The sequence below is a fragment of the Durio zibethinus genome, chromosome 11 (genome assembly GCF_047325235.1).
Source record: "Durio zibethinus cultivar Kanyao isolate XHJ-2024 chromosome 11, ASM4732523v1, whole genome shotgun sequence".
Lineage (NCBI taxonomy): Eukaryota > Viridiplantae > Streptophyta > Magnoliopsida > Malvales > Malvaceae > Durio > Durio zibethinus.
In genome coordinates this window covers 22421283-22493371 of record NC_143172.1, presented here as the reverse complement: position 1 = coordinate 22493371, position 72089 = coordinate 22421283, and the positions used below count along the sequence as shown (strand labels likewise).

The 72089-nt window shown below is 30.9% G+C and overlaps 3 protein-coding genes across 3 annotated transcripts; 1 reads left to right on the top strand and 2 right to left on the bottom strand.

The window, feature by feature from the left end:
• Window positions 1–1678: 1678 nt before the first annotated feature.
• Window positions 1679–3889, bottom strand: LOC111291049 (polygalacturonase 1 beta-like protein 3). Its single transcript, XM_022882595.2, has 2 exons — window positions 3815–3889; window positions 1679–3688 (listed from the first exon to the last, which is right to left on the bottom strand). The coding sequence occupies exons 1-2, from the start codon at window positions 3860–3862 to the stop codon at window positions 1853–1855; spliced, it is 1884 nt and encodes a 627-aa protein (XP_022738330.1). The 5' UTR covers window positions 3863–3889; the 3' UTR covers window positions 1679–1852.
• A 12473-nt stretch (window positions 3890–16362) lies between these two features.
• On the bottom strand, window positions 16363–22315 carry LOC111291248 (E3 ubiquitin-protein ligase SIS3-like). The gene is made up of 10 exons (XM_022882890.2): window positions 22096–22315; window positions 21970–22008; window positions 21647–21713; window positions 21445–21518; window positions 20967–21105; window positions 20786–20878; window positions 20501–20566; window positions 19543–19662; window positions 17452–17565; window positions 16363–17018 (listed from the first exon to the last, which is right to left on the bottom strand). The coding sequence occupies exons 1-10, from the start codon at window positions 22122–22124 to the stop codon at window positions 16617–16619; spliced, it is 1143 nt and encodes a 380-aa protein (XP_022738625.2). The 5' UTR covers window positions 22125–22315; the 3' UTR covers window positions 16363–16616.
• Window positions 22316–67023: 44708 nt separating this feature from the next.
• On the top strand, window positions 67024–69092 carry LOC111290528 (CASP-like protein 4A2). Its single transcript, XM_022881874.2, has 3 exons — window positions 67024–67736; window positions 67903–68038; window positions 68689–69092. The coding sequence occupies exons 1-3, from the start codon at window positions 67141–67143 to the stop codon at window positions 68881–68883; spliced, it is 927 nt and encodes a 308-aa protein (XP_022737609.2). The 5' UTR covers window positions 67024–67140; the 3' UTR covers window positions 68884–69092.
• Window positions 69093–72089: the final 2997 nt, after the last annotated feature.

Genomic DNA, 72089 nt, shown 5'->3' with positions numbered 1-72089 from the left:
AAAGGAAGGAAAGAATGATTTTTTTTTTGTAGGGAAAATTGATACTTTCAACTTTTCCCCAAAAATATTTTTTTGGAAATTTCGATTTTCAAGGAAAATTGATACTTTCAACTTTTCCTCAAAATCCCTTTTTTTGAAAATTTATTTCTAAGGAAAATTGATACTTTCAACTTTTCCCCAAAAATATTTTTTGAAAATTTATTTCTAAGGAAAATTGATGCTTTCAACTTTTCCCTAAAAATATATTTTTTTGGAATTTTTTATTTTTATTTAAAGAAAATAAAATAATAAAAAATAAATAAAAAGAATATTACATAAACCTAATCTAATAAATAAAAAATAAAATAAACAAATAAACAAAGAAAGAAAAAAAATTCAAAGAAAGAAAAAAAAAAAAAAACCTGGAGCGGCTCGGATCGCGGCTCGACTCGGCTCGGCTCAAGGAAGAGAAAACGGCTCGGGGGGAGCGGCTTGGCGGCTTGGCTCGACTCGGCTCTGCTCGGAGGGGGCTGACACGCGCGGGTCAGAAAGCGGGTCGACGCCCGGGTCAGGTCGGGTTCGACAAAACGCGCGGATCCCCTGGTTAACTTAAAGCCCAAAACGACGTCGTTTTGGGAGGGTATAAAAGGCACCTTCCTCCGTTTTTCGGTAGAACGCTCCTCCCCCTCTCTCTCTCTTCTTATTTTTTCTCTCCTTTCTCTCTAGAAACTGAAGAACACCGGTGCCGAATTCTGGAAAAAGTCACCGGAATCTGGAAAGTTAGCCGAAAGTTGGCCGGAAGTTTGCCGGTTTCTGGGATTATTCGTCGGTTTCTGGGATTCTTCACCGGAAACTGGGCAGGTCGTCGAAAACTTCAAGGTTGGCCGGAGATTTGGCCGAAAAATTCAAGTTTCGTCGGAAAATTCAACCGAAAACTGGAATTTCCAGAAATTCCCAAAAAAAAAAATCGAAAAATCTTCAAAAAAATTTCTTTTAGCTCCCAGAACACTCTTAAACCCTTTTTTAGCTTCCTATACGCCTCCTTTACTCTCAAATCAGTAGCTTTGCTCACTGTTTTCTGTGTGTTTTCATTCTGTTCCAGGAGGTGCTTTATATAGGGATTGATCAGGAGTTTCTGATCAATCCCAATTCCCTTTTGGACGGAAATTCAATCTTTGAATCCAGTATGGACTCTTCTGATTGAATTCCCACTCCCGGTGGGATTCTTCAACTTTCAATCCTAGCCCTCCAAAATAAAAATCAAAATAAAAAAAAAATTAGATAATTGGAGAAGATAAATCAGCAGATATTATAGGATAAATAATAATAAAAAAAATATATCAGATATATAATTAGATAAGTAAAAATACAAAAATGAATAAAATAAAAAAGATAAAAAATATATATATATATATACATAAATAATAAAATACACATAAATATTAACAAAAAAAAATAAATAAATATATACATATATTAATACATAATAATAATAATAAATAATACAATACATAAAATACAAAAGAAGAAGAAAAGAAAAAAAAAATACAAGATAAAATTGAATTGGGCTTACCCATTTTGAACCAGGCCCAATTGATCTGGGCCGGACCCAATTGGGTGTCTACACTTATGGTTGAGGCTTGATTTATCAGTATAATTTTTGATTTAATTGAACCAACCAAAAACTTTGGCCAAAGGTAAAACCAACCATAAACTTCATAAATTATAACAATGCAAAACAATTGAATCCCATTTTCCATACATGGAAATTAGAAGTAGCATATGATAAATAAACTTTCAAAGTAATAATAATTAATTATGACAAAAATTAACTTAAAAAAAAAAAAAACTCCTAAGCAATTAGAATTAGTCTTCAATCGACAATTGTCCAAGTCATGTCATTCTCAAAGATCCAATGGCACACTTCAATTCGTCCAGGGCTGGATCCTAGTGCCACAAAGGCTCCATGACTCGGACTCCAAGCTGACGTGTCAAGATGACAAACGGCAACACCATGATTAATCTTGGATTGGCTTTCAACCTCAAGAATTTCAGCTTCGTAAGCCCTGACCTTGGGCACTGAGTGACAATAATAGAGTAGGTAAGGGTACAAACTCTGATGGCATGATACTAATTTTGTCACCTTCCCACCGTTGATTCCTTTGACTTCTCCTATCCTGATCTCTTGCTTTGATCCCTTCACATTTAGCGTTGTTCTGACCGTAACATTATGGCCTAAGACCAATGTTGCGAAGTCAATCATGTCTTCAACAGAGCCAACGCACCGCTTTGTCTCACCTCGACTCGCGGGCCTCTCGCATTCTGTCAGTGCGTTGACAAGCACGCGTTCCATGGTTGAATTTATCGGTGCTCCAAAAATTTCCCTAATTTCAGATATGTGGGAGGTTGAAAATGGTAATTTAGACAAAATCCGCCGGGGCAAAAATGACCTTTCGGGCATTTTATCCTCAATGTCGGGCATCACCATCACATTCCCTTGCTTCAAAATGGACTCCCTAAAGAATTTACCTGGTTCAACCCATATATTCACAGAAATGCCACTAATAAGGGAAGAAGCTGTTTCTTTAGAGCTTGAATTTGAGTATCCAGCAAATGTGACACCCTTTTTGGCATAATCCTTGAATGAACGGTCCAAACCATAAATTTTGAACCCTATTGTAGTGGAACCAGTGGAACCTTTACCATATTCTTTGAACGTGTCATTTCCAACATTAAATGTTTTCCCATAATTTGCAAAATTCACTTTCCCGGAATTTGAATTCCTTGCATAAGATTGAAAAGAATCATCTCCAACATTGGCAGAATCTCGATAGCTAGTAAAACTATTAATCCCCGAGTTAGCAGCTAAACTATAGCTTTTAAAGTTGTTATGGGGGTTGTTACCTGAGTCACCATAGGCTTTAAACGAGTCGTTTGGTGCGCTCCCTAATTCCCCATACCCTGTAAAACTTGACCCAATAATGTTTGCATTATCACTATAGCTAGTAAACTCTACTGGAACTGCATTGCCGTTCTTCCCATAACTAATGAATGCTTCGGAGCCTGAGTTTGTCTCAGGGCTATAGCTTGAGAAAGAGAGTTTATGGTTGTTACCATCCGAGTCATAGCTGGTGAATTGGAGGTTTGGCACGTTAACTCGTTCCTGATAGTTATTGAACTCACCGGAGCCTCCTGTGGCGCTGGAGCCATAGTTGGTGAAGTTATCACTAGCAACATTGGCGTCCTTGGCATAGCTTGAGAACTCTTCTCTATGGCCATTTGATTCACTGTTGTATTTCTTGAACGATTCATTGGGAGTATTTAGCCCATCGGAGTAGTTCTTGAACGAGTCGACCCCTCCGAGTCTTGACGTGCCATAATCTGAAAAGCTTTTACTGGAATATACCGCGAAGCTTGCATCCTGGTTACGCTTGCCAACAACGTCCGGTTTCGAGGAGTCCTCGAATAAACAGAAAAGATTGGCTAAGGAACAAAAAGATTCAATGTGGGAAGGTAAAGAGTTACTGTTGGCGAGTTTGGTGAGCTTGGCCAAGTCAATGGCGTTTAGTGGAGAAGCTTTGGAGATAAGAAATGGTGGCTTTGGAAGATTGTTGGAAATGTGCTTGTTCCAGTAACGAATCAAGGAGGCTTTGGCCGCAAATGGGTTCTCCTTAGCCTTGCTTGTGCCTGTACAAAAAACTTGCATCACCTGGAAATAGAATAAATGAAACTAAGTCAATAATGTAATATATATATATATATATATATATATATATATATAAGATAGAAGAGACAATATAGATCAAAAACAAGATTATGGAATTTAGTTTCTTACATTGGAAGATGAGAGAGAGAGGTACAAGAAGAAAAGGATGATTTTCATGTTGTTTATTCTCTACCACTACGAGTTGGTGAAGGCAGAGTGCCATGTTTGGGATATATATAACCGGAGTCTTATTTTCTCCGAATCCTTTTGTTTAAGTTTTGTTTTCTTTTTAACAAGTTTTATTTGAGGAAAAAATGGTTTTTAATTGAAAAAAGAAACTGATTTTTTTAGATGAAATTTGTGAAATTTTATATTAAAAATAATTAAATTAAAATTAAACTAAAAAATAAAAATAAAAAGTTCTGTTATATAAATAAAATGTGAAAAATTTTAAAAAAATTTCATAAATTTTGATATATTTTTTAAATAAATATTTTTAACAAAAGTTTTAATTAAATTATTACTGAATTCAAATCAAATTTGAATTATATATAAATAATATTTTAATAATTTTTTTTTTTATAAATTATGAATCTTCATATTAAATTCTAATAATTTATCAATTTAAATTTTTATTAAATTATTTTTTTAAAAAAAATTCACTAACTTTATTTTAAAAATTTTATTTAAATTTTGTCCGGTCATGGATTTAATTTGAGAAGGACAAAAGTTAAAAAAACATTAATGACAAGATATAAAGAAAGCTAAAAGCTTTCAAGTTCAACGGCTACTTATGTTGACTTTCCGGTTGTTGTCGCTGGCTACTATTTATTAAGCTCCATTTGAAACTCATTGGAGCTGTGGTGCGGCACGAGTGGGATCATTTTTTTTTTTTTTAATCTCAATTGTGTTCGAGCACTCGTTTGATGCGAAGGTCATGGCACAGTGGGAGCATTCCCACCAGCTGCAGCTCCAGCCCTCCAATGACCAATAAATTGATAAATAATTAGGGTTTTTTTAGTTTTATTCCTCTAGGTTTTTTTCAGCTCCAGTGTTCTAGTGATGACCTATTACAATAATTAATACCACTTATATCACTTATTTTTAATATTATCAAAATTAATTACACTGTAATTTGATCAAATGTACCCTAAAGCAACTTCAGCTTAAAATCCTTATATAAAAGAGCATTTGAGAATCAAACAATGGAATTTGACAAATTAAGGGATGTAATATTTGCAAACTGCCTATCTATTCTTGATTTGTTACCATATTAATTACTATATTGGTCAAGGTCAAGATGTCAATAGGCAAGACATATGGATGATAGAGTATTTTTCATATTATATTATATTATCGTTATACCTTTATTCAATGAATATTTTAAATTTATTAACATTCTCATTTCTATAAGTATTTAATAGGTATAGATAATCTTTATACCTATATTTTTTGAGAAAAAATTATTTTTTTAAAAAAATATTTTTAAAACAAATTATTTAAAAAAAATTATTTTTTTAATTTTTTTATTTTTAACTTATATATTTAGATAATTTTTTATCAATATATATTAGTATATAATTTTTAATAAAATATATTAATTTTAATTAATCTAAAATAATAATTTATAAAAAATTTATCTAATAAAAATATATAAATATATATAAGACATGAGTACGAAACGAAATGCTACATTATTCGTTTTTATCTTCATCTTCGTACCTTAAAAAAATTTAAAATTATATTATCTCTAACTTCATTTTTATTTAAATAAAAATTAATTTTTTTATTAAATATAAATAAAATTAACATCCTTAAATTAATGATTATCAAGAACTTCTACTAAAAAAAAAAATCATGATTAGTAGATTTCCATTTGGTCTTCTCGAAAAAAAAAACACAAAGTCCTATGTAGACACATTAAAGACAAAAACATTATACCTATAAATAAATACATCATGACAACAACTTGAGCTACGCAGCACGTGGGTGCCACTAATTTGACATTTTTGCAATAAAGGACATTGAAAAAAGAATTGTTCTAGGGTACATTTATAAAAATGGTGGTTTTAGTTTAGTGCTAGAGGCCTGAAGCACTAAAAAAGTGAGTTAGGGTTAGGAAATCTAGATCCTAGACTAACTCGTTAGTGGGAAGAAATGGTTATTTTACGGGGATCCCATTTTTTCGTGTCTCAAATTGCGCCTCCTCCGTGGAAAAACAACGGAGTGAACAAATTCCAATTGGACCATATTGCACAAATACCCAAAAGGAGTGGCAAGTTGTTATATTAATTAGATACATAATTTAGAAAATCATGGATTTAGTGCCTCTGATTAATGAAAATATATAGTATTACTCATATTAAATATCATTGCAACTCTTGCATATATGCCGAGATTATGTAGAAAAATTTCAGTGGCTTTTGATGATTTCTATAGATCCTTTTATAGTACTTCAAAATTTAGAGATGCTTCTCTTTAGACTTTTCGATAAGCCCAAATACCCAAGGCCTGTCATTTTTTCTTTTTAATTTTAGAAATAGGCCTGTCATTGCTAATTATCTCATCTAAGAAAAAATAATATTAACCATACGGTGTTGCTATTATTGTTGATAATCTAATTTAAATCTCTCAAATTTTGATTTGATTTAATTTTACAAAATTAAAATTTTTTTAAAAAATTAAATTTCGGATTGAATTAGATTTAAAAAGAAAAAGTTGGTTTTTAGTCAAATTTATTCTGCTATTATTGTTGATAATCTAATTTAAATCTCTCAAATTTTGATATGATTTAATTTTATAAAATTAAAATTTTTTTAAAAAAATTAAATTTTGGATTGAATTAGATTTAAAAAAAAAGATGGATTTTAGTATTGAATTAGATTTAAAAAGAAAAAGTTGGTTTTTAGTCAAATTTATTCTGATTTGATATGATATATATATAATATTTTTCATTATTTATTTAATTTTATATTTATATATTTTTTATATTTATTTAATTTTATATTTTTATTTAAAAAATAATATCTATAAATTTTTAATCAGATTAAATCAATTACATTTTATACATATGCAAATCGAATCGAATATAACAAAAATATTTTAATATCAAATAAGATCAAAATTGAATATTTATTATATAAAATCTGAATAAAATTTGAGACAAACAAAAACTCTCCCTGAACTGATGTCATCTCTAAGTTGCTATTATCAAAGCTCCAAAATTTGACCCGAAAAGGATCCATACAATAACCCTAATACTATGTGTCAACTGGCTGGTTGAGTTTTGGACTTGAATTTTTGAGCTTGATTCAGTCCAAAAATATTATTAAATAAATAAATTTTATAAAATATATTTTAAAGATATTAAATATAATATTTTAACAATATCAACCGACCTTGACCCAGTTTGATCCATTTATACTTTTATATATATATTTTTGACTAAAAATATCTTTATATTATCTAGAGCATAGGATAATGAATATTACTATTTTAACTTATTATTGTCAATGCACTAAATGATACAAATACTGCATTTGTTATTGTGTCTACAGTTTTTGTAGATATACTTATGTAGATCTTGCATGAATAAAAAATGTTTACATGGTTTTGTTGAGAATAAAAGTAGTAATGCTATATGAATATCTTCATGTAACATATATATATATTTAAGGTATTTAGATGAGTCATCGTACATGTACAATTAATAATCAATATGCAGTTGCTCATTAATAAATATTGTCTCATATCCTATATTATAGTAATCACCTAATTAACAAACATAGGTCAAATTCAGTTGTGAATGATCAATTTACGAGTCTTTTAAATTTTAGATGTAAAAGATTCGTCTATATCTTTTAAAAAATAAATTTTTATAAAATTAAAATTTAATCCGCAGCACTTATTTATCCTTTTGCCTAATCCTTTGATCTCTCATAATTTTTTTTTTTCATTCACCGAACACAAGTTGCGCCATTCATAAACGACAATGTTGTGTAAATTTTATTTCCATCAATCAAAACTTCAAATAGAATGGTCTCTCTCTCTCGTTCTCACTCATGCGGAATGCCAAGAAATTAGTGCAGATGCTTCAATTAAAGTATCGATTTACAAAAATCAATTAACCAAGTATCGTTTTGGGCTTGTAGCTTTTCATGAATTATGATGCTAGATTGCTAGCTAGAATTCCCAATTTTCTATTAGGAGAAACAAACACGATTGATTGGTGGCCTAACTAACTTAGTTTGGCATGGCTGTTGGGGGTCCAAATATAGTTTAAGGTCAATAGTCCAATTATCTTAGTAACATTGCTATTCAGCTCAAGTCCAATACCTACTACTTCTATTGACTTGACTCAGTTTTATCATCCAAATCAAAATATCAAATGGCAGCAAGTTATTGGTAATGAGTTTTGACTTTTAAGTTGGTTTCCATTACAACAATTGTTAAGGCTAAATCGAGACAAGAAGTAACCTGATAGAGAGATCCCTTGAAACTAGTTACTATAATAGTTTATGTTCATTTATATCTCTACAAAAATATGGCTTAAGAATTAAAACGAGTACATGAATAAATGAAATATTACTGTGTTTGTCCTGAATTTTTTGTTCATATATATTTGATTATACACAAAATCATCAATTTTTTAATTACATTCCTATTAAATAGTACATTCCTATTAAATAGTGAATTTAATAGATTTTGATGGTGAAATGTGAATTTTAAGTTCATTCTTTATGGTCTATAAAAAAAAAGTATATACATTTTTTGAATTTTTAATAATTTTACATGTATAATTCCCTAAAAAAAATTTACATATGTAATATGTTTATTCATTCTCATAACAATTTGTATAGTAAACAAACTTTTTCTCCCAAATTCATGTTCCGTTAAACAATTTTTAGTTGGCTTTTCTCTGTGTAATTCATTTAGATTGTGTAAGGCATAATTAAAGCACATACATATTTAACTTACTAAAAGAAATAAATTAATAAGGAGGGAAAGCTTGAGGGAGCGAGGGCAATGGCAGTGATTAGTGATTACTATCTTTATGAATAACCTCTCTCAAGGTGTTCATTTGAGATGGTTGGAAAGGGAATGTAGCAAGTATGGTAGGGTGATGGATTTCTTTATTCCTTGCAAAAGGAGTAGAAAGAGAAGAAGATTTGGGTTTGTGCGATATGCATCAATGGATGAAGTAAGAAAGGTTGTATAGAATCTTAATGGAGTATGGCTTTTGAAGAATAAGATTGGAGTTAATATTGCGAGGTATAATCTAAGGGTATCTTTTTAAAAAAGGTCAAGAATAAAAAGTGGTGATGATAATGAGAAGGATAATGAGAGGGATCTTCATAATGGTTATCAAAGTAGCAATGGGGAAAATGACCAAAAAAGCCAAGAAGTCAATGGTGTAAACTTTAGAAGATTTTATCTTCAGGTGTTGGTGGAAGACAACAATATGGACAACATAATATTTCTAATGAGCTTAGTTCATCATTTAAAGATGTTGATAAACAGTGTCAAGTAGAGGTATCAAGGGAGGAAAGGTTGGTTTTAGGTAGGATGAATGAAGAAATATTATACTAGCTTGAAAAAAAGTATAATGGGTCGATGTAAAAAATACACTAAGGTGGGAAGTCTCTTTGACCTTATACGAAAATAGGGGTGAATGGATTTGTTGTAAAGAAAATTTCGAATATTTATTCTTAATTACTTATGATGAGTATGAGAAGTTTGAATATATGAAAAAAATAGATTAGGCTGGTCTATGCAATCGTTTTGAGAAGATAGAAATTTGGCCTAAAAACCTCAATTCTTTCAATAGGAGTATGTGGATTGCTTGTTATAGGGTTCCAATTCATACGCGAAACTTGAAGACTTTTCAAAACATCGCTCACTATTGAAGGAGTTCATGAGTATAGAAGGTAACATCTCAAACATCCAATTTTTTGACAAATGAAATATTCAAACAGTGACAAATTCATTGTTAAAAATTAAAGAAATTATCCATTTAAAGGTGAGTGATATCATCTATCCAATTAGAGTTTTAAAATTTACTTCATTAGCTAAGCAATAGTATGAACAAAATGATGTATTTGAAGTCAAGGTAGTGAAGAAAATCTTGAAAAAGAAAAGGATATAGAGGAAGTTGAAAAGACTAGTTCAAGTAATAACAAGGTAAAAGAAATAGAGAGAGGAGTTCAAACTAGGGTGGATAAAGATCTAAAACTTAAAGCTCTGAGAAATGTCGTTAGCAAGGTAATGAATCTTGAAGAAAAAGATACAATAAAAAAGAGGGTAGAAGGTCTATTAAGGTTGGTAAATCTTAATCTTTGAGTATTTGTACGAAAATTTTAAAGGAGAATAAAGATTGTAATTTGGGAGATGATGAGCCAATGAGAAAGTAAAATGGAAGGCCTAAAAATTATGATATAGCTAGGCTTTTAAAAGAGAATGATGGCATAATGGAGGTTGAGGCTTACGAAAGAAATGAGGATAAAAAATTAGGTCTGAACGAGGAAGGACATGATAACCCAATAGAAATGATCAATCTTATTTTGTGGTCGAACAGAGTATAATGAAAGGGATTCTTATCATTTATGGGAAAAAATGGCACTTCTATGATGAGATTAAAGATCAACTAATGGGTAGGGTAAATAAGAAAGGTAAGAAATATTAAAAAAGAGCAAAAAAGAAATTTGTACAAGCAAAGAATTGAAAGGTAAAGCTTCGATTACAAATGAGCCGATTTATAATAAGGATCAACATTCGATATAGAGTAATCTCTAAAGGTTATAAAGGAAAAAATTTATTGAAAGAACCTGAAGCCGTTTGGGACGTGAGCAAACAGCTAGGACTTACGGCAACAGGTGATGAGAAAAAGATTATTAAAAGATTGTATCTGATGGAAGGGTCTACGAAGAATCATCAGGCTTAAACAATGATGATTATAGGTAATCCAATGTTTTCATATTTTTTATTTTTCTTTGATGGAATTTTTTTGGGGCCAAGTTAAATGTTATAAGAGGATAGTCATTGTATTAATAACTAGGCTAATAAATAGTGTCATTTGGAGTTTTTGTTTTTGTGAAGATAAATAAAAATGGTGGCATAGCATGTTAAGGGAATTTTTGGTGGGGTAAAATAATGAAGTTAGAAGATATGTTGAAGTAGCATTAGTCCTTGTTTTATTTTAGTGATTCTAGTTTAGGATTTTAGGGTAATTTAGAGTTGGTGGGTGAATGTAATGTGTGAATGTAGAAGTTGGGGAATGTTAGTGTCATGGATCTAAGGAAGAGTCTTGAATCTCACATCGAACATAAAGGGTTCACACCATCTCTTCATTGTGAGGCGCCTTTTGTAGGATAAAACCGTGAGGCTAGAGGGGCCAGAACAGATAATACCTCACAAGGGTGTGAACCGTGGTAGGTAGGTTGATCTAGGACGCCGAATGAGTGGATGCCTGAGTCCCAGAGTTGCACGGGTTCGGAGCTTAAGTCTCGACCCGTGACAAGTGTTATTAGAGCCAGCTCTATACCGTTTGATCCACGTCAAGCATCTCGAGGGAGGTATGCAGGGTGGCTAGCCTCCGTGACGAGGGCGTCACAAGGTTGGGTTGAGGAGAATGTCACGGACCTAAGGAAGAGTCCTGAATTTCACATCGAACATAATAAAAGGATCACTGGGGTATCTAAGGGTTCGAAACTTAAGTCTCGACCTGTGACACTAGCATGGTTGTTATAAACTATTAATAGTTGGGTATTTGTTTGATTGGTGGGATTGATTTTAGTAATGATCTTTCGTTGTAAGAGTTGGATTCTTTTTTGATGGTAGGATGAGTGGTCGTTTAGGGGTGAGTGGTTGTGGTTTGTGAGGTAGTTGAAAATGATTATGTGAGGAAAGAATAATTATTTTTATTTTTTTGGTGATAGATTGTTGGGTAAGTCTTTTGGTAAAGGATTGGAATCCTTTTATCCTCGTGTGTAAGAAGTGAAAAGCTGGAATACATGGATCTTTGGTTAAGTTGACTCGAACAGTTTCAAATTTACAGAATTTTTAGTGCTAGGTTTGTTGATTTTTTAGTGCCAACATTTTTAATTGAGATAAAAGAGGCTAATTGATAATAAGATTCTCTAGGTTATGGAATGATCTTTTTGAAATTATGGACTTTGTTCGTGATAACAATCTTTTTTAATTACATGGGAGTTCTTTGGTTTTGTGTTTATTGGTTTGGCTTTTAGATGTTGAATCATTGGAGGTGAAAGTTTTGGAAAAACTAAACTGTTGCGCATGTGTCTATGATTAGAATAATTGTTCATTGTCATTGCCATTCCTACTATGACCTCTTTTCACATTTGACATACCAAGAGTCATAAATGAAACATCCACCTATATGGTCTTGCGGTTGAGATTAACACATGGAGATTATATTGAAGATAGATGCCAACATCTATTTTAGCTACCTCAAGCCAATTCCATTTCTACTATTACTGTTGAACATGCTACACCACAAAAGCAGAATGCGAAAAGCGCCACCTTCCAACACCACACATTTAAATCTCAGCCAATCTGCATTCTACAATCTTAATTGGACCACTATATCATAAGGGTGTTTAACGATTCAGGTCACTCGTGGATCACTTTGAGTTGATGGGTTTGGATAGGAATGATAATAGGTTGAAACGAGATGAGTTTTTACTCGTTCTGAACTTGATTCAATTTTATATTTATAATATTTAAATTTGACTTGATTCGATAATTTTTTTTATATATAATTTGATTTGATATTGCATAAAATCATACTCGATCTAACATAACACGAAATTAATAAAATAATTTTTTTAATATAAAATATTATTTTTAATATAAATATATAAAAATATAAATATAAAATTAAATAAATAATTAAAAATAATATATATATATATATATATATATATATATATATATAAGGTCGAGTTAAGGTGAATTTACTTAAAACCTGACCCTTACTTTTTTAACTATTATCTTTTTTGACCTAACCCAAAACCGATTTGAAACAAAAAAAAAAAAAAAAAAACTCTATGAGATTAGGTCAAAGATGGATTGAACTATCATCCCTATATTTGGATCAATTTTAAAGTAATCTTGAGTTTTAATGGGTGGTTCATGATTCATATATTTTATGATCAATACTATTAAGATGATTTTTTGTTCTAAATATTTATCCATTTATCCCAAATAAAAAATCTAGATTAAAAGATTGAATTATTAGATTGAATTTAAATATATATATAAATAAAAAATTAATTTCAAAATAATATGTATTATCCAACATCATCATAATGTTTCAACTTTCAAAAGATAAAAAGTTACTAATATGATTCTATTTCACTGAAAGTTTTCAAATTACATATAAATTTTTTTTTGTTTATTAGTTATCATCTTCTTAAGTTATGTTTGATGCATAAGATGATAAACAAAATTGAATGATAATTATTTTATATTATACTATTTAATTTATATTTAAAGAAAATTATAAGATTATAAAAAAATTAATCATTCTCTTAGTATAAGATGATTCAATCTTAATCTTTTCAAAATGGAGATGATTATTTTTAATTCATGGGATTGAACCTACATATCTAATTATACCTTTTAAAATTATATCAATAAGTTAAATTATATAAATTTTAAGAATGGATAATTTTATCCAATAAATAAATTATCTTATCTTAATATTTATACACATCAAACACAAAATATAATGACATTATTTATTTTCATACTATTTATAATATCATTTTATCTTATCCAATTATAATATTATGCACCAAAAACATCCTTAGTTCTTATAAATTTAAAACATAAAAGAACAATTTATAGCATTCACCTGCTAATGTTATCAAATGTTCATCCGTAGGCCAAATGCCTCACCTGTTATCACTTGTTCATCCATCAGTATTCCATGGTAAGAACTGAGATGCTTTTATTTTATTTTTCTTTTATTATCATATCTTTTAAGATTTTGTTTTCAATAATTTGTTGTGTAGATATATTGTTTCCGTGAACTAAAAACATGTCAAAAGGGAGATTGTGATTCCAGTTACAAAAAATAAATCTTCATAAACAAGGTAACAAGTCCACGGTCCTAAAAGATTGTGGACCGATCCATGATCTAAAATTTAAGACCGTCGATCCGGACCGTACAGACCCTACTATATCATATTTGTTTTGTTGCATAAAACTTTGAAAAATAGGAGCACCAGTAACTATCTCCTCTTAAAGACAATAACCATCTTAGCTCAGAGTTTTTTTCCCAAACAAGAGTACTTTAAAATCTTTATTCTCAAATTGAAATACTTTTAATCTTTATTCCTTAAATAAGGTACTCTCTAACACGAGTGCCATGTCATGATTTATGTGGCAAAAACTTACCACGTTGTGTCTCTTCTTTTTTCTTTTCCCATTCTCATCACTGGTTCATAAAAAATGGCCCGTCATCAACCACCATTGAATGGATTTGGATTTAACCTGAGTTACAACTAATAAAAACAACAATTAAAATCACAGCCATTATAAGAGCTTCCACCATACCACCTGCAGTTTTGCACATTCATTTTCCAGTCCTATTATTTTTTAACTTTTGTACTTTGATTGAGTATTAGTTTACCCATTTACATTTAGCTAAAAAACTGTTATTTTCGATTCTGTTGGTAAGCAAGTATGGAGGCCACCATCTACACCTCTAGTGAAAATTAGTTTAGATGGTGCGTTGAACAAAAAGCATAGAGCTGGAGGTTTGGGAGTTGTTATAAGAGACTCGTAGGGCATTGTCCTGGGGGCACTAGCTGCTAAAATACGAGGAGTTTTGGATCCCTGGATCGTGGAAAGCTGGGTAGCAGTCAAAGCTCTAGTTTTTGCAAAGAAGATGGGTTCACAAAAGTTATACTAGGAGGAGATGCATTAGAAGTGATAAGTCGGTTGAGAAATGATGAAATTGATCTATCCCCAATTGGCATCATCATTGATGAGGTTTGTATGCACGTAAAAGAGTTTCAACAGTGTAACTTATCTCATGTTAGACGAGCAGAAAACAGAGCAGTGCATGAGTTGGCAAAGCGTGGAGTGAACTTGGTAGCAGATTCTTATTGGATAGAAGAATCTCCTAAATTTTTACCAATTATTTTTTCAGATTGCAACCAAGTGGTTCATCAATGAATTTAATCGATCTTTAATTCTAAAAAAACTAATTTATTTTTTCATGTATGTGGAACCAATTTGAAACTTCAAATTTGAATTAAACATATTTACATAAATTTTAGGATTGTTTATGGGTGAATTCATTTGGGTAATAATTAAGAAATATATTAAACACAAAAGAACTTTAGAGTAAATCGACATTTTCAAAGAAAAAACACAAAATCTAAATTGTTAGTTAGATTCAAACAATAGATTCATGACAAAGTTGTAAACAAAAAGAGGATTATCAGTTACATTTGAGAAGCAAGTATAAAAACAAGTCTCCACCGATCTCATCTAATTAAAGAAAAATCCAAGTCTCTCTCTCTTTTCAAGTACATAAATCTGACCTATAAAAGCAATATAACATGGATTGCAAATATGGTTGGGCATGGGAGTTTGTTGGCAAAAGAGAAAACCAATTGAAGGAGAAAGAAAACAAATGTTAAGGAAAAAGTCAAGATATTATGTGGCAAAAAAATTCTATTTTAAGAAATAAGATTTATATTAACCCTTTCTTGCTCCTCTAAATTCCTTAATTTTTAACCAGCATGTAACCTTTTTGAACTTTTAACTTAATCATTTAATTAATTTTCTCAACTTCCTCAATATCAATTTTAAATTGTTTTATTTTATTACGATAGTAGTTTCTTTTGTAATATCACCGTGATAATATAATTGTCGGGATGATCTTATTATTAAAGAAATCTTAACACTCATAATTTACAATTATTTTATTTGATTAATAATAATTAATTCTTAAAAATTAAAGATTACCATATTTGATATTACTAAAAATAAAATATTATTTTATTTAAAAATATGAAAATAATCATACATATTATAATAGTTATGTAAATTAATAATTTTATAATTGTTTAAAGATAAAAATTTGTAAAATATTAATAATATTTATTTATTTTATAATAAAATATAATTAAATTATTAAATTAATAAATATATTTATTTATAAGTAACTTTATTTTTATAATATAAATTATAAAAAAAGTATTTAAATTAAAAAATAAAACCAATCTATTAAATTCATAATAAAAGAAAAATAAAAAAATTATATTGTATATAAAACATAAAAAAAAGTAAAAAACAAAAACCAAATTATTTTAAACTTGTTATAATGAATATTAATTTGAAAATATAAAAATTTATAATATAAAATAATTATAATTTCCAAATGTGACAAGATTTTAATTCACATATTAAATAAGTAACCATTATTAATTTAATATATCACTTCATTTTGATGATAAAAATTTCTCATCATTTTATATGAGAATTAAATCACCCTCTAAAGCAATAATTTGATCACTCTCAATGATCCAAGTTCACTGTCACATAGAATCACCAAATGCTTACTAAACATATTGAGCTAATTACTATGTGCAAATCATCATGATTTTTAGAGTGATCACCCTATACCAAACACTACCTACATGTAACTTGAGAACATAGCTCGTTACATTACCAAGAACATGGAACACATATGGTTCAAATGTGATCATAATTAACAACTCTTTGCATCAAGAGAACTTGACACAATGGTAGGTCAACTTGTAAACTTTTTTTAACTGTGAGCAACAAGTGCAAGTGTTTAGCAATGGCCATGGACTAACATCATCATCTAGAGCCTCTTTCAGCTAGAGGTTAGAAAAATGTAGCAAAAATGGTCAGCAAAAATTCAAGAAAAAGTTCAGTGTTGTGGTGGAATGGAGAGACCACCAAACCCATGTCCTGGTACAGTTTCGGTGCCTGTAGAATCGTGAGGTGCCACATTCAAGCCTCCATTCTCAGCAGTTTCTAAAGCAACATCTGCATCAATAGGTGCCCCAGCATTGCCTGTTCGGACTGGGCGGAGCAGACCTTGAAATCTCAATAAATAGCTCTGGCTAAGAGGCTGAGTTCTCACATATTGGGTTGTTGTTACTACACTGGCAGATGATCGCTCAGTGTCAGCACTTCGGAGATTGGATAAGGCACTGAGGTCAAGATTTGGGAACACAGAACATCGGCAACGAGGACATTTCACATTCAGTCTAAGCCACTCGTCAATGCACCCTACATGAAAATTGTGTGCACAAGGCAAGCCACGAACCTGCACCACTCCTTGTTAGAAACTCAGGCTCATATGCCATAATCAAAATGTACAATTTAATATGTTTTCAGACTATAAATTGCACTATCTGCAAGCATCTTCAGTTCAAATCATGGAAAGCTTCTCATCATAACATTTTATGTATTAGGTTTTTTGTTTCCATATGACCTGTGTGAATTGCAGTGATTTTGAAAATGATATGTCAGGCCAGGATTTGCAAACTGGGGACTAAGAGTATAAAATTCTGATCCTATGAACATAATTGATTTTATGTCAATGTAAATTGCCTGTACAGAGCCAATATTTACAAAGAATAAATCCAACTCACTTATAATTGGAGAATAACTCATTTAATCTAAACCATGAAAATTAAGAGTATAGTATAAATGGAAGACCTTAGATGAAGTGCACGAGTTGACCTAAAGGGTTTTACCTCGTTCCCTATATGGAACTCTTCCAAGCAGATCGGACATTCACTGCAATCAGTTGGAACAGCCTTCAACCTGAATTTTGGAAGTTCTTGAATGAGTGCCTCCACTGCTTCTCTCTGAGCAAAGACCACAAAGAAAAGATAGAAGATCAGGATTTACAGCATGTAAAACTAGATATACAGTGAAAGTTGCATCAAGAAAGTCTGGTTGGAAAAGATCGTGTCCACTCCAACAACAGAAAATTTATACTAAGAAGTACTGGAATATAATGCTTAAGCATGATGACCATACATTCTCCAGAAGAAGCAAGACACTCGTAATCTTATTCAAAGATTAGCAACTGGGAACCTTTTTGATTGGACATCCAAAAAGCATTTACACGAATATAAATGATGTCAATGTGCATGTTCCTTTAGGCTTTTCTTGGTAAGAAGGATGGAAAGCGGTGAGGATGAAAAACTTATTAATCTAATAATTAAAATTCATAACAACTTTTTTACTTTGTAACTTAACCATTAGATTTACAAATTTTCCATCCTCAATTGTTTCCACCCTTCCAACCAAGCAAAGCCTTACTGGGGAAGGGAGTAAGGGAAGGGAGTTGTAGTTTCCTACATTTGACTAATCCATTATGTTGCCCATTTCCATTTCCCAAATGATATTATTTACATAGCTAGACTAGGGCCCAAAGATGATTTACACTGCTTCTACCTTGTAAGTTTGGATAGTCAAAATGTGGAAAATGTATGAGGAGAACTTCAGCCCCACCTTTTGATGGAGGATGTACATATATGGTTGACGGATTAAATTATCTAGGGCTTTATTTTATATTTTATATTTTTTATGGGTTTAATTGTAACTTTTATATATCCAGGATATTTTAGAATACTTACGTTATTTTATGCTAATCAGTATTTTGCTTTTATTTCCAAATACTAGGGTTTTAGGGTGTTATATTTGGTTATTTGTATTTTTATTCAGGTATTCCGTTTAGTTATAAATACCTATGTTATTTTAGTTTCAACTAGGTTTTGCACATTGAATATTGGAGATATCATGATTTTGGTTATTGAGATTTTCTCCCTCTATTGATTGTATTTGGTTTTCTCCCTTACGCTATGTTTGAATATATATAAATAAAGGAAAGGAAAAAAAAAAGAAAAGAAAGGAGAGGAAAGGCTTTTAAAGGAAAAGAAAAGATACATGTATCCCTTATTTGAATAGTTAAAATTAATAAAAGAAAGGAAAATAATTCTAACAACCATTGTTTGGATAAATAATGAAAAGGAAAGGAAAAAATTAATTATAATATTCTTTTCAATTACAACATTTTTTTTTTATAAAATAACATATAATATATAAATATATCTTTATACTACCTAGCTTGTATAAACAAATCTTTTTAAACAAAATTGAGTATATTTAATACAGTAAAATGTATTTGCTAGTTATTGATTTACTTTTAATTTTGTGTTTAATTCAACATTTTAATTTATTTTGACAATAATTTGACTTATTTTGTTGTTAAGACTTGAAAAATCATAAAATATTTATAAATTGTGATGTCATATAAAATACTCATAAAAAGAAATTATTTTTGTAGGTAGTGTCAGTTATATAATCAAATCTAATATCATAATAAAAATATGGATATAATAGTCTTTTTATAAAAATAAAATTTTTTCAACTTTCCTTTCCTTAACTTTTCCCTCAAATTGGGATATTAAAAAAATTGAGGATTATAAGGGAAATCAAAAGTTATTGAATTTCCACCTCTTTCTTTTCCTTTAAATTAAAAGTTTATCTAAACAAAAAAAAAGTTTTTCTATTTCCATTACTTTCGTTTATTTTTCTTTCCTTTCCTTCCCTTCCCCTCAACCCAAACATAAGGTTACTTCTTCTATTCCTCCTCTGATTTCCCCTGTTCTTCCTCAATTGTTCTTGTCTATTTCTGAGTTCCTCCTCAAATTTCTATATTCTATCTCTTATCATTGTTCTACATCACCTTTTCTAGGTAATATAATTTAACATGAACAAAAAAATTTTAAAATAAAGGAAGCCATCAATGTGGTTCATAATAACTAAGCACCAACCTGAGCTGGAGTCAAATAAAGTCCAGGATGGTATGATGCTGTATCTTGGCCCATGCTTCTCATCTCTTGACCTGCAGCTTCAAATGCCCAATCTGGTACTCGAATCATGTCCACCAAAACCTGGATTAAGTTATGTGTTTAGTTCAGGAGCCATCAAACTGAAGTGCTAACTTATATGGAAATAAATTTTCTCCAAAACTACCAACACTTGCCCAAATATGTTTAGATAGTCAAAGAATTTTATCACAATTAGAAACTCCACAAAATGGAGAGAAGAAGAGAAACAAAAAAAACTAATTCAAACAAAAGACAAAACTGGCATCTCTTAGGTTTAAAGAGATATGCAATGATTGAAACCACTTTAGGTACTTCTCAGAATTCAAAGGGAGGTGGTCAATTACAAAAGATGTCTTACATCACTACAATAACAAAGAATCCATAAAGGATGTCAACTGTCAAGCACTGGGAAAACTAAAGTGACTCAGCAGAACTAAGCTGCATTACCTTTCTATGATAGTCAACGTTCTTGTGTATTCACATAATTAGAATTACATTTCTACTCAAAGATAGATAAAATATTGTGCTTTGAAACAACAAATTAGAAATTCCAGGCAAGCTCTAAAGTAATATCCCTGAAGATTGGACAGAAAGAAAAATGAAAAATAAACCTTTAGTACATAAATATGCAATTATTTACATCATAAACCCCAAAATGACCATTCTACACTCAAATCTATACAAGTTAATCTCTTTTGTTTCTCTAAGCTCATTAACCTTTCCTTTGATACATTTCTCACATAAGTATACTTTATCCATATTTCAATATAAATAACATGCCTTGTGAATCTTATATTTTAATGAAACTTCAAATAAGTAATGTCATTAATAGATGAATTTCAGAAAAAATTTGCAGGATACACAAATCAAGATTTATGTAGCAAGAGATTCAAGAACTCACCCCATATTCTGAAATAGGAATTCCCTGCTGAGCACGTAATAAGTGTGCTTGTCTCCGTGTCATCCACTGCAAAAGAGGTATTTCATGAACAAAGATAAGAAGAATATAGCAGTCAAAAAGTAACATAACCAACAGTTTAGATGCTCTATGTATGCATCCAGGCCAATGAGAACACATAACATAAATTTAAAGAAACAGAAATATAAGAGAGCAGTCATTATGAGTCTGTAACACAGGTCATTGATGAATTAAATGATACTCTGCTGTAGTATAGGCATGACTAACCTTTCCCATAGACATACAAGCAATGCAGAGCAGTGCACAGTAACTGAAAAGCAGCCAAATCAGGAAACCATATTTCTGACCTTCTTCTGGCAACTGCATATATTTACAACATTACCTCAAGTGATAAGATAGCTAGCACAAGACACTGATCCTGACAACTGTGAAAGCATAAAACACTTACACAGTTCCTTGCGCTGGTGAACCATAAAGTGCCTATTATAGTCCAGGCCCAAAGAAATGGATAAAGTAGCAGAGATAGAATTGAAAGAACCACTATTCTTCCACAAAAACGAGCATACCTTTGCTGCCATCCAAAATCCCTAGAAACAAAAGAAGTCAACATAAGAGAATCACCAGTCAAGTTAAAAGTTAGCTACTAACAGAGAACTATTTTTTAAAGACAAAAAGCTCCTGAGTAGCAACAAACTCAAGCAACTATTATAGAAGAAAGAATTGCAGGTATTCGCAACTGACAATCAAACAGTACAAAGGGAAAATTAGATTTTTTAACCATACTTTCCCTGGCTAATTGGCATTTGGTATCTAAGTTGACTGGCATGACAGCATAACCATGCAATTAATAAGAAACAATTTACACTTCAAGATAATCAACCTCTCTCACTTAAACTACTTAATAGTAAAAGATAAGATATGCTTACAAACCCATTCCAGCGGCAAGTCCATTATCTACAAACATCAAAAGACGAAAAAGGAACACAGTAGTGTAATCAACCTGAAACAATAATCATTAAGTTCCAAATTTAGAAGAAACTTTTCCTACATCAGCAACATCCAAAAGGAAACAACTTTTCAATCCATACAAAATTCTCAAAACCAAAAAAAAAAAAAAAAAACACTCACCACGATCCATATATGCAACGGGTACGTACAAAGATGATAACGCTTCCAATTGATTGCGACAATGATTCTAATGGTAAACAATTGTTAAAGAACAAACAAATATTTTTCACATAATCGCAAAAGACAACATCAAAGATTCATTTTCTTTCCAATTTCCTCCAATTTTCGCAGCTACCAAACAGTACTAAAACAAAGATCACCTTCAAAAAAAAGAAAAAAAATTCACATAAATTACTAAACTAGCAAGAAAAACAAAACCCAAATTCAAAATCATGAAAAATCAAAAGCAAAACGAAGAGCCATATTGAGACAGAAAAGGATACACGCTTGTAGCTATCATAGACAAAAAGAACCCATCATACCTGCAAAAACCAATAACAATAATAATAACCCACAATTTTTAACTTCATAAATAAATGAAAGAAAAATTAAAGAGATGAAAAACAAACCACTTGAAATCGACGCCTCCATTGGCCATAGAGGAAAGAGTTTTTAAAAGTATAAGAGAAGAAAGAAGGGGGGGGCGGGGCTTTAGAGAGAGTAAGAACAGCAGAACTCCAAAGATCGAATCTTCATTTGGAAGACAAAACGAAACAAAACTGGATGAAATCGAAGATGAATATATCCGTACAATGATTATCTTGTTTTGGTTGTTGATTCATTAAATGTAGCAAAATAAACTCTCACTCTTAGATTAAAGAGAAACTAATTACGGACGTTAGGAAGAAAAAGATTAAAACAATGGTAAAGGTAAGCTTAAATGGAAGCAGTAGTTTTTTAGGACTGGGAAGTACAGATCTAAATAAGTAAGGTATTTGGTAGAGATTTTTTATACAGTCTTTATATTATCCTAGATTTAAACCCCATGCTGTATTATGCAGTTAAATTTAAAAAATAATATAATATAAAAAGTATTTTTATTTTTACCTTAATTTCTTATTAATATACCTCAAAAATTATATTATAAATTTAATTTTTAATGAAATTATTTTAACACCTATTAGTCAATTATTTTTTTATCTTTCATATTTCCTTTCAAAAATTTATTTTTGAAAGTTTTTAAAGATTTTGGAATATTTATTTTTAAAAAATTTGAAAATTTAAAAATTCTTAAAAACTTCCAAACATATATTTTTTTTGAAACCTTTAAAAACTTTTAAAAATTTCAAATCGTACCTAAAAATTTTAATATGAAATCTTATAAAATTAAACAAAAATAAAAATAAAAATAAAAAATAAACGATTTACTTTTAATTTTATACTTTTTAACTTAAAATAAATGAATTTAATTTGAATTTGATTTGATTAGACTTAAAATCCTTTAAGATTTTTAATTGGGAAGAGAGAAAAGAGATGGTGTGTTAAAGAGAGAGAGATAGATTGTTTAGATATTTTGGTAAATTTATTTTTTGTGTGTGAAATGTGTTGAATAAAAAATTGAGTATTAAAAGTAAATGGTATTTTAAGTAATTGTTATGGTGCAAATAGCAACACCTAATATAAATATTTCATTATGAAATCAAATTTTATTAAAATACATGAATATAACAAAAAATTAATATACATTTATGTATATATATATATCTATTTTAAAGTATCACAATTGGAGACATGATATTTGAATTTATATAAAATAAATACAACAATTCAATTCATATAAAATAGACAATATTGAAGACTCTAAAATATCATTTTAAAGAAACTTACCTTTATTTATACCAGATAATAATAAAAATTTTCAACAAAAATTAAAAAATTGAATTAACTTTAATGCAAAATCGCATAATAAAAGATAGTATAAATATTAAAAAATAAATTTAGAAAATTGTTATCAAAAAATATTAGTATGACTTTTTATGGCTTTTATCTCATCACTTATACCCCTGCAATAACATCAAAAGATTTTATTTTATTATGTGAATTTCCAAACAATGAGAGATTAATAAAAAGAAAAAGAAAGGGGAATATGAAAATTAAATATTTATTTTTACTTAAAATTAATTGTCTCGCATTACGCTACGAGAATTAAATTTAAAAAATAATATAATATAAATATTTCATTATAAATTGAAGGCATAATATTTGAATTTATATAAAATAGACATGACGATTAAATGAGCTTCTAAAGATATTAGTAGCATGTGCAAATATGAAAGTGGTGCATGACACGTCGATCTGGATGGTGGCCAAGATTGGTGAATTGCAACTTCTTTTTGGGAAACAAACTGAGCAGTGAATCCTACAAAATTTATAATTTTGATTAAAACATATAGAGCATTATCATCATTTAATTGAGGCATTAAGGGCATTATAATGCTAACAAAAATACTAACAATAAACTATAGCATAAATGATTGCGAAGAATTTTTAACTCACTATTATAGCTGCGGTTGGATCAATCCACTAGTGGAAATGACTAGCTAGAATGGTTGTTGCTAAACCCACTGAATTAGTAATCACATCAAAGAAATGATCCTGTGCATAGGCTCTAACGTTTTCATTTTTAAATTGCAGACAATAGACCTTAAGGATGAACTTCATTACTGTCATGAAAACCATAATTCCAATCATCCATTTCTCTTGCTTGTGATTGATCTCAAGGTAGGACTATAGCAAATTAGTAATCACATCAAAGTAACATACCCCTGTCATAAGTTCCCTGACAGACTCTAGCAATACTTGTAATCCTAGAGTTGCCATTACTGAAGCAAAAACAATGATACCTTGGATTGTCAAGCTTGGTTAGTAGATATTTGTTGTAAATGGAAAGAAATACCAATGTTTATTGAAAAACAGTCCAAAATGGGAAGAAAAGCCATCTAAAAAAGAATTTCTGTGAAGCTCAGATCAACAGAAGATGATCTCTTAAATTAATCATAACTCTATATTAGATTGGAGACCACAGAAATAACTTACCTCATTAAAGAAGCAAAAGAAACACATATTACATCACAAGACTTGGCACATATTCACAAAACTAAGTCTTAAAATGAACTTGGAATGAGAAAACCATAAACAAATAATCTTTAATAGTTTTGCCTTGTTTACCATTATTGTTTTTAGTTAGACATTTGATATTGTCATTAACTATTGAAACTTAAATCAGAAGACAACTAAATTACACTTCAGAAACTAAAAAACTAAGATAGAAAAATGATTAGAAATTTTATAATGTAAGTTACCTAACTTCATTCCCAACTACAATTGTAGTTGCCCTTGACCATTCCATGTCATATATATAGATACCTGTAAATAGAAGCAAATAGTCAATGAGGTTATTATGCAAACTCATAACCTTAGAACTTTGCTTACCAAGAGCATAAACTTTGGCAATAAAGATTGAAGATTTATTTCCATTTTTTAATAAAATTCAAATTTTTATTTTAATATTATTTCCCTTTAAGTTGGTAATAAGAGGCAGTTATCAAGAGAACCATTAGGAACATACTCATAGACTAGAATTCTTTGACCCTTCTTAGCACAAAATCCCTACAATTTGACCAAGTTGAGATGGTGTATCCGAGCAATAATTGTTTCCTCTACCCAAAACTCTGCATCCCCACCAGTCACATTCTTCAAGCACTTCACCGCAACAACATGGTTATGGGTTAATTCCCCTTTATAAACATCACCAAAGCTTTCTTTTCCAATCAGATTGGAAAAGTCATTTGTTGCTATTTTGATCTCTACATAGATGAACTGTTTTGGCCCCCCTTCCGGCAAGAACTTGAGGGCAAAGGTTCGAGCCACGTCTCTCTACTTGATGTATTTCTTCAGGAATCCCCAAAAGAAAAGAACCATAAAAATAAGCTAAACAACAAACAAGGTACATATTATCACTATATTCCGAGTCGGGATATCGGATTCTTCAGGAGGTAAAGGAAGGCTTATATTAACGAGAAATGTGAAACCCTAAAAGCCCTAATGTTACACAATGAAGCGTAAATTGCGAAAAGTCGAAACAGAAAAAGAAAAGAACGTAGAGATACTTGTGAAGGGAATGTGGAGATCGAGCATGCAGAGTCTGCGATCTTCCATGTGCTTTTTTCAATGTGCCGTGGTGGAGAAGACAGCATGTTAACCAGAATCGTGATACGGAAGCCTCCCCTCCATCAATCGTGCGTTCTTTACTAACATCCGCCCGCACCGTCGTTCTCATAATCTCGGCCTTCCGCTCCGTTGCTTTGCTTTTCTTTTTGTTCGATCAAAGTATGGTTCAGCTTCACCATCATCATCGTCATCTGAGCCACCGGTTTCTACCCTTTACATATATTCCGTCAGATCCTCCCTTCTCAGTTCTCTCAGTGGACCCTTACCAACCACCACATCCTTGTTATTAAGATCACCGCTTGTACTGTCAGTTCTCCTTAATTGTTTTAGGGTTTAAGAATTGATTAATGCTTGCAATCTAGAAGCTTTAACCCTGTTTTTTTTTAAACAATGAAACCTAGCGATCCAAAAACTTTTAAGAACTACTTTATTCCAAAATTTCCCATGCAATTATTTTTTTAAAACATTGCTTTTCTGTGTTGTTAATGTAAATTGGGGACTACTTTTATTTATTGTTATAGATTAGATTGTGACAGATGTTATACGTGAAATAGTTTTGATTATTTAATATGGGTATATAGATAAATTAATTTTTTTTAAAAAATTATATTTAAATATTTAAAATTTATAACATATATAAAATTTATATATATTGATTTGTCTTAAAAAAACAAACTTTTTGAAAAAAGCAAAAAAAATGACTATTTTCCCTTTGAACTATTTTATCTGCAATAATTTTTATATGCCTACAAGACTCTATCAAATAAAAATAAATTATGTCTTTCTTAAATCAAAACATATATTATTGAATGATGACTTAAATAATAAAGAAAATATTAATATACTTTCACTTTTGTAATTTTGATCAAATTGTTATACAAAATATGAAAAATATTAGGAGATATATGAAAAAATAAATAAATTGAAAAAAATTTATTTTTCATAATATTGAAATTGCAATTGTGATGAAATATATCTTTGAAAAAAAATTGTAAGCAAAAAAAATTGTAATAGTAATAGAATATACCTTAAAAAAGTTGCAAATAAAAAAAAATTGATATAATACATTACATTTATAGTCTTAAATTTGTAGAAGAACTATTAAGTGGCAAATAAGATTGAATAGATAATTTTCAAATTAATATTTTTAAATTTGAAAGGGATATAATAAGTTATAAAGATGAAATCAAATTTTTTGCATATATTTGAAATATAAATTTGGTAATTAAAGTTTAAATGAATATAATCTTTTTGATGGCCTTATTGTTTTAAAGATTTAATATGAAAAGTGGTTTGAATTTTCAATGTATTACGTAAATTTTCTAAAAGATAATGTTTTGTTGATTCAAACCAAGATAAAATGATTGTTGAAAGATTTAAATAAATTTAATCTTTGCAGTTTTTAAACATGCCAAATGTTTTGATAATTAAGTAATTTCTTAAATAAGATTATTTAATAAACAATTAAAATTATTTATTATGAAGATGAATTCCATATTTTAAAATCAAACTAAACATAACTTATGGGACCAAAAAATTAATAAATTAGTAGTAATTTATTTTATGATTAATTTCATAAATGACCTTTAAATTATAAAAAAATGTTTAATGTGGTACTTTAACTTCAAAATTTTTTAATGCAGTAATGGTACCTGAAACTATTAATTTGTTAACTAATGTGATACTTGAAAGGTTGTTTGTCTGCTATATGTCATTACTTGAAGCTAACTACATTAGGTGTGAGTATCACATTAGTTAACATATTAATTATTTAGGTACCACATTAAAAATTTTTAAAGTTCATATATAATATTGAATATATCTTTATAGTTTAAAGGCCATTTATGATATTAGCCATTTATTTTATTTATCAGCTCAATAGTGTTTTGTAAAGATGAGCTTAGGGGCATAATCGAATCAAATCAAGTCAAGTCAAATCAATATAATAAGAAACTTGAGTTTGAATTCGACTCAAAACTTGTTACTTGAAACCTGGCTCGAGCTCAATTGAGTTTTAATTTTTGAGATCAAATTCCACTTAAGATAAAAATCGAATTATTCAAGCTCATTTAATTAGATTTATTTATCAAATAAAAAATAAGCTCAATTCATATACTCGACTTAGATTATTTATGTTTGAATTCAAGGTTGAGCTTAAATTGATATACAAAGGTAAAATAATAATTTTTAATTAAAAGTTAGAGCACCAAACTGAAAATTGTATTTGTTGATAATAAATTGATAAAAAAAAGTGTAGTATAAGGGTCATCTTTATATTTAACCCTTAAAATATGTAAAATTTTAAAAAATATATACGATATAAGTTGATGGCTACTTATACTAAATAATTTAGTTTTTATTTTAACAAAATTGCATGAAAATGGAATATGCTTGGACAAAATGCCAGTCAAATCCGGTTATCAATCTAAATAATTTTTTTTTTTTAAGTATTGCAATGATAACAAATCAAATGCAATTGGTGTTTTTCTTCAAAGAGGAAAAGAAGAAAAAATTTGAACGACATAGATATTTCAACAAAATTGATGCACCCATGCAGCATGAATGTAGAAGATATTGTTGGAACGGATTGTTGTTTAATAAAAGAGACAATTGTTTTATAAGAGATATGCATACTGCATGGGTTTCGGGGTGCAATAGTCCGAAATGTGAGAAGAACAAGAAAGAGGATTATGGTGTTACCAAGCTTATAATAAGGATATTTATAGGTATAGAAAACAGAACCTATTAAGGTATTGGGTTGATTATGGTAATGAGGCATTGTAAAATTGCTTGTGAAACCATTATTATTTTGTTTTTTTTTTTTTTTACTTTGTTAAATGCATTGTATGTGATTACTAATAACTTATAAGATAGAGTTTGAAATGAATAAATCCATGAGGTACCATCAAGTTAAGTGGACACAATCATTTTATAATCATAGTTGTTATTGTATATATGTTTATCTGATTGGATGTGCACATCTCATATTGACATGTGAGATTATAAAATCTTAAAACTTAGTATCTGTCTTAAGTATGATTTGAATGTCATTTGAAAATATCTCATAAATGATATCAACAAGTAACCTTGAGGATAAATAAAAGACATATAGGCACATCTGGATGCCATCGAGATTTCTCAGCAAGTTTAGAGAAATCGACAAAATGACTAACAATGAAACTAACATATTGAAATCACATTTAGGTATTATTTTCTTGCTACATAGCCATACTAAGATTCATTGTTGATAGAATTTTTGGTACTTGTAACCATGGATTAGTCTTGTGTTGATAAGGGACATAATGACTACGATGATTCGGTATTAGACGGTTTTATTGGATAAGATCATTAAGATGTTTTCTTAAGAGTTAAATTGTTTTTAAAATTATGACCATATAAAAGTAAAGTTAATCAACCTAGAGTCTTGTTTTCTAAATTATGTTTCTTTAAAATCAAACAATTTAATTAATATTTCCCAAGTGGAAAAATATTAAAATTTTTTATAAGTGGGCTACTATTAATTGGTGATTTTAATATTTAATAAAATAGCTGATAATTTATTTATAATACGAGATAAGCATGAGAGCCCAAATAATTTAATGTAAAGTGTGGGCTTTACACATCTTATTAGATCAATGTGATTTGACAGTTATATAAGCTTTTAACCCACTAAACCTTTGATGTGGAGGTTTCTAGGATAAATTGACTAATGTCGCCTTTCACTTTTAAGTAACAATATTTATCCATTAAGAGTTGCTAGTAAGAGAAAAGTAAAGAAGAAGATCTAACCTCTTCAAAAATTAGTATTATTTTCATTTATAAATTATAATTGTCCAAACAAATACGTAATATAATTAATTTTAGTATTCTAATATTCACATATAATTTTTGAGATTTAGAATTATACTTACAAAAATTGACAGAAAGGCTTTTTTATGTAGCAAAGAGGGTAAGTATAAAAAGAAATGGTTTAATAATAAAAATAGAAGTCGTAACAAGGAGAAGATGCAAAGCAAAAATGGCTATGGTATTTAACATACCAATAGGGAAATGGACAGTCTCTCAACTCGTAAAAGAACATAATTATGACATGGTTGATCCTTTACAGAAGTACTTTATCAAATTGAATGTGATTGTGAACACAGGTTTTCTATCGAAAGCTAAAGCCATGAAGAAGGCAAGAATCTGTAAGTGCCAAATAATGTGATTTTTTTTTTTTTTGTAAAGAAATTGAGGGTAGGTCTGAAAGACCTATACAATCATCTCAATCAAGAAAAAAAAAGGGTTGTTGGCAGATGATAAAAATAGGTTAGAAAACTTGCTTTCAAACAAGTTAAAAAAATTTATTGTACTTTTGTTTGAAAGCAAACACGGATCCAAGGTTTTATGTGAGTTATGGGGTAGATGAGAAAAACGGTTAGAAAACTTATTTCGGGTTCACTTAGTATCAAGAGTTGATTATGAATTTTTGGTAATGTGATTGCTTTTGATACCACGTACAAGAAAAATGATTACAACTTGCCTTTTTTTTTTTTTTTATTGCTCTTGGTGCCATGATGGCATTTTTAAATGCCATCTAATTTGTCAAATAATGCCACATATCTATCATGTGGCCTGCTGAACCAATTTTTTTATCATCCATAAATAACAACCTGAAACTGTCTCAAAAAGAAAAAAGAAAACTCCAGACTCATGCTCGGGCACAGATTCAGAGAAAGTGAGAGATACCCTTATATTAAGAAGTGGAAGATGATAATAAGTAACTATGTTTGTGGTGTTAGGCAACTAATCTCAATGCCTCAGCTAAAACCTTTTTGTTATATAGATTTCTCTGCCAAGAAATCTTCCAATTTCAGCTTTGTTTTTGGTTGGAATTGAGTTTTGCTACCGCTCAAAACAGGTTTTTTTTAAGGTACCCATCCAAGAACTCTTCTTTGCGTTGCTGTTGCAACAACCCCAGCAACAGTAATAGCAAAACTTCTTGTAAATGGGATTGGAATTGATGGAGCCGCCATTTCTCTGAGATTGAACAAGTTGAAAGTTAGGCTTCTGTTCTCAAGGTTACTCCTTTTTGGGTTCTTTCCCATTTCTTCTAAGCATTTTTTATGTCTGTTTTTAATTTGTTGGAGATTCGTAGTTATTGGTTAATTAAAGTTTCCATCTTTAGCCACCCATTTCTTGTTTCTCTCTAGTCTCCATTTGGCTGTTTCCTGTTCAATTTGTGCCCCCGTGTACGCTTTTTCTTTTCCTTTTTTTTTCTTATTTTTCACCTGTGGAAGAAGATGGTAAGGGGGTATTGTATTGGTCTTTGTTTTTTTTTAAAAAAGAGATGATTCTTTTGTTATTCATTTCATAAACATAAAGGTATTTTTTTCTTGTTATTGGAGGAAAGGAGGATCCGTACATCCTCTTTGAGCCGAGAGATACATAGCACCTATAGTTGAGTCAAATGCTCAGGTGCATAAACATTATAGTTTTTTTGCAGTGAATTTCTGACTACTTTCTATTGTTGTTAGTTTGTACCTCCTGTGCTGTCAGCTGGATAAGTTAAAATGAGTCTCCCGGGTGGTTTGGATGTAAATATGTAGATTATTGTAGAATGGGGCTTGCCAATGATGTCTGCCTAATACCAAAAATGTTGCTCTTAGTGTTCAATTGATACAGAAAGAATTAGTCATAAGCACAAGCTCTAAATGTGCTATATAAATGGTGTAGAACAAGGGGAAATGGGGAGTAAATATCCCATAAGCAGCTTATTTCCGTTATACAGTAGTAAATTACTCTATTTGCTTCTCAGTTGGGATATTTATTACACTCCATCTCCATTTTCAAATTTTCATCATTGCTGATTGCAAAGCTATGAAAAGAAATTGTTGAAATTTATCCGCTAATGCTTTTTACCATTCAAGTGCTATAGCATTCAATTCTTTGCTTGTGGTTTTTTCTTTGTATGGTGCAACAATGTATAGAAACTAGGTGATCTGTTTTACATTTAACTTTGTTCTCAGCTCCTTGGCCTAGTGGCTAAGGACCTAGTGGCTAAGGAGTGCTTATGAGGGTATAGAGGTTTTGGTTTCGAATCAATACCCCCTCCCCTATGGGCTATGCCCATCTTATGTACAAAAACAAATTTGCATTTAACTTTGGTCTATTCATACTTTCAATTTACACTTTATAGTTCAATTGCATTAGTTATGTCATATATGTTTATATGTAACTATACATGTGTGTGTGTTTGTCTGAATCCTTTTTTTCTGATCAAATGTTCCAAGTTGAAGATGCAATTCATAAGGAAGACTTTGAAAAGGCTGCAAAGTCAAAGCTTGGCTATTGTAAAGTTTGCTTCAAAGGATAGTGTAGCTAAAATCATGTCTCAATTGAAGGTTAGAGCTTGTATGAGGCTCTAAAATAGACCATTTGCTAATATACCTTGGATTTTAATGTAATCTATTGTTTATCTATAGAATGACACAGATGAAGAGTGGTACCATGATGCTTCACTATTGTCTAGACATACATAACATGGACTGGTAATTTTTTTGCATGCTACTTTTATCTTTGGACATTGTTCCCTTTTGTGAATAGCCTCAATTAAAAATGGTCAAGTAACACATTAGCACCATAATTGGCTTTGTTTTCAGGTATTCAAGAACTTAAGGTTTAGGTTCTACTATTCTTCTTCCTTTTTTTTAAAATAATCTTCCTTTTGGTCACTGGTACGCTGCTTTTAAACATAAAACTATGGAGACCCGTATCCAATTTATGAGGTATTATCCATTTTGACTTGAAAGTCTCACAGTTTTGTCTCACAAAATGTGCCTTACAGATTTGGGTCTTTACATATATATCATAACAGATTTTCAAAGCATCCCGATATGGGATTAGGACATTACAAACTCTCTTTATTAAAGCTTGATGTCCTTGTCAAGCCAAAAACAAAGTACACACAAATTACAAGATTACACCAGACATTGGGATTCTAAAGGTGTCTCACACCATATAACACTTAGCTTTCACAGGATTCTAGAAGTGGCTCTCACGATGTAACACTTAGCTCCCAGCTGACTGATAACCGTTATAGTACCATTTGTGGAGACTTACATTCAACCTATGAGGTATTGTCCGCTTTGACCTGAAAGTTTTATGATTTTGTCCCACAAAAGATACCTCACAAATTTATGTTTAAGCCTTTAGATATATACCATAGCAAATCCTAAAAGCATCCTAATGTGAAATTGGGACATTACAAAGACTAACAATAGAATGTGAACTCAAAGCCAAAAATTGTTTAGATTTTTGAGAAAATTATTTATGAATGAACATAATAGTAACTTGCAAGCATCATATAACTATTTCACCACTGTTCCCCTTTAATATTTAAATTAAGCAATCATTGAAATGAAAATATTTACACTTATAAGAGTGCTTAAAGCTAATTTACATGGTAATTTTAAATGAACAGCCAGGCATTAATGAGTTTCTATTTATCCATCTTGCATTATTACAAAAAGTTTCAATGCTTTAAATTTTTGGTAATTAGTACCTAAAAGAATCATAAACTTGAAGAAAAAGATACAAAATTTAAAGGTTAGGTTTTACAAATCTCTACTAATGAGTCATGTTGTTTTTTAGTATGCATTTTTAAGTTGCATGGTCAAATAGATTCCATAAGAACACAAATCTTAAGATATGTTTTTTTTGTTAAAGACTTAATGCTTTGCATTATCTATTGGTTGCTAAATTGTTTGTAACTCGGCTCAACCATGTAGGACTGCTACCAGCCCAACAAACTAAACTTTTAGAAGATCTATCTCCCCTCCCCCTTTCTGGTGTTACAAGAAAAAAGGCAACTTTAATAAAATAATTTTATAAAAGTAACTTTAATAAAGCTTAATGTGACAAGTTTATGACAACTTTCACTTTTGACGAGATGGTTATGTTGTACATTTGTTGAGGAGGTTCTGCACATTGAAAACATAAGATGATTTGTGTTTGAGGAGCAGTTCAAATAGGAATTATCTGCTCGTAGAGCGGAATAACCTCTTGTTCAAATACTAGTCTCTAATATTCAAAAGATTTAGGGACACCTCCATCCAATCCTACGAATACACCTAGAATACATATTCATCCATCCCTTCACCACCCTTAAATCGATTAATTTCTCTAAAAAAACTTTAAGCTTCCTTGGTACCCTTGTCTCCTCTATCATATTGCAGTTGAATTCCTTTTGCATGATTTTATGAAACTTTTTTAGAAATTACATCAAGGAACCATTCAACCCAAAAAAAAAAAAAAAACAGGTTAAATTCAAGCCATGAAAATTTGAAATATTTTCTTCCAATGTTTTAGGCCAATTCTTTTATTGATTCATTAGTTGGAAACTTATGAAAGGTATAGCAAAACCCCTCATGCTCACCACAACACCCTCACTTTCTATAAATCATGTGGATATGTTATGAGTGCAACCCAATATTTCCCATATGTAGAAATTTATAGTTTTTGAAGTTATTTTCTTAAAAATTTAATGTATGAACACCCTAATGAATACAAAAAATTGCAAAGAACATTATATGAGCAAGATCAAAATATCTCATGTCAAACCTGGCCTTCCATTTAAGATGACACCTTTGGTAAGTGTTTTGTCAAACAACATTTCTTGGTTTTACATAGAAAACTTATGAAATAAGATTCTTAGGACCATGGTTCAAGTCTCTTTCCTTTGACATTAAATTTAACCTCAAGTATACGAAACTAGTTTGTGAAATTCTTATTGGAAACCATCTGAAGTTCTCAATAAATGTTCACCATACTGCCAAGATTCCCATGACCTATTTGACATTAATGATTCGAGTTTTGATTGATACTAATGGTCAAACAATTTTGATTATGATTAGCTTTTGCATCAAAGGCTTTTTCTATTCAAAAATTACGGTTATCAAGAAAGTTAAAAAAATTTTTGAAAATTGATTCTATGGAAAAGGAAGATTTCAAGAAAATAGATGACTTCAAAGTTGAGAAAGATGAATACATCATGGAGGATTTTTAAATGCTTCAAATGGTTTGGTCTAGATAACACATATGAAATAACATTATCTACAATAAAAAAAAAATAGTGTTCTTTAACAATTATTTTATTAACAAAGAATCCCCAAATATATAAAGAAATTGATATATGCAAAGAATCCCACACAATCAGCATATAATCATCCAAACATAAAAACAAATAAAAGACCAAAAATATAAATCCTAACAAATCAAAAAATTGATCTGGATTTGATACATAATCTGTCAACGCTCCCCTTCAAGCTAGAGAATAGATATTTATCATTCTCAGCTTGTCAACAAAAGTCTCAAAACTTGGTTTATGTAGTCTTTTTGTTAGGATAACTGCTATTTGTTGCTTTGTAGGGACATAGATCATGGATTTATAAAAACTTCATGGCAATGGCATAGTTAGTTAATTTTATGGAGCCTAAGATTAGAAGAACCTATTTTTTCTACAGAAGTGCTAAAGAAATCTAGGATATAGTGAAAGAGACATATAAGATCTTGAAAACTCATCATAATTCTTTGAAATCAAGTTAGCCTTAAAAGATATGTAACAGAGGGATAATTTTGTGACAAGCACTACAACAACCTGACCAATTTTTGGCAAGAAATGGATTTGTTTTTTAATATAGACTGGCATTATGTGAAGGACAGTAAAAAATAAAAAATGATGCTTGAGAAGGAAATGGTTTTTTATTTCTTTCACAGTCTAAATAAGGAGCTTGATGAGATAAGGGGTAAAATACTTGGAACCAAACCTATAACAAGCATTAGGTAGGCTTTTGCTGAAGTAAGAAGAGAATAAAGCTATAGAAAAGTCATGCTAAGAACCAAAGAACCCTTTGCAGTAGGCACCTCTCAAAACTCAGCTCTTGTTTCCAAGAAAAATGATTATTCTGGACTTAGAGATCAACGTAGTAATTGTAGGAATGATAAGGCTTGGTGTGATCATTATCAATGCTCTTATCATACAAAAAAAAACTTGCTAAAAATTTCATGGGAAATTAGTAAATTGGAAACCATGTAAGCAAGTAGAATAAGGTAAGGGCTTTTAGGTTGCTAAGGAAGAAAACAAAATTAAAGGTTCAGGTTTTAGCAAGGAGCAATTTCTACAACTCCAAACACTCCTTAACAATACCAAAATGACTATACCTACACCAAAGTGCATAGTTGCACAAAAAGGTAATTACCTCTATGCTTTGGGTGCAAAATATGATTTTAAGAACTTTTGGATTATAGATTTTAGTGACCATATGATTAGTTGCCATGAATTGTTTTCAACATATAATCCATGTCTAGGAAATCTTAAGATTCACATTGCTGATGGATCACTTTGCTGGAAAAGAAAACATTAATGTTTTTAATATGACACTATTTTCAGTCTTACATGTTCCTAATTTAGCATGTAACTCAGTGTCCATTAGTAAGTTGACAAGTGACTTAAACTATGTAACTAAGTTTTATCCTTCATATTGTGAGTTTTATGATTTACTCTTGAGGAGGAAGATTGGCAATGCTAAGGAGCATGAAGTATTATATTATCTTGAGGATACTCAACAAGTGAATAAACAAACTTTGGCTCTAAGTGGTGAATCTATTTCTATTTCTAATGAAATTATTTTATGGCATAATAGGTTTAGGACATCCTAGTTTTTATAACTAAAAACTCTGTTCCTTTCTTTTTTAAAGAATAAAGATATTAATTCCTTTTCTTGTGAAACTTGTCAGCTTGCTAAACACACTCACGTTCATTTTTCAAGTCATCTATATAGATTTTTTAAACCTTTTTCCTGAGTTCACAGTGATATTTAGAGACCTTCACAGAAAAATAACATAACTGAAATTAGGTGGTTCATAACCTTTATAGATGATCATACACAAGCTTGTTAGGTTTACTTGTTAAAAGACAAGTCTAATGCTAAAACAGTTTTTCAACAATTTCACAAAATAGTCCAAACTCAATTTCAAGCTTAAATCCAAAATTTTCGCACAAACAATGAGAGGAAATACTTTAATTCAATTCTTGGTAATTATCTAACAAAAAATGATATTTTTCACCAAAGCTCTTGTGTTAATACCTCTCAACAAAATGGGGTTGCAGAACGTAAAAACTGTCATATATTAGAAGTAGCTCGTGTTATCATGTTTACCAATAATGTTTCTAAGTATTTTATTTTTGGGAGATGCTATTTTAATAGCCTCATACTTGATAAATAGACCTCTAAGTAGACTTTTCAATTTCAAAACACCATTGAACATGTTACTTGAGTCATATCCACAAACTAGGTTATTTATTTTTTTACTTTCAAAAAGTTTTTGGTTGCACATTTTTTATTCACAATAAAAGTTTATCTCATAGGAAATTAGAACCTAGAGCTATAAAATATATATTTATTGCGTACTTTTCAACTCAAAAAGGATATAAGTACTATTGTCTATCCACAAACAAAACATTTATCTCATTAGATATCATATTCTTTGAAAATCAACTCTTTTACCTAACACCAACTCTTCAGGAGAAGACAATAAATGAAGATAGGCTTTGAGATTTTTTTGATCCTTTTCCAATAACATTAGCTATAGATACCAAATTTGTCCAAATTTTTAATTGGATCTCGATTTAAAATTTATCGGATTTATCAAGTTTTTAAACCAAGGCTTGATTTCGATTTAACTGGGCTCAAGACCTAATTTTGATCGGGCCCGAAACCCGTTTTGTTTTTTAGACCCAAGTCTGCTTTTTATTTTCTTTACATTATTTTTTTAATTTTTTAATTAAACAAAAATAAAAAAAAGGAACAAAACAAAAAAAAAAACAAAACAACAAACAGAAAAAATACAAAATAAAAAAAAAAGGGTGCATGAGGTGCCTAGGCGTCGCGCACGACATCACCGGCACCACTACCCCTGCAAAGCCCTGTAACACTTACTCAGGCACAATGCCAAGGCCAAGGCCAAAGCCAAGTAAAGGAGTAGAGGGAGATTGGTGCCTATATGGCACTCTTATTTGCTAAGCCCTATGCCACTTACCTAAGCACAAGACCATGGCCAGAGCTCTATAAATAAAACTCCATGGCTGACCCTAGAAAAAAAAAGAGAAAGGAGAAGCCCTGTAAAAAAATTGCTAGATTTAAAAAAAAAATGTTCTGTCAAAAAACACAACAAAAAACTCAAGAACAATACTAAATAAAAACCACAATCCTTAAGGTAGGGGAACCTAGTACCAGCATATATAAAAAAAAACAACCAAAAAAATTTTTTTAACTGAAACTTTCAGCCTCGATCTAAACTATACATGGTGTTTTCTCGTAGAAAAAAGGTCAAATCAAGACTTGGGAGGCCGTAAGGAGCATTTTGGTGTTTTTTGAAATTTTTTGACTCCGGACGACGATCAAAGCTCGTTGATGGTGAGAAACACGACGGCTGTCAAGACGGACGGTCATTGACCCCAGATCGATTTGAAAAAAAAAAGAATAGAGGGGAGAGAGTTTTTTTTTTTTAAGAAAAAGAAAGGATATAGAAGAGTAAGCCTCAAAACGATACCATTTCGGACTAAGGTCAAAATAATGTCGTTTAGACATTAGGAAGATCTGTACGTCAGCCCACAAGCCGACCCAAGGTCCACACAGTCGACTCGATGACCTACTTTTCTTTTTGACCTCTGACTGATCCAGTTGAACTGGACCAAATCGAACCAGACCGATATCCAACAGCTAGAAACCTGATCCAGATTACAACTGACTGGCCCACCTAGATCGATGTTGACCAAACCGTTGACTGGTCTGATTTAGGTAAAAATTTTTTTAGATATTTTAGATTATTTTTTTAATATTATTTTTTTTATTTTAAATTTTATTATTAGTATATATGCATGTTAAAATGCTTAAATTTGCTAAAATAAATTTTTGTTGTTTTTATAATAATAATAATAATTAATAAAAACAAAATAAATAAATAATGAAATACATAATTAAAATTTTTGTTAATTTTGTTAATTTTTTAAATAAACCTTATAAAATAATACAAAATTAATAAAAAATGTAAGAAAAAAAATTTTATCTGATGACGGGATTCTAAAGGTATTTCGAGTAATGATGCTTTACAAAATCTTTAGATGGAAAGATTTTTTTAAATATTACCAATGTATTAAAATATTTATAGAAAATCTTCAATATAACAAAAATTTCTCTTTTCTTCAAAAATTTTAAATAATAAAAAAAATAAAAATCAATAAAATTTCTAAATAGTAAAATAAAATATGTGCATCACCATGTTAGCATTTGTATTGCATACACGATATAGTATTTTTACGAAAAGTAAATTCGAGCCTCTGAGGATGAGATTTTAAGGTATTTCAAGAAGCACTGCCTAATAAATCTCTAGGTGAGAAAGAATTCTTTCAATGTTACTAACGTATTAAAATATTTTAAGAATTATTTCAATAAAAGGGTTCTAATTTATTTTTCTCGAATAAAATTTGAATAATAAATTTTAATAAAAAATTAAAAAAAACTAAATTCCAATAAATGAAAAAATCAAAGAAATTATTTTTCAAACGTGTAAAATAAGACTTTTTTGACAAAATTAATGGATAACATGTAGCTAATTGGTACTGTTTTAAACAGGCATTACGAGATTGCTAATCCTTCCCTACATATAACCAACTTTCGGACTCAAACTGTTTCACTAACCCTAAAATTATCTTTTTAATAAATTTTAATTAATTTTGAGATTTTATTAAAAGGATAAATTTTAATAAATGGCCAATCGCACCTAACCAATGGTGGCGACTCTATTTTTTAAATTCATCGAACGACCCCAAAACCATTACGATGGCTTGGCGACTCCGCTGCAGATGCCATTTGTTTTCAAGAGTCAAGCCAAAATTAACTACGTGTTATCCTTAAATTTTGATTTAAATAGTCTTAATCAATATTTAAATTTTAATTTCTTCAATTTTTATCTTTCATTTTAAATAAAAAATAGAAAAAAAAATAAATAAAAAACAAAAAGAAAAATTTCACACGTTTCTTTTACTATGCCTCTTATGCTTTATTTTTTTGTATATACTCTTGATAAATTAGAATATATTTACACACAAAATGACACAATGCATTTCATGCATGAGCTCTATACTCGAGCTTCGTCCTTTGTAGGAGGAAGTAAAGTACTTATGCTTTCGTAAAGTGATAACCTTCGCAATGACAAGCGAAATACTTCTACTCAAATTAAATATTTTTCATTCATAGCCTGTAATGAGTGAAGATCGGGGTACCTTACTAGTCCAACGTGGATGACAGTGAAGAACAATTTAAGAACCTTTAGATGTGTGTCAACCTGAACCAAGCATGTAATAAACCTAGGAAGCTAACCTTAGATAGAGCATTGTTTACCCTCTTGTAAAAAATACCTAAGTCTAAAATGTGTAGGAATAAAAGTTATGTGTAAAAAAAAAACACAAACAAAAATGAAAACAAAACAAAACAAAAAATCTCTAAAAAATGTTTTTTTTCTCCCAAACCACATCCTTACACTAACTCAATTTTGTTTTTTTTTTCTTTTTTTTTTTACATTAATCATATCATACAGTTCTGCATCAAAGTATTTGCTTTAAGACATCTTTCACCCAAGAAGTCTTCATGGATCCCATAGAATTACAAATTTGCTTATCCTCAATCAATGTCCTATGTAAACCATATAATGAAGTATATGTCTGATAGAAGCTCAGCAAAATAGTAGAGATTGCTTGTCTACGAGTTATGTGTCTGAGTTATCTGAAAATGTGCATTTGGATCTCACACAAAATAATTTAGAAGACTTAACCACCATCTAAGGTCAGTTAAGTGAAAAAAAAAACTTTTGCAAGAAATATGGGCATATTGCATCCCTCATTTCGATAGTGATTGATGAATAGTTGATCATGGTAGTTATACAATTTTAAGATCCATCATATAGATGCTTCATTTTTAATCAAGAAGATTTGGTGCTAACTATTAAAGAGTATTCGATTTTACATGAGATAGAACTATAGTGTCCAGATAAATTGTTTAGTCGAAAGTCAAAATCAGGCTATCGTAAAAAGTTTACCAAGCTTATAAGGGTTAAAATAGAAACCATAGATTCTTTTGCAAAGCCTAAAAGTGAGCATTTCGACATCCGTTAGGATTTCTTTTAAAATTTTATTCAAGGGTATTTAAATGATTATCAAGGCATGGCTATGTTTGCTATAACATTGTATGGTATGGTAATCTTTTTGAAGACTTAAGTTATATTGAGATAACTGTGATGGATTTTTTGAGCAAATTGAAACCCAAGCAATTAATCATACACTTACAGTCTTAGCGAAAACTATCTGATTATTGAATTTCTATCGATGAAATGAAAGAAGACAATTTATAAAATGTGCACTACTATTGTATGTGTGGGTTAGAAGTCATTTCAAGTGTGGAAAGAATGCATTCTCAAAATCGCATCTTTAAAACAAAACACCGATCAAAGAGTTCTACAAAAGTCAATGGCAACATTGAAGATCAAAGAAAAGTGGGTTTTGTTCCTACGAAGGCTTATCAGGGATGAAATTGAATGGATGACGCCTTGGATGCCTTATGTACCCTTATTGTATCGTAAAGGAAACAAGCTGTGGATACTGCTGTTAGGGCTATAGAGTGTTATGAGTTACACTCCATTAATGGTGCTTAGACAATTTAGTGCAAAATAGTTTGTTCCTACCATTCATGGCCTGGTTTAAGTAGAATTCATTTATAGGGAACCAAATCCATCAAGAACTTTGGAGCAGTTAATCCAAGTATGGGAGAAAACATGAAAATTAAGATTATGACCTCTCATCGACAAAGTCACCCCTAATTATTAGATTTGGAAAGTAAAGCGACCTAGAGACATAATATTCTCTCATGATGACAGTTCACATCAATCGACTAATCTTTCAACAAATGAGTAATTATCAGAAGTCAAGCTTATTAGAAAAGAATTAAAAGTTAAAAAAAAAAAGTAAGAAGGGAAAATTTAAGACTTCGTGAGAAGATGAAATAGTTAAAATATAAAGCTGAAGTATAAGGGAGTAGATTAGAGAAAGTTATAAAAGAACGGGATGTGGCCAACAATCATTTGAAAGATCTGCACCAAGAAAACAAGAGATTATAGGTCTAATTCAAAACCAAAAAAGTCACTAAGTCTTACCTTAGTTGACAATGTAAAATGGATGAACTCTGAAGAGAAATGAACCAATGGAAGGGTAAAGCTAAAAAAAAGTAAGAGGAGGCCACAAGAATTTCTTAAAAATGCTAAAATTGAAAGGGGTTATATACTACAGCTTCAGCAAGATTGATGGAATGTCAAAAAGAAAAAGAAAGGTTAAAGGCTATATTTGCAAAAGAAAGAAGAAAGCACCTTGAAGTACCAAATGAAAAAAAATCACTTCACCGAATGATCCAAGGGTTCGAGCTATAATTATAAGACTACAAGAATCATATTTCAGCAATAATAGATGAGTAGCATAGAAGGGAAAAATATTAAATCTTCATATGTGATTCGAAAAGAGATGCCTGCATAAGATGAAAAGTAAAAAGCTTAGGGAGACAATACTACATAGAGCACCTGACTAGTCAAGTTTGTAAGGTAGTGAATAAAGCATAGTTTGAGAAGAATGAACAGAGAAATGTGAAAGCATTTTAAATGTGGATTGGGTAGGATCAATTAAAGATGAAAGATCCACCTCTGGGTATTGTACAAAGGTTTGAGGTAATCTTGTTACATGAAAGAGTAAGAAACAGTTTGTTGTTGCATGAAGTAATGCAGAAGTAGAATTTAGAGCTCTTGTACAAGGAACTTTTGAACTTATTTAGCTGAAGAGACTTTTGAAAGAATTGAAAATGACAGTTGAATATCCTATGAAACTATATTGTGATAACGGGTTGCTATTAGTATTGCTCATAATCTAATGCATCATGATTAAACAAAGCATGTGGAAGTTGAAAAGCATTTTATCAAATAAAAAATTGATATGAGAGTGATCTGTATGACCTATATCCCTACAAAGTAATAAGTAGCAGATATCCTAACAAAGGGATTACATAAACGAAGTTTTGAGACTCTTGTTAACAAGCTGAGAATGATAAATATCTATTTTTCAGCTTGAGGGGGAGTGCTGATAGATTATGTATCAAATCAGGATCAATTTCTTGATTTGTTGGGATTTATATTTCTAGTCATTTATTTGTTTCTATATTTGGATGATTGTATCCTGATTGTGTGGGATTTTTTGTAAATATCAATTCCTCTATATATTTGGGGATTTTTTTTAATGAAAGAAGTGTTCTCTGACTATTATTTTATTAAAAAAGAATCCCCAAATATATAAAAGAATTGATATGTACAGAGAATTCTACACAATCAGGACACAATCATTCAAACATAAAAGCAAATAAAAAACTAGAAATATAAATCCCAACAAATCAGGAAATTGATTTTGATTTGATACATAATCTATCAACATTATCCTTTTTTTTTTATATGCTTAGTTGTGAAATACTTTTGAAAATTATTGTGATACTTGTAACAACTAAACGTTATCATCTTATTTTTTACATTAAGCATTTACTAAAGATATAATATATGCAATTCAACAAAAAATGATATCTAATGCAATGGAATTCAAAACTTTTGGATTCTATACTTGACTACAAGTATCTCTTTGAGATAAATGGGTGAATTTTCAAATCTTTCACTATGAGTAAGGAAATTGTGACATTATTAGACTGGTGGATTAGGATAGTCAAGCGTAACAATCATGAACTCTAATCAACCTTCCAATTTTAGCCCCTTTTTCACTATACCTTGTCCTTTATTTAAAAAATCTTTATCCTCTAAATTAGATTTACTTTATAAGAAAAAGTACATTTTAAAAGAAAAAATTCAAGAAACAAGACTTCCTCTTATAAATTGTTACAACACTTTTTCTAAACAACCAACTTCTTTTGTCAATGGCATAAATACTTTTCTTAAGAAAAAACCACAAGCTCCAAAAGAATATGTTCAAGCCTCAAAGTTTGATTAGTGTATACTTTCAGTAAGAACTCGAGCATTTTGTTACTCTTCAAATTCCTTTAGAATTTTCTTAATGGTGGATAGCTCAATGATACACTCACATCTACTTTGGTGCGATAAGAATTGCATTAAATTCCTATGGGCAAAATGGTATTCCTGTGTGTGCTAAAATAGCCTTGATAGACATAAGATTTGAAGTATGCCAGCATATTCTTGAAATTGTTAAAACAGCTCTTAATGTAGGAACTGTTTTTTTCACAATTTTTACAAAATGCATGTCCTTTCATAGTCCCACTCTCTTAGATGCCCTAAAAATTTTAAGTCCTAATCGTTGGAACACAAATAAAAGTATACAAAAGTAACACTCATTTACCAGATGACATACAAAATCTAGAATCATGTCATAAATTTACCAATTCCCAACTTTGATGAAACTATGTTTGTCAAACTTGAAACAGTAGATAAAATTACGAAATGCATCCACATCCCAAAGTATGTTCCAACTGAAGAACTTACTTCTTTGATTCCTTAATAATGGGTAACACGATATGAAAAGCTTGGGGAACAAGATGAACGCATTCAAAACTTTAACCCCACTTATACCACAATTCCATATGAAACTGTCTTAAATTTGACGATAAAAAATAAACACTAATCTCAAATGTTATTTTTCCCACTTAATTCATGATGCAACCTTTTCAACCTAAGCTAAATATAGCAATTAAACACTTCAAGCATAAAGGACAGTTTTTATATACATGTAGTTATCTAGAAGGACAATGCTACTAAGATATCAATTGTACATGCAAAGATGCATGAAAAATCATTGTAACGAATTCTTAAAAGATGATCACCCAAAAAAATAGAATAAAAAATTTCTTTAGTAATAGCTCAAAGCAATGAAAATAAAAAACCTTAAGTTGATCTCCTTGATGAACTTTCGAGTAAATTTGATTACTATATCATTTATTTAAAAAGGAAAAAAAAACCAAAAATATCTCTAGCAACCCATCCAGAAGAAAAGCCTCAGAAATCTAAGCTAAAAGCAAAAAACCTAAAACTTTTACCTTGTTATGTAGTTGGCCTTACATCTATTGCAAAAAAAGAAAAAGAAATGATGAAATAGTTTTGTAAACAACAAGCCCAGAACATTGTTCCTCAACCACTCCCTCAAATTTTGCTTGGTGCAAACCTTAAGATCTTTATACGACACAAAGTTTCCTCCCTTTCAAGAATTTCAAAGAGACCAAATCAAACAAATGCCAAAAATCCCAAATCCCATGGATATAGATGCATAAGGAAATAAAAAAAAATGATCTTTTTACAAAAGCAATGTTGAACTAGAAAATAAAAAATTCTATTTTTTATATAGTAGCTATGTAAAGGATAAAAAGTAAGCTAGACCAAATCAAGTCATAATATTATTCTTGAAATCCAAACAAGAATGATTTTTGTAAACCAAAAGCTCAGATGAATGGTTGAAAGCAACAACGACTAAATTATTGCTCTTGCCTGGAAAGAAATAGAAATGAAAAGCCTAAAAGTTTAACTCGCATAACTCTAACACCAACTTTAGCAGAAACACCAACGGTAATAGTGTCAAAACTCATACCTAATAATTGCTCCCATTAACATGGGTATACGTGACACTCTGTACCCTGCATATGCATAAGCACCACCTTTAAAACCTCTTTTTACACTTTTTTAGTACCGATTAAGGACTAATACACTTCCTTTCACACTTTTTTCTACAAAAATTTCCTCTTTTGCTTAATGAAAACTTTTTTTCACACCCTTTTCAAATCAACCACAGTTTGGTACAACAGAAAATTAATCAACAAACTTATAGAAAAACAACCAATTGATGACAAACCCAAAAGAATTGTTGAAGTTTCCCTCACTTAACTTCTAAAATCAAAAAGTAAAATCCATCCTAACAACTACTTATGTTCCTAACACCATACTAAGAGCCTCTTCAAATTGATAACTTTATTTTTATACGATTATCATGGTACTTGATTAATTTTTGCTTAAGTCCTAATGATTAAGTCTAATTTTTCATTGAAATTAAATTAATTATCTTATGTGTAGAAAAAAATAGCAAAAAAGAATTGAGGTAATTGAAAGATTATAAGAGGTAGCAAAAAAGGCTAATTTTTTTAGTCAAATGGAATTCAAAAAAGTCACATAGTACCACATAACCAAGGATACAAAAAGACAATCAACCTAAATAAGGTAAAAAAATCAAGTTTTCATTAGTTAGCAATTTGTCTTATTGTGAATGACACAAGTCTCCCTACACTTCAACGTACCACTAACACACCTCAAGCACACTTCAACCCAAGATGTCACATGTCAAAAATCAATTGGAATTAATTATCCAAGTTGGAAATTATGCCAAAACAACCAAGCCAATCATAGCTCACTTTTAATTCAAGTTGGATGCTGCTTGAATTCTAATTGGAAGGAAAAAGCTATGTGCTAGCAGCCTTAAATTTTGATAGGATTGAAAGGAAATGGTGGCTGAAAAATGAGAAACAAAAAGGCTTGCAAAAGGGGGAAAATCCTACTTTGAAAAAGGGGAGTACAGATTTTATTCGTGGGTACTAGCTTGAAGTGGTGGTTAGGCAGCTACTACTAGCCACTTCTTAGGTTCTTTTCCTTTTATTTTGTTGCAAAATATTATGATTTTGACTTGTATTGTTCTAACATTTTAACTAAGGCAATAGTTATTTTTTATGTTGTTTTTAGCTAGCATTTATATTAGTTTCTTAGGTTTTTTCCCTCGTAGTGATGCCATTTTTCTCTTTTTTGGCATATTAGAAGTAGCTTTAGGTTTTGGCATAATACCTAAGAAACTAACACAAATGCTAATTGAACTGTCTCCGCTTCAAGCTAGTGTACATTAGCAAAACTACTACTCACCAATTTCAAAATAAAAAATTTTCCTTTTTACAAGCTTCTTTTTTCCCTTTTTTTAACCATCATTTTGTGTGGGTTCTATCAAAGGTTGTTAATATCATATCAGATAACGTTTCGATTTTTAAAAAAAATATTATATATATATATAGGTACCAATTCTTTTGGTATATTATTTCAGATTTTTTAGTTTAATACAAATATATTTATAAACATGCATGAACTTTTATATTATAATATTATTATTAATAAGTCACAAAACAAATATGCAATATATTCAAATCCAATAAATAAGTTTAAAAAAATAAAAAAAATAATATCATAAAATTTTTATAATATTTTTAAACACTTAATTTGATCATATGATATTTAAACAAGTATTTTTTTTACATATAAATATTAAGATAAAAACAAAAAAATGAAAAAAAAATTAATCAAAGCTTTATTATTGTTAAACTTTATAAAATGACTATAATTGTTTTCTTGAAAAGAAATGAAGTACTTATAAATTTTAATTTGAAAAAATAAAATATAAAAGTTTTAACTTTGGTTTGAAAAAATAAAGTATAAAAAAAATAAGTTAAAATAAAAAATAAAGAAACTCAACTTTTAAGAATTATTTTGTCAATTAATTTTATTTTTATTAGGTTAAAAATAGTTTAATAACAAAAGATAAGTTAAAAATTACAAAATATATTTTATATTCACGTATCGGTTGAAACATGTTATTTAATCAAAATTCACCGAAACATGTCTAAACTAATGAAAACAACCGGTGTTATTCGATACTATATTCGGTATGAAAAATCATTCTTAGTTGTACCATATTTTGGTATAATTGAAGTATTATTGATATCGAAATGAAATTAATAACTATGGTTCTATCCAAATTTGAGACTGCCAGTACCTATCTTTTTCCTTCCAATTAGAATGCAAGTAACGTCCAACTTGGATTAAAAGCGAGATTTGATTGGTTTGGTTTTTTTAGCATAATTTTCACCTTGGATAATTAATCCCATCTAGTTTTGGCATGTGGCATCTTGTGTTGGAGTGTGTTTGAGATGTGTTAGGAGTGTGTTTCACTTGTAGCATTCACATCAAGACAAATTGCCAACTAATGCCCACTTTGATTTCTTATGTGTGGTTTTTTTTCTCTTTATTGTCTCCTTGCTTATATGGTCATCCAAAGTGGCATTTTCGAACTTTATTTGACTCAAAAATCAATCTTTTTTCCTCTCCTTGTAGTCTCTAAATTAAGACTAACTCAAAAATCAAGAAAATCGAAAATTGATTTGAAATCATAGTATTTGGATTGATTTTTTTTTATTTAATTCGATTTAAGTTTAGATATCTTATTTTTTAATTCGGTTTGGTTCGACTTTCATATCAAAAAAATAAAAAACCAAAAATACCCAAATCAAACCGAATTGTATTTTTATTAGTTTTTATATATTTTTTAATTTTTTATAAAATAAAAATAATTATTTTATATCTAAATCTATTTAAATATATTCAAAATAATAAGAAAATAATAGCAAAAAAAATAAAAACAATTAATTTTAAAAACTTATAAGTCCAACTGAGTTAAACTGGTAAAATTTCTGTTTGGATTAATTCAGTTTTTCAAAAAAATTAGTTCAGATTTGGATCAGGTTTTTAAATTTTATAATACTATATATTAACCAAAATAACCAAACTGTATTCAATCTAATCCGTTATTACCCCTATTGCCAATCACCTCATTCCTTCTTGCTAATTTTTCCTAGACAATTAAACTAAAACTAGGTGGATAATTAAATTTAGGGAATGTTTGATAAAGCATTAAAAATTAAAAGTTTGAGTAGTTTAATTTATTTAGTGTGTTTATAATTCATATTAAAACCACTTAATAGGATTTTTGAACAAAAATTATTGAATAAGATAAGTAGATAGAGACCTACTTATCACTTAATATAAAATACGTTAAGCCAATATCACTTTAAATAGATGCAAAAGCAAAAAATTCAAAGATTCACTCCACTCTTAAATAGATAATTGCAGTCAAGTGTGGAACCCAAAAGTTTGAGCTTTATCTCATTAGATTTCATTTTCTTATTGAATTGAATATGTCAACTTTTGAGTGTATGCTTAATTTAAAAAGGAAGACGATGCCCAATGCCCAATTGTTATGATTATCACAATGATTTTCAAAGTATTCCTTCATAATCAAGCATATAAAAAACAAAGATAATGTATATTTTATTCATATCAAATTAATTGAAGACTTTGAAAATCATTCATGTAATAGCTATAATAAATTCCTTTTTCTCACCTTTGAAATCACCTATTTTCTCAAAACTTTTCTCCTTCAAAGAACTAATTCCTCTAGATTTTTTTTGATTTCTTTGGTAACTCTGATTTTCCTTTAAAAAGTTTCCTCTTAAGTTACAACAGCTCAAAAAAACCCCTTAAGGAACCAATCACCTATTGTTCAAACACTAGTTTCTAATACTCAGGAGGTGGAGACACCTCTATCCAATCCTTAGGAATATACCTATAATAACCTTTCATCCATCCATTCACCATCCCTTAACTGATTAATTTCCCTAAAGAATTGTGTTTCCCTTGGTGTCTTTGTTACTTCTATCATATTGTAATTGAATTTCCCTTGGATATTCTTATGAAACTTTTTCAGAATTTACATCGATAAAGCATTCAACCAAAAAAAAATTCCTAGATCCAAGTCATGAAAATAAGAAATATTTTTTCCAATGGTTTAGGCCAATTCTTTTATAGATGCATTGGTTGGAAATCTATGAGAGGTACATGAAAACCATTCTTGTTCACTACATAACCATCTTTTTCTACAAGCCATTTGGATGTGTTATAGGAATAATCCAATATTTCCCATATGCAGGAATTTATGGTTCTCAAAGTTACTCTTTTGCAAATTCAATGTATGAATACCCTAATAAATACAAAGAATTGAAAAGATTATTATCATAACGTATAGATCCGAGGACCTACCATTGACTTGGAATGAAAAGAGTCATCACCAATCTTTGATTAGATGTGATTGACCACTTGATTGAAGTTAATCTACAAAACAAAGGTTAGGTTTGAAAGTCTGTTGCGTATGAGAAAAGTTGTAGTACCCTCACAACATCCATCTAAATGATGGTACTAGTTTGATTTTGAATTAATCAAGCCTTGATCATTTTTATAATTTTTTAAATAATTTAAAAATGAATTATTGATCTTTTTGTTATTGGAATTTTTTTTTAAAAATTTCATTTTTTTATCCTTTTTCTTTAGAAATAAAAATGGTAGAACTAATTTTTCCTTTTTTTTAAAAAAAAAAAAAACCAAAAATAATAAAAAAAGGGTTAAAAATAAAATCAAATCAAATCAAAAAATAAAAATAAAAATAAAACGAAAAAAGGAAAATCTATGATCGGGTCTTCGAAAATCTATAGAAATTCCATCGAAAAATTCAAACGCTGTCAAAAAATTCAACCAAAAAATTCATCCTAAACCTAAAAAACCCTAGAAAACCCATATTTCTTCAAATTTTCCCCAGATTTCTCCAAATTTTATCCTAATCACTCCCATATTTTCTCATAATTGTCTTGAATCCTAATCCTAACCCAGAAACCTAAAATTGAACCTACAATTTCAAATTGAAATCTAAAACCCCAAAAGTAAACTACCATAACCTTTTTTTGCCAAAACTCCCCATATTTTTCAATAATTTTTTCCCTATTTTTTCTGTGTGTTTCTATGTTAGAATTCATCCAATTTATAGGCAATTTTAGGAATGATTTTAGAAAATCGATAGAATCAATCCCAGGCTTGAATCATGGGATTGAATTCTATCCCAACGAGATTTTAAGTCCCAAAATTTTAGCAATCACATTGATATGATCTTGCATTTAAACTCTGACCATGTGGGATTTTGATTCTGATCTTCTATTCATGTGCAAATTGATTCCAAAAGAAAAGGAGAATAATAATAATAATAATAATAATAATAATAATAATAATAATCATAATAATAATAAATATACATAAAAATACTAAAAGAAGGAAAATAAAATAAAAGTATATTAATAAAAATAACAATAATAATAATACAATAAAATTATCTAATTGGATCTGAGCATGGATGGGCTTAACTGGGCTTGAACTTTAATGGGCTTACTTGGGCCCGAACATTATGGGCCTAACCGTGCCCGGACATCATTGGGCCACATAAGCCAACTAAAACTTAATCGTAATTAGGCCCTAGTGGAGAATGGGCTTGGACACAAATAACCCAAATAGGTCAAGACACTAATGGGTCCAAATAGCTCGAACACGAATCGACCCCAAATGGGCCTGGACATAAATGAATGTCTACAACTATCTCTCTTTGCACATCTTTACTAGACAGGGATGTTGCAAAGACCTAGACATTCACTCTTTTCAAGTTAAATAAAAAATGATTCATAAATCTAAAAAATGATTTGGACTAAGCTAAAATCAAATGACTAGAACCAAACCACAAGTCAAAATGTAGCGACCAAGGCCGAGCCAAGGTTGAAAATAAATGATCGAGATGAAACCATGAATGATAAAAAGTGATTTAGACTGAGCCAAGATCAAGTGATCGGGAAGAAACCATAAGTCGAAATAAAACAACCAGGATCGAGTCAAGGTCGGGAACACATGATCGGGATAAAATCATGAATCAGAAGAAATAATCTAGATTGAGCCAAAATCAAATGATCGAGATGAAACTATAAGTCAAAATAAAGTGACCAGGATCGAGTCAAGGTCGAGAACAAATGATCGAGACAAAATCATGAATCATAAGAAATGATTTGGATTGAGTCAAGATCAAGTGATTGGAATGAAACCATAAGTTAAAATAAAATGATCAGTATTGAGTCAAGATCGAGAATAAATGATTAAAACAGAACCATAAATCATAAGAAATGATCTTAACTAAGCCAAAATCAAGTGACTGAGATGAAACCATGAGTCAAAATAAAGTGACCAGGATCGAGTCAAGGTCGAGAACAAATGATCGAGATGAAACCACAAATCATAAGAAATGATCTGGACTGAGCCAAAATGAAGTGACCAAGATGATATCACAAGTTGAAATAAAGTGATTAGGATCGAGTCAAGGTCGAGAACAAATGATCGGGACAAAACCATGAATCATAAAAAATAATCTGGACTAAGCCAAGATCAAGTGAATGAATAATGTAAATGCATGCTTTATCTAGGATGCAAATGAATCATTAATTATGGTACTAAAGCTTCTGTCCTTTTTATTTTGGTACATTTTTTAGCAAAAAAACTCTCTTCTACTAGTCCGAATACTCATCTTCACCTCACACTTTAGTAAAAAACCCGTCATTAACTTGAATGCCCATTTTCGACAAAAAAACCATTCAAACGCATATCTTTGGCACAAGAATCAATTTGACTATTCATCATTACTCCAATGAAAGCCATGAAAATCAATCCCTCCTTTTTTTTAAAGGCATTCAACATTTGTTCTTGTCTCATTTAATTCTTCTAAGCAACATGCAACTTCTTATGACTTTGTTCAATTATTAATCATTATCTCAGTTTCAAAATATATGATGCAAATCATGCATTTCTTCTATTCATGGTAAGGTATAAAAAGAAAAGTCAAATATATTAGCAATGTATAGAATTAAGAGAGAATGATAAAATGGCTTTTGTTTATTGGGATAAGCAAGAATTTACAAGTGATGAAAAAAGAATGTACAAAGGCAACTATTTAAGGTAACAATGCCCTAAAACAAATAACAAGATAACTATGACAACAAATCTTAAATCTCTTTCAAAGACACAATCAAGATATGATGCCCCGACACTTTAAAACCCTTTGACATCCATATGCTACCAAGTGATGTCGTATTTCAAGGTTTTCAACTCAAACATTTTCCTTTTGGATTCAAGCCACCCTTTTGGGTTTTCAACTTGAACTCTTCTTTCTTTTTTTTTTTTTTTATGGTTCAAGCCGCCCTTTCGAGTTTTCAACTTGAACACTTTTTGGATCAAGCAAAGTATTTCTTTACTGCATCAGAGTTAACAGGGCTAAAAAGTTCATATCCAACCACTTTTGCCAAAATTAAGGCTTCCCTAAAAAAAACCCTTCTCACGATATATGGTCTTTCTCAATTCAATGTCTATTTTCCTCTATCATCATGCTGACTTGAAAGAATTCTCTTTAATACCAACTATCTTTCTTGAAACTAACGAGGTCTAACTTTTTTGTTATGAGCTCTCATCATTCTCTTTTGGTATAATTGGCCATGGTAAAGTATCATTAATTTTTTCTCCTTAATAAAGTTTAATTGCTCATAGTGCTCCTAAATCCATTCAGCTTCTTCTAATCTCATTTTTCTTAAGACCCTTAGAGATGGGATGTTTACTTCTACTGACAACACAACTTCTATCCCATAAACCAAGAAAAAAAGAGTTGCTTCAGTAGAAGTGCACGTAAAAGTTTGATATGCATGTAAAGCAAAAGGTAATTTCTTGTGCCAGTCTTTATATGTTTCAGTCATCTTTTTCAAAAAATTTTTGATATTTTTGTTTGCAGCTTTTACTGTCCCATTCATTTTTGGGTGGTATGGAGTCGAATTATGGTGTTTGATTTTGAACTGAACACATACTTTTTGCACCGTCTTGCTATTCAAATTCTTGGCATTATCTGAGATGATTTTTTTTATAGTCTATATCTATAGATTATCTCTCTATTGATGAATTTACAAACCACAAATCTGGTCACGATTATGAAAGATGAGGCTTCAACCCATTTAGTGAAATAATCAATCATCACAAAAATGAATCTATTTATGTTTGAAGCTTTTGGTGTGATAGGCCCAATGACATCTATCCCTCACATAAAAAATGGCTAAGATGGTGTTATGACATGCAAAGCACTAGGCAAAACATGAATCTTGTCATCCTAATGCTTTTGGGCATAAGAAATTAGGAGATGCAGTTACATTAAAAAAAATCAAAAACCATAGGCATTGGGATGACCCATCAATTCTGTAATTCATATCTCGATGGACAGGGGTAAACTAAGGCTTCCTCATTTTAGCTTCTATCATCCACCATGTGAATGGATAGCTTGCAAAAGCTTTATCTCATTTTAGTTCTTTTTTTATGTCATCTTCAGCTTCCTGGTGCATGTATCTTCCAAGAATAAAAGTTTCATTCAAATGAGAAAAAATCATCGATCTTTCTTTACCCTTCTGTTGTTGTTCTGCCATTCTTTGATTTCATAACCCAATCTAAATCTACAGCTATAATCCTTAATCTTAGAAATTTCCTTATCCCTTAAAGATTTTTACCCAAGTCGAACCCAATACTTTAACTTTTGTTAACCATCTGATTGATCACAATTCAGCTGAACTTGGGTCATTTACCTACTGTATTAACAGGTTCAAAAGATTGGTAAAAGCACTCCAATGATTCTTCTGTCGCTTTCACATATGAAGCATTTATGGATTGGGTCACCAGTAAATCTTTTTTCTCAATCATAACCACCAATTATTCTTTTACATTGAATTTAATTTTTTGATGCAATGAAGAAGGAACGGTGCCTACCTTGTGGATCCATGGTCTTTTCAATAAGCAGTTGTATAATGAAAAAATATCCATAACTTGAAATTTTATATTGAAAACACATTGACCAATCTGTATGGGTAGCTCAACATCTCTCAATATTTCTCGCATAGTCCTATCAAATGCTCGAACTATCATTTGACTATCTCGGATATGGGATATATCGAACGGCAACTTTGCCAAAGTGGACACGGGCATAACGTTAATGGCTGACCTATTATCAACACGGACCTTGGCTACTATATGGCTTTACATTTAATAGTGATATGTAATGCCTTAGTGCTTCTTCTACCCTCCAATAGAATCTTATCATCACTGAAAGAGTTATGGTGTGGCACTACTAGATTGCTTGCTAGATAATTCACTACTAGATTACTTGCTAGATAATTCACATACTTCACGAAAATATTATGGGCCATATAAGCCTGATTCAATACCTTTAACAAGGCATTATGATATAATTCAAAGTTCAAGAGAAGTGATAATAAAGAAATTCTGACTGACATCTTATTCAATTACTCCACCATAGAGTATTACTGTGTTTGACAAGCTTCAAAAACCCACAGACCTCTTTTTTAGGTACAGATTTTAATGTATTCTTTTTTGAGATCTCTGGTTCAATTTGTTTTTTCTTCTCTTTCTTTGTTTTATCCAAAGTTTTTGAAGTGTAACATCTCTCACTTCTAGTTATGCCCCCTACTCTTGTTATATGGGCAGTTTCAGCTTTTAGCATACCCTTTTACTGTCCTTTTGTTGTCGCCCTACATTCATAGTTCAAGGGTACCACTTTGTTATTTTTTTAAAAAAATAGGTGTAGAACTTTGAGGGCTACTAATTTTGGAACAAGCTTCTTCCCAGCTAATTATGGTTTCTTTTTACAACATATAGTGACAGATTTTGGCATCCACCTATCTGTCATAGCCATCTCGGTGTCCTCCAAGGCTCTCTACTTTTTATACAGCTCTATTTGGTAAGAGTCCATCAATTTTTAAACTTCACTACGAAATTGTCTAAAGGCATCAATTGAATGACCTGGTGCTCCATTATGATATTTACATCTTTGATTTAGGACGTGTTTTCCTATATAAGTGCATGAAGTAACTGATTGTATCATCCTTACTTTACACAAGGCTTCATATAGCTAGTTAAATGGTATCTTAAGCTCTTATACTATTTTTTTCACAAGTTTTTCACCTGTGTCCAAAGCATTGACTATATGACTGGGCAAGGGATTCCCACTAACATTAGGCACTGAACTTCCACTAATATCGAAGCTTATTAGCCTTTCTTTAATCAAACTTTGTACCTTATATTTAAAGAGAATACCATTTTTAGTAGAATGTCTTGCCACTTCGAAATGGTAGTCACAATAGGCATTGGAATCATACCATTTAAGGTAAAGAGATTCAAGCTATTTTGCAAGGACAAGGGCTATTAAATGATTTTTATAGAACTCTTAATATAGCTCTATATAGCTTATGGGTATGGGGTCAAAGGTTGATCTTTCTTTGGTTCGTGGTTCTCTAGTATTACTTATGGTATTGACTAGGTGAGTAAGGGATCTTGGAGAAAATGGATAAAATGGTCGAGTAGTTGATTAGTATGGAGATACAGAAGTATGATTTACTGTGTGATGGTATGTAGGGTAAGTAGGTTGAGTGTAGCTTCTGAATTACTGTCCTTCAAGACTCACAGCTTGAGTCTCACTTTTTTTATTCTTTGATGCTCTTTTATAAGACTCACCTTCTTCAAGCTTACCATTCTTGATAATATTTTTGATGATTTCTTTCAAAATCATTATATTAGTAAAATTCTTAATCGTATTTCCAATCATCCTCTCATAATAAGGTGACTTTAGAGTGCTCACAAATAGCACAGTAGTTTTTTTCTCTGTTAAGAGGGGTTGTACCTAGGTAGCCACATCCTGCCACTTTTGAGCATATTACTTGAAGGACTCAGATGCTTTTTTTTTTATGGTTTGTAAAAAAAGATGGTCAAAAGCTATGTCAATGATGTAACTTACTGATTAATAAAAGATCTAGTCAAATATTTTCATTTCTTGATGTGAGTCTCATCTAATTAGACATACCATCTTATTACAGATCTAGTCAAGCTATCTTGAAATACATACATAAGCAGTTTCTCATTACTGGCATATGGTGCCATTTTACGATAGTACATAGTGATATACGTGATGAAACACTTGGTATCGTCATACTTCTTAAACTCTGGTACTTTAAACTTTGGTGGCATCACCACATCTGGTACTAAGTAAAGTCTTACTGCATCCATAGATCCATAGAAATCTATTCCTTTTACAGCCCTTAATCTTTTTTCAAGCTTGTTCATAGCTTGATCAGTTTTAGAATTTTCCAAAGGCATAGCTGCTTGTGGCTTTTTTTTTCTTTTATTTCATTTGCAGTAAGGAATTGAATAGGCTCAGCTACCTTTTTGACAAAAATAAGATTATCATAACTTTGGACATTCTCATGACCTGGTGCATAAGTCATTCTTGGGTAGTTGTATTTTAGAAAAGTTACCTGTTGAGATTGGAAGAGTGATGTGATTTGATTTTATTATGGATCGAAACCTGAAAGATATGCTGAATTGGTAGCCTCTTGTAAAGTATCTTCTTCCACTGATTTCCTCCTATTTACCTTTTCCAAGGCCTCTAAAATTTGACTTAGCTTTCCCTCTAATGCTTCTCGGGCTTTTTCTATCCTTTCAAAGTGACTTGCATTGTCCTACTCCATCTTTCTAGCTCGAGCCCGAGTATTGTATTGATGTGTAGCTATTCTTACACCTTAGTATCATAATTAAAGATTCAATGATAATGTTATGATAATGAATGCATGAATGAATGTGATGCAAATGCATGGAAATAAAAAAGAAAATATTTGCCCCTTAAAAGAAATCCAACAAAAGAAAATTTTTATTTATTTCACAAGAGTCTATTTTACATCAAACCTAACACTGTTCCTCTATAGAAATGTCTAACTTGCTCATACTAGTCTTTAGCCTCCTTTATGAAGTTTAGTAGTCTTTGTTCGTGCTCTTCTACTAGAATGATCAAAGCTCTCAATGCTTCAGCCTTTTCTACCATCTTTCCTACCTTGATCATCGTCTTGCTTATCTGAGTAGTGAGATGCTTTATGTATCTTTGTCTTTTTAACCTTTTTTTTGTCGCACTATACCTGATAGGATAACTCTCTATACCTTTCTGTGAAGATTCTGATATGATTTTTTTATTCACTCAACTTCGATGTCAGAGTTAGAATGTAATTTGAAAGCCATTGATTCTTCTACTCAACCTCTATGAAACTGTTTTCTATTTAGTCACGCTCTTCTTTCAGCTCTTTATTTTCATAAACTAACTTTGTATTATTTATTTCTTTGGCTTGTACCTGTATGCGTAATCTTAAAGGTTCTCTATCCTTCTATGAGGCTATCTTTTTACTTAACTAGCTGTGAGCTCTTGTAACAGACACTTTCATTCTTTTTAGGTCTTTGATTCTAGCCAAGTATTCTGGTAAAATTCTTTAATCGGGTTTCGAGTGCAAAAATAAAGTTTAGTAAAAGTAATTTCTTGCATTCAAAATGGCTTTTCATCCATACATATAATAAGGGTAAATAGCCCATGAAGTGTGTTTTATCCATTTGCCTATAAAAATTAAGAGATCTGATAGTTTCTACCAAGATAACTGGTGAAGGATTACACTTTCTTTTAATCTACTCAAATAGATCCACTACTTCTATCTCAATGTGTCTTAAAACTTTAGAGACAATGACCAATCCATATATGGCTAAAGCAAATGTATTCATTCCCTGATCATCATCCAGATGCTTGATAATGAAATCTTAAAGAACCTCCTATGGAATACCTTTGTGATCTCCTTTTTTTCGGATATATGAATCTATAGTCTCCTTTTCTACTCTTAACATCTGACCCAGCTTCCTATGACTTCTTATTTGTGTTTCTTCATGTATATTCTATTTGGATACAATAGATACATATCCATCAGAGTTGAATACTCCTCTACTGTTGGTATTAGATTAACCTCATTAAAAATGAAACACCAGTAGAAAGGATCCCAAAATTGTACCATTATCCTGATAAGTGAATAGTCAACTTTCACTTATAAGAGATATATAATATGTCCAAATTTTTCACAAAAGGCCTTTTGCCTTGAAGGGGTCATACCATTCTATGTGTTTGATAGGCTTTTTCAATCATTATGTTTGAGGAGTAAGTACATTTTTCCTGATAGTGTAAGGACATGATCATGTGGCAAACAGTCTCATTCTTTTAGCTGTCTCTTTTTTATTCCTTTCTCACTTTTATGGGAGGTTACATTTTAACAGCATAGATAAGGCACAAACCTAACGTTCTGTGGAATCCATGAGGACTTTTGTTAAAATAACTTTAGGGTAAGAATACTATGTAATTTGTAAACATGTTCATAAATGTGTACAAAAGGAAATAAAAGAAGACAAAAAAATTAGTTAGTCATTTCAGTGAAACATAGAGAAAACATCACATAATAGTTAAAATGACCTAGAATCTTGGATTATCTACAAATGGTGAAAAAATAAGGCTTTATCTATGGTTGAGCTTCTAAAGTTAACTATATGTGGTTTGGGCTATTTCTGAAAGGTTTTCAAATTGTTCCCTACATCATGGTCCATCACAGACTAGTAAGGCATCCCAATCCTTACCTATCATAGGCTTCAAGTGAAAATAATTCAATATGAGTTAGAGTATTTCGCAGGCCTATGTGGAGACATAAAATCTCATGAGAGCATAAATATTTCACAAAAGGTAAAGCCCAGGTGGAGGGCTTATGTTATGCACATGTAAATAAATGACAGATATAGTAAACAGATATTTAAGCAAATATAAGTAATGAATAATAAGGCAGACAAATAACAATTATGTAATAAATAATAAAACAAATATAAGCAATGAAAAGTGATAATTTCAAATTTGTTAAACAAGGCTTGGATAATAAAAAATCTTTTACTGGCTTGACTCTAATTGATCTCCAGTGGAATCGTCAAACTTTCATAACATATAAATCCGTGGACCTACCACTAGACTTGGAATGAAAAAAAGTCACCACCAATATTTAATTAGGTGTGATTGACTACCTGATTAAAGCTGATCTATAAAATAAAGGTTAGGTTCAGAAGTCGATTGCATATAGGGAAGGTTGTAGTACTCCCACAACGCCCATTTAAAGGATGGTATCAATTTGATATTGAATTATCCAAGCCTTGATCATTTTTATAATTTTTCAAATAATTTAAAAATGAATTATTGATCTTTTTGTTATTAGAATTTTTTTTTAAAACTTCATTTTTTCTTTTTACCCTTTTTCTTTAGAAATAAAAATGGTAGAAATTATTTTTCCTTTAAAAAAAACCAAAAAAATAACAAAAAAAAGGTTAAAAATAAAATAAAAAAAAAAACTTACGATCAAGTCTGATCGACCTGAGAGTCTTCGGGTCAACGTACGAATCCTGGCTTATCCAAAATGTTGTTGTTCCAACTATATAAACCAATTCCAATGCCTTTGCTTCAGAATTCTTTCTGCACTCTCTCTCTAGATGAGAAGCTCCGCCTTCTCTCTAGAATTCTTCAAACCACCCATCAAAAACTTCAACTAAAAACTGGAAATTCCACTGGTTTCTGAAAAAGTCATCAAAAAATTCAACTGAAAACTAAAAAACCAACGGTTTCTAAAAAATCTGCTGGAATTTCACTGAAAAATTCAAACCTTACTAAAAAATTCAACTGAAAAATTCATCTTTCGGCGAAAAATTCATCTCAAACCTAGAAAAACCCAAAAAACCCAAATTTCTTCAAAATTTCCCCATATTTCTCCAAATTTGATCCTAATCACTCCCAGAAATTTCTGGAACCGTCCTGAATCCTAATCCTAACCCAGAAACCTAAAATTGAACCTACAATTTCATATTGAAATCTAGAACCCCAAAAGTAAACTACCATAACCCTTTTTTGCCAAAACTCCCTAGATTTTTCAATAATTTTCTCCCCGTTTCTTCTATGTGTTTCTATGGTAGAATTCATCCAATTTATAGGCAGTTCTAGGAATGATTTTAGGAAATCGACATAATCAATCCTAAGCTTGAATCCTGGGATTGAATTCTATCCCAACAAAATTTTAGGTCCCAAAATTTTAGCAGTCACATTGATATGATCTTGCATTTAAACTCTGACCATGTAGGATTCTGATTCTGATCTTCCATTCACATGCAAATTCATTCCAAAAGGAAAGGAGAATAATAATAATAATAATAATATAATAATAATAATAGAGATCATAATAAAAATAAATATACACAAAAATACTAAAGGAAGAAAAATGAAATAAAAGTATATTAATAAAAATAACAATAATAATAATAATACAATAAAATTATCTAATTGGATCCTGGCATGGATGGGTTTAACTGGGCTCGGACCCCAATGGGCTTACTTGGGCCCGGACGTCAATGGGCCTAACTGTGCCCGGACATCTTTGGGCTACATAAGCCAACTAAAACTCAACCGTAAATGGGCCTCAGTGGAGAATGGGCCTGGACACAAATGGGCTCAAATGGGCCAAAAACACGAATGGACCCGGACACAAATGGTGTCTCCAATTATGGTAAACATGACCTTACATTGAATATGACACCTTTGACACCCTTGGCAAGTGTTTTATCATAATACATTTCTCACCTTTACATAGAAAGCTTTATGAAACAAGATTTACAAGGCCATAATTCAAGCCTCTTTCCCTGATATTGAATTTAACCTTAACTATGCAAAATCAATTTGGTGAAACCCTAACTAGAAATCACTTGAAGTTCTTGATGAACCTTTACCATGCTGGCAAAACTCTGATGACCCCTTTGACATTGATGACCTGGATTCCCGCTTGACATTGATGACTTGGATTTTGATCCAGACCAATGGTTAAACAATCTTGGTTTCGATCCTTCTCCAATAGTAGATAATTACCATTTGAACATCTTCTCAAGTCACAACCTCATCTACAAACGAAGCTATGTTTCAGTCCAAATCTAATTGTATAATTAAAGTATGTTTCCAATGTGTGCAGCCTTATCACCTCTTCAAGTTTGAAAGTTGCTATAGTCTCACCATACAAGCTTTATCGAAGTTATTTTATAAAGTTACTTCATTAAAGTTACTTTACTCTATTAAAGTTGTTTGTTTTCTTTTGTAAAGCATAAAAAAGAATTTCTTGGTTAGTGATTATTGTCATATCTAGTCTTTATGGTTTAATACTTGTAGTAGTTTTTTTAGGCCTATATAAGTTGTAACTCCTTTGTGGAGAAGGCAAAATACCTTCCTTTTCCTTGTAAAATATTATGTGCAATATGAGTTTCAAAAACTTCTTTCCTTTTGGCTATCTTCTTTCTTGCTGTATAATAGTTGATTAATCTTTTACTCTATCATGGTTAGCAATGATATAAGTAGTATGTTCTATTGCTACCACACTAGTGAATCTTCTATAACAAAAAACTTATGAAATTGATAACAAATCACTGATCCGCAGAGAAAAAGTTACTGTAGCAAAGTTTATTGAAATAAGCCACTGTAAAAAAAGGCGTAGTTCCATAAAAGTCAGGTTATATGCGTGACATTTATGTTAAGAGAACATCTGAGTGTCGAGCACCTACTAGAATACCTTGATCTTATGCCTGATCTATGAGCTGTTTATGTTTGGTAATCACTTATGAAGGTAACCCATCCTCTTATTGACACCATGAGTACAGTTAAATGGTGTATATTGTTTGTTTACTTTGTATGGCTCTATGCTAGTTGGTATGAGTTGAAATCGTTTGGTAAATCAATGACTCAATGAGCTTTTGAGTTGTAGTCCGTGAGATATGTATGGGCAACTGATTTACTGCAGAGGCTGAGTGTCCTTAAAACTTGTTTATTGCAGTGAAAGCATAGCATATTCAACATTAGATGATCATATATTCGGTTCATAAGTATCTACCTAATGCTCCATGCACCTGATTTTGGTTTCCTTGGTGTATTTTGCTTGTTATCTTTTTCACAAACACAACATCTGAATTGTTTTTCAATTAGTGCAGTGGTGCGTGTTCTTTCTTTGCTTCACATCATGAAAAGTTCTGGTGTGTTCGTTCAGTAACTGAGCCGGGCTACATTCGGATTAAATTTTGGATTCAATAATTGGGTCTGTGGAGTTCTGTATTAAATTTTTGATAGATCAGATTTGTCTGAACACTTGGGCTATTATTCAACATGTAATGTTATTCCTGTGTAAAATTGGGACATAATATTTTCATTTATAAATCTATAAGCCTATTTGTACAATGCATATACATGTCTGTCTTCCAGCATCTCTTAACTAGAGCGTGATGTACATCTCTACCAAGTACTCTAAAGCATTCTAATCAGGGATTTAAATTGTGGTAACGGTCACGTTTTCGATCGCATCGCGTTTGTCACGGTTGCGGATATAACGAAGACCTTCGCGGTTATTGCGGCTATTGTGGTCGTGAATTTTTTAAAATTTTGCTCAACTTGCTATAAAATATAATAATTTTAATTATTAATCATAAAACCTCTTATTTTATGATTTTTAAAGTAATTTATATCATATCATGTGTTTTATTTATTTTTAAAAAAATATTTATAGTAAAATATTCATATTTAAAAAATTATTTATATGATAATTAAAAAATAAAAAGAGATAAATAAATATGTGAAAAATAAATAATCATAACGAATAATATATTTAATTATTTAATTACCGTACTCATCAAATTATTACCGAACTATATTATGCATAAATCAAATAATAAGTGATTAGGTATTCATAAATTAAGTAAGAGCATTATTATTTATGAGTCAAAAGAATTGCTTTTTATGAACTTACAGTAAATCAAACTTGACAGCCTCCATGTTATGGTCGATTTTCAATAATAATAACCTCAAGTGTACTTTTCTTGTCTCTTGACTAAATTGCACAAACCCACACAACTTTTTATTCCTTCACCTTGCATTCAATAAAATTTTTTCTCCAAACCTTCATCTTCATCCCCATCTCTCAGTTCTCTTTTTATTGGTGTGTGCTATCTGCTTGCTTCTGTAAACCTCAAGTTTCACTCTCATCTCAAGTATATGTAAACCTCAAAGTAAACAATTTGAGTGTTGAATTAATTGTTTACTTTAAATTACATATACTTGATTTTGATTGAAGTTGAACTTGAGAGAATTGATTTTTTTGAAAGTTTAAGTTTTGTGGGTTTTTTTTTTCTGAATTTGTAAATTGATGTTTATTTTTTTTCTTGTTGTTTTTATTTTAAATTTTTTAAAAAAATCAAATGAATTTTTTTTTTAATTTTTGAATGAAAATAGGAATAGCGGCAATAACGATAATAGCGGGCAATAGCGGATCGCTATTGCCGCTATTCACCGTTATACCGCAATTCACGGTCGCGATTCATCCGCTACAGACGAGATTCAAATTCTTTTCTGTTTTTCTCCAATAGCGGTGACGGATAGTGGCGCGACCGCGAAATAGCGGCCACGACACCGCTATCCGACCGCTATTTTCTAATACATTATGGAAGATGCTTGTGACAGTGCATCTGTTGCAGGTAGTTTATTTGCAGCATGCAAAAGGAAGATCCATGAATGGTACCAGCTCACCTTCCAAGCCTACAAAATCCCCCATCCAATTCTAAAGTTGAGAATGAATTTGTTACAGATGTTCAGGGGAATGAGGCTATGGGCGAAAGGAGTGATGAGAAAGGGATAAATATTGAGGGAGCAACTGAGGAAGGGATAAAAAGTGTGATAAATTTTCTTAAAAATAAAATTCCGGGACTGAAAGTCGAAGTAATGAATATTGATGTTTGAGGAAACAATAGTTAATGATTCCCTGGAGCAGTTGATGCAAGAAGATGAGAAAACAGCATCCATTGAGAATTCTGAAGATGAAGCTTATGATTTGGAAGAGAGTCAGCCTGATGGAGTTTCTCTGGGAGAGGGTAGCAATCCTGCAGAAGACTGCAAGGAATTGGATATGAAGCTTTTTATTGGTGGGCTTGCAATAATAATGAGGACACTTCCACTAAGGATGACTATGTTCGTGTTCCGGCTGATGTTAAGGACTTGGAAAGAGATTCTTTTCTGCTGCATGTTCCCAAGAGGAGTTTAGATAATGACGCCAGAGAAAGTAAAGTGTCCAAGGTGAAAATAGCAGCTATGGCCGCTCAAGGTGTTTCTGAGCTTATGCCTCCGGAGGTTGCCAAGGCATTTTGGAGTTCAGATAAGGCTTCTTTTAAGTTAAGATTTAAATTTAAACCACTGGATTCAGATAATTAAGATTGGGATGTCAATAGAATACCTACATTCTTCTCATTGCTTTTATATCAAAAGCTTCTTTTAGTGGGATAAGCATAACATAAGTAAAGCACTGCCAGATGTTTGATTCTAACAACTCATTCAACTTATACAAACCAGAAATCCTCTTCCTTCTGAAGACCGTTAGTACTTGTTAAGTTATAATGTAATCACCATGCCCCCTATTGAGTGTAATTAAAGTGTTGAGTTGCTGCTTTATCACCACTTTGTCCCAAATCAGAAATAGAAAGAAATGCTGATTTTGACATCTAATATATTTTTCTTAAATAATGGATGATGTGTTTGGAAGCTCCAAATTTAATTATAGCTTGAAATTTAATAACTGAGTTTGACAATTAGATGCCTAACTATTAACTTTTAGGTTTCTAGAGATATGCGCCGCATTGTCAAACTTGCTGTTAGGCACAGAGGCGGAGCAGATTATCTGAGCGCACAAATTTGAAGCGAATTAGCAGTGATAATGGTTTATATCCATTTGAGGGTGGGTATTCTTAGAATATCTTTTTCCTTTTTCTCCACATAGCAAGCATCATTGATTGATACCAGCTGGTTGAAGTGTAGGCCTCTATGTTGGTGCATTGGTCCTTACGGAACTGAGATAGTTCACGATGGGTTGATGGTGAGCTCTTGGAACTCAATGGCAAGTTAACAAAATTATTCAGGACTTTGTACTAACATGATGCGACTTGCAGCTGAAATGATTCCCTATGCATCCTGTCTTTATACACATTTCAATAGACTGCTTCTCTTTATGGTTTGAATCACAAGTAACTATCTTTCTCCTAGGCCATGCATTATTAACAAAATCATTGATACATGATGGATATAAGTGTCAAGCGTTCACTGTCACTGCTCATCGCAAACTTAAACCAATCAATTTTCACTAGAAGGTGTGGCTCCGTAGAGTTACAAAAAAGCAGAATTTGATGGAGGTTTCTTTTTGCTGTTTAAGCAGTGAAAGGCATTGGATTGTATGAAAGTCTTAAGGAAAAAGGAAAAAGACGAGGATGCTTTACTTGCTTCATTTTCATTTTTTGCTATATGCTTTTGGAAAGCTACTTGTGCAAGACAGGTGTCAGATTGATTAGAGGTCCAGTCCATTGCTTCCAGGCATGGTCAAAGTTGGTATTATACAAATTCATGGGTGGGGGGTGTCTGCAATTAATGGGGCAATATGGTAAATAGGTATTATTATTTTCTACTGTCAATATGTTTTTCATTAATTAAATATTTATGGTTTAAAGCAAGGGTGTTTTTGATACTTAGTGTTGGAGGAATCTGTTTGGACGAAGATGTGAGCGAAAAGAGGTGGGTGGGCTTGCCTTTTTATCACAAAGCAAAGTGGCAGAGGCATAGCCCACTCTTAAAGAAACAATCAACTTTATAAAGTCTTCATTGAAAGCTTACCTACCTAAGCAATTGAATTCCCTTTGCGATCAACCAATTAAGGAATGTCACAAACATTTATGAATGACAAATTCCTACTTGTAATTTTCAATTTTATTTTTATATTATTAAAATTTAAATTTAAAAATTTTAAATTTAATATAGATTTTATATTACTAAATTACAGCACACTTGCAATCTTAATTTCAATCTTAATATCGACTTTATATTATTAATCTAATCATTCACTTGCAATCTTATTTAATAAGTAACAGTAGTATTTGTTGATCTTGGATTATACAACTTAATTTCTAAAAAGAAAAGTAGCTTTGGAACACGTAATATGAGAGCATAACTTTGGTTAAAAACATTAAGCTTTGAAATTTAAAAAAAAAAGTGTCATATAAAATTATGTTAAATGGTTCGAAAAAACCTACATGAAAATAATAATAAGGAGGAATAATAATATAAATTTTAAATAAAAATTGTGTCATATATCAGCCATTATTTTCCAATATTTTGCTATTATTATTTATAATTTATATCTAATGCTACTAGGACGAAGTACTGAAATTTTTTGCATGTGTAGCGAAGAATTTTTCAGATTTTTCCCTAGCGGCTTCCTTACCAGTCTCCCAATATGTCAAGAAATAGTATGTCGCCACGTCTACCTAACGGAATTGACTAGAAAACGTGGCGGGATTTTACTGGTAGAAATCCTGGACTTTCTTTTAAATTTATGCACTTGGATATAATCTGTTATCCAAGTAGGTGCCACGTGGTACTGTCCCTACGAAAACAAAAGCTTGAAGTAGACCAGTTAGTTTCCTTCTAACTTCACTTTGTCCTCAATACTTTTTTTTCTCGCTTCCCAAACGCTGAAAACCCCCTCTTTTTAATTTTAATTTTCTCTTTTTTTTTTGTTTTAATCCTCCCATTAAATTCCGAGAAAGCAATGGAAACCAAAGCCCCGGTGAAAAATAATCAAAATCTCAACGGCATCATGAAACGATCCTCTTCTTCGAACTCAAACTCGCTGACTCACCAGGACTCGCCCCACTCACCTCTCCGATTCCACTCCCCTCTCCGATCCGACCAGGGTGACCCCGACCCGCACGAGCCCGATAATACCTCTCCTCCCTATGCTTCCCCGGCAGCTTCCCCCGGTCAACTCTACTTTGACAACTCCAAGGCACTCGTTGTGGTCGACAAGCCCGCCCAGTTCAACGCCAATGCTTCTCCTTTTCTTTCGCCGCCGCCTCCGCCGACTACTCCACCGCAACAGTGGTCGCATTTGACAGTGAACCGTGCGGTGAGGGAGGAGGGGCAGGGGGTGACGACGAGGACGAAGGTAAGTGGTGATGGAGGAGGAGGAGCGATGGCAGTTGCGGCGGAACAGAGAAGATCGAAGGTGCAGGAGAAGGTGAAGATGGCAGCTTTAGGGTTTCGATTAAGCGAAATCGTTTTATGCTTGATTTCTTTCTCTGTTATGGCCGCTGATAAAACTCAAGGCTGGAGCGGTGATTCTTACAATCGCTACAAAGAATACAGGTTTTTCGTTTTACATAATTTTACAGGTTTTTCGTTTTACATAATTTTGTAAGAATAATGTTAATTTGGGGAAATAAATAGCAATAAATTTGGTTTTTTTTTTCCATTTAATTCATCATTTATATTGCATATTCGACTGTCGTTTTCATGTCAATTCGTTTTACAGGTATTGTTTATCAGTAAATGTGATTGGATTTGTATATGCTGGGTTTCAAGCCTATGATCTAGCTTACTATCTCATTACCGAAAAACGTGTCATTCACCATTACCTGCGTCAGCCTTTCGATTTCTTCATGGATCAGGCAAGTTTTCGCATTCATTAAATACTACTTGCAAATTAGCTAACTTTGCTTGATGTTAGCACTTGTTATTCCCCCTGGCTTTTTGGAGGCATTATGTATATGATAAATTGCAGTTAGACAGTTGTTGTCTTTATCTTAATTAGTAAATAAGCTAATTTACAAACCCGAAGTGTTGCTCAATTGATTCATTAAGACACCCTTTAACACTTGCTACCCCTTTCTTTATTGCCAGTTGTAGCTTATTTTGTAAAAAAAAAATTCTAATTTACTAGGTTTATATGGAACTCTACTTTTGTGTCTTTTTGAGTGATTTGGTAACTATTGGAACTCCATTTTGGGCATAGTTTGCATTGTTCCATCTATATCAGTGTTTCAGGCTTGGACTCCTATACTTCTATGTTGCCTACATATCAATCTATCATCATAACCTTCAATTCGTCAATTAGATTTCCCTTGTTTGTGATAGGTTGAGTTCATTTAGTTGTCCAAGCTCTATGCATAAATTTTAGTGTATGAGATAAGATATATGTGGGTGGGTCATTTGTATCGCTAGGTCCAAGTTAAATGCATACAAGTGCATTCAAGTGTGCAAATGCTGAGAGAGGAGTATGCTGAAAGAGAATTGCTCGCATCTTTGGTTTATCTTGCAGATACTAGCCTATCTTTTGATTTCAGCATCATCCGCAGCGGCCACCCGAGTTGATGATTGGCAATCAAATTGGGGCAAGGATGAGTTCACTGAGATGGCTAGTGCCTCAGTTGCAATGGCCTTCTTGGCTTTTATTGCTTTTGCATTTAGCTCGCTCATATCTGGTTACGAACTTTGTACCCATGAATCTTCATGATCTCTCTGAGTCAGTTATAGGTGGTATTAAAATTACAAGACAATAGGATAATTAAAACAACTTGAGATGCAAATTTGATTTTTATTATTGGACAGAGAAAAACGTATTATAGCATGTTTTTCTTACGATTTTTTTTCCCTTTAAAAGATTACAATGTAAACGTTCTGATTTGGAATTTCTTATGGTATGTACTATTTTATTGTGTCTAACAGGCCTTATCTGCCCTGCACTTCTACTCTCAGTGAAATAACTTATGTTGAAAATTGAGATCAAGGCCGATTTTTTGGTGGATGCAGGTCTAACATCTAATCATTGTATCAGTTTTTTTGGTTATCAAATTTTTTATTTTCACGCTACAATCCAAGCAAGGGGAAACAACTGTACCAGCTGACTGGAACTGTACTTCTCTGGTGTTCGAATGGTTGAGCTCGGCCATTTCCTATTTCTTTAACATTAATAGCGTACAAGAGAAAAAAAAAAGTATAATGATAGAAAGAGAGAAACGAGATACATTCTAGGTAAAAGATGGAATAAGAAGATCTAGTGACTGATGTGATGATGAATCATTCGAACTATTCTGAGTTGTGTCTTTCCATTTTTCCTTATTTGTTTTTTTTTTTCTTCAGTTTTTCATCTTTACGACAAATCAATGCTTAAAGTTCAAAGCTCATTTCATCTATGCCAGTAATGCATCTCTTTTGCCCTTTTTTACTTTGAGCTTACCATTGGATTTCACGAAGGAAATGATCATCTCCGATTCCTTTTTCCCTTCCAATCCTTCACTTGTGCTAGAAAGTAGAAACAATGACTCAAGCCATCCGTCGCCCTGGCCTATTCCCTTTTAATTCCAGTTTAGAGGTTGGTCTTGGTTTGGTCTAATGTTAAATTGTGACCCCTGGGGCTTGACCATACATTAAACGCATATGGTCAAAGCTGAGCGGCCCAAGTGCCAAGGAGAAGCTTTACGAGCTACTGTATGAGAATTTTGTTTACTCCTGACAATTGAATAGTCCCAGCACATCTATTTTTCTGAGAAAGAATCCGGCCTTGCAGCTGTCCACAGGGTTAACAATGCTGCACGGGTAAGAGCAGGATCTTCATTCTTAGCCCTTGGACAGAAAAATGGTTCCAAGTCTCCATTATTTGCCATATAAAAAAAATTCTCAAACGTAAATATTTTATATTTTTTACTCAAATTTTAATACATAATCAACTTATAAAGTGTTATTCACTTCATCGAATTAAACCTAACTTTACTATTTTATCTCAAAAAAATATATAATAGATTGAAGATGGTATTAACGTGTATATAACTATTCAAATTTTAGTATACATTATGGGATTTAAACCTCCCTTGGGACCGTGACACTTGGAAGTGGTACATTGAATTTCAAATATTACATCTTCAGCTATAGTCAAATTAAAAATGGAATACCAACTATTAAAGTTATTGGAAAATAGAATTATTTTCATTGTCAGCCCACGGAGTCTAGTCTCAACGAACATTGCCAACCCAACTCTAACATCTTAAATGATTCAAGCACTCCAAAGTCCAAACACCAATTAAAGCTTTGAGGTCAGTAAGCAAATGGGTAGTGTTTGGTGAATCAATTTCAGTAAATCGAAAAGAGAGAGTCTTACACTTGTCTGTAGTGGTGAAATTAGAATTTTTTTTGTTTGTACTTACAATACATTTAAAAAATTATTGATAGATTTATCAGTTTTATTAATAAAAAAATATTTAAAAAATTTTAGGAATGTTCAAATTCTTTTTTAATTTTTTAATTTTTCAATATCTGTGAACACTTTATTATCTCATTTCGATCCGCCTATGCTTGCTAGATACATTTATACTATAGTATCCTTCTTTGCTATGGTCTAATTTAATTCAAACCTATTAAATATTAATAAAAATTGGATTTAAAACCTTGAACAGAACAGAGCAGGAAAGGCTGAGGAAGTCCCTTCATGTCCTAATCCAACAGCCATGATGTTGTTTCCTGCCATGTGTTCCTGTTGTTGGATGCATCTTGCACTTGCAGGCAATTCCACATGCTATTTGTCTTTTGAAGCACTGATTGATGCTTATCCTCAACTAACGAAGCCTTGTCTGGGGATATTCACAAAATTAAAACTTAGCATAACTGCAATGTTGTCTAGCAATTTGTTTAATTAAACTCCCTGGCACTCTTCACGGTACAACTTATTTAAGTTTATCGGCTCAAAACACTTAAAAAAGGATATTTGATTCATAAAATTTTAAATTTTAAAAAAAAATGATTAAAAAAGAAAGTGATATTGAAAGAGAATGTGATATTTTTAAACTTAAAAAATATAAGATTTTTGTATTTGGGTCACGAAAATTTAATATTATCTAAAAAAGTTTTTTATTATATTATTTTTAATAACACGTGAATAATATATAATATTCATAATACTGATATGTGAATAACACGTTATTATCCCTACACAAAAAAAAAAAAAAACATAAATCGACCTTTACAGTCAAACTGAGGGTTGGAATGGGAGTGATAAACCCCTTTCTGAGGGGTTTCCAAAAGCAGAGCCCTTGAACAAATTTTATTTGGTATAATATTAAATAAATATATTTTAAATTTTACATGTAATAATATGAAATAAAAATATTTTACATTTTATATTCTTTCCCTTATAAATCACTTTCCCTCCTTTAATTACTACGTTTCATTAATTATTACATTTTCATATTAAAAAATGTTGTTGATATGAAAAATATATTATTTATTTTAATTTTAACTACATTTCATATATAAAAAACGTTATTAGTTCAAGGTGATTAATTACTATGATTTATCAATAACTATATTTTCATAACAAAAAACATAGATATTAATATAGAGAAATATATATCAAATTTTACTTTTATCAAATATGACATTTTTTACATAAAAAAAAGTAGTTGAAATCATTATAAATATTATATACTGACTCTACCAACAATAATTATGATTTTATATAAAAAAAAATATTATGTTTTATCAATTACTACATTTTCATATTAAGAAACGTTGTAAATATTAAAAATATAAAATTTATTTGGTTATTATTTTAAATAATCAACTACATTTTATAGGTTAAAAATATAGTGCTTTTGAAAAAATTTCAAAATCCTTAATTTGAAACAATCTACTACATTTTTCTTTTAAAAAAGTTGTTTTTCTTATAAT

Coding starts and splice junctions, on each gene's coding strand:
- LOC111291049 (XM_022882595.2), bottom strand. CDS start 3,862: ATGAAAATCATCCTTTTCTTCTTGTACCTCTCTCTCTCATCTTCCAAT. Junction 3,689..3,814: donor TCTCTCTCTCATCTTCCAAT/GTAAGAAACTAA, acceptor TTCTATTTCCAG/GTGATGCAAGTTTTTTGTAC.
- LOC111291248 (XM_022882890.2), bottom strand. CDS start 22,124: ATGGCCAATGGAGGCGTCGATTTCAAGTG. Junction 21,106..21,444: donor CTTGCCGCTGGAATGGGTTT/GTAAGCATATCT, acceptor TTTTGTTTCTAG/GGATTTTGGATGGCAGCAAA. Junction 17,019..17,451: donor AGTTCCATATAGGGAACGAG/GTAAAACCCTTT, acceptor GGAGTGGTGCAG/GTTCGTGGCTTGCCTTGTGC.
- LOC111290528 (XM_022881874.2), top strand. CDS start 67,141: ATGGAAACCAAAGCCCCGGTGAAAAATAATCAAAATCTCAACGGCATC. Junction 67,737..67,902: donor AATCGCTACAAAGAATACAG/GTTTTTCGTTTT, acceptor TTCGTTTTACAG/GTATTGTTTATCAGTAAATG. Junction 68,039..68,688: donor TCGATTTCTTCATGGATCAG/GCAAGTTTTCGC, acceptor TTTATCTTGCAG/ATACTAGCCTATCTTTTGAT.